We start from the raw sequence: 63,109 nt of genomic DNA, 5'->3' as shown, positions 1-63,109 counted from the left end.
AATGTCCTTCAAAATTTTATGCATCAATATTTCCTGTAACTTTCATATTAGGAGAGAAAGAGTTTTGGGTATCCAATATCAACTTGTATTAGATATATAAGAGCTATTATGGCAACATGTGTGTGTAGGTGGTTTGACTTCAGCTTTTACACCCCATCTTCTATACTTTTAACATACCCAGACATTGTTATTGATACCCTACTTTTAACTCATAACTTCAATATTTTTCTTCGCCATTTATCAGAAGAGAGCAAAGTAATATAAAGAGAATTTGGACATTCTTTAAACCTCCCAGATTTAAGCACACACTTGAAACATAAAAAAATAAATATGCATTAGCCTAAGAAAGATATCAATTCATTCTTTTATGTATTCATTATCTGTATTCTAGTTCTAGATATTCAGAATAATTTATCGCTGTTAATTTGCTGTATTCATTCCAAACAAATATTAGCGGTGTACCAGTACATAGATTTTATTTGATATATCAATTTGTGGCAAACAAAAAGATTATTGGACCTTTGAAGTGATGATATAACAGTTACTAAATGATAGTACTTGCAGGTGTATATTTTGCAATATATCTGATAAAATATATATGTATGTTTGAGATATATATTTCAAGTTTATTGAGCATTTTAACCTAAGCTCTGGAAATTAGTATTTTGTTATTGTGTTTATGCTTGAAACAATCACATATGGTACATGTTTAGAATTGGTAGAATACCCTTCTTTTGTTTTTTGCTCTTGCACGATGAATGCAAGTTTGATATGCCTAGTGCTATCAGGCTGCTTATAAGTTGTGCATGTACTTGACCCTTTCTATAGAATGACCTCAGATTCTCAGTCATTTTGATTATGGCCATGTTTATGCTTCCACATTTAAGGCCAGAATCAGCGTTTCCAAACACGATTGCGTCCATGCTTACTTTCATTTAAACGCTGTTTCAAAATGCCTATCGTAAACTCACAAAAATGCGTTTGTAAACGTCATTTGACCAGAATCAGCCTTTCTGGGGAAGTATAAACGGAAATACGATCGTGAACGTGTTTAAATGACGTCATTTGGTACATGCTTCCGATGAGATGAAAATCCGCAGTCGCATTGTCCTATGTTATCTCCACGTAATAACAACACTCGGAAAAAAGGCGCACCCAATTTTACCTCGCTTTCCTGCGAAGCAAGCTGGAGATCGTGATTTCGTCTCTGAAAAGTTAAGCATGAACAGCACTACCAGAACCACGTTTACGATCGGCGTTTTGAATCGACGTTTAAAAACGCCAATTCTGTCCTCGCAATGGAAGCATAAACACACCCTATGACTTCTAAAGTTGAAATCTGAAAGTTGAAGTCTAGGTGCAAGGTTGATCATTTTTCCATATTTGATTAGGGTAATTGGAAATGCAATTCCATTTTGTCGAAAGAGGAATTTTAAAAGGGGTCACAAGATGTGCATACTAGTAACTTACAAATTGCTTTATATTATTAATTAGCTCCATATTGTTTTATTATTTATGCTATTTGGATCTTCTAATGAATTGGAAAGGGTTTTCAGCAAATATACGAGGAGTAGACTTGCTACGACTGTTGTTTCAGTATATTTTAAATGTTTTTGTTTGATAGGTGATGATATATATTTGAGGTAAATTTCCTGTAAATATTCATTGCATTGATGCCTTTATGCACGTACTATTCCTCAGTTGATCAAATTATTTTGTAGAATTTGTAAATTAGATAATTTATAGTCTGAGTGGAATTCTTTGAAAATAAAGAATGAAATGTTGACAGCATTGTGTGAACTGAACAGTTTAATTTGTGCTTTTTTTTGTTTGCCATGACACAGGGTGCTACATAAGCACTTGCCGATTGACCAGGACAAGTAGAACTTACAGTCGGGCAAGTGTTATGAAGTAAAGACCAAAACTACTTGCCCGAATTGGGCAAGCAAAATTCTAACAGTAGAATGAACAAAATTAGGGTTGATATGATATGATATTGACCCTAATTTTGGTCATGGCCGGCAATGTAAAATCACATTGGAAAAAGAGATGCAATAACAACGTAGATCAGGTCATGTTAAAAGAGAGAAAACGGCCAATGGTTTAAATGACCGCAAAACTTTCCTTTGAAGAGGAAAAAAAAATTTCATGGATTTTTTCGGGCAAGTGAAATATATTCCAATGTTGTAAAAATTTACATGCCCAATCGGGCTAGTGCTTCTAGAAAGTTATGTAGCACCCTGCATGAAAGCATTTCCTTGCATTTTGATATTTTTAATGGTACTTAAGTTTTCTTCTTCCTCCTGGCTGCGCGCCCCACACATTTGAGGCATTTTTTTTTATTTTTATTGTAGCCCTCTCCATTACATATTCTCTGTATCAGTATGATTTCACTTCAATTTCTGCCTGTTTTGCAAAATATGGTAAATTTTGATCTACTTTCCGTCTTAGAAGATCAAAGCTTAAGTGATGATGGTGATGATGATGATGATCAATGGCGGTGATGATGGTAATGATGATGATGTCATGTGATGATGATGTCATATGATGATGAAGATGGCACTTAAGATGATGATGATGTATTAATTAAATCATTAAAAGTCACCCTGTTAAGTTGGCTTTAATGAACCATGTAAATGAAAGTTATATGTAAAAATATTGAAGCATGATAATATATAATTTTCAAAGTATTAATTTTATTGCTTCCAGCATCAAATATTTGTCATGTTGTACAAACCTAGTAAGTGCCATTATGTTCAGAAAACCATAAATCATCTTTTTACCATCATTTTTTATTCTGTAGCACTGGCATACGGATGGGGGGTAAAATCAAGAATTACAAAAACAAATAGAGAAAAAAAAACGAAACAAATGAAACCATTAAGAGTGAAATATGATATCACCTTCTAATTATGTCAAAATCTATCACAAAAACTTGATTTTTGTATCAAAAAGGGTTGCCCTACTGGGCCCCACTTGCGACATGGAGCTAGAAAGTAACCAAACAGACCAAGCGATTTATGGTTGTGTTTTTCATTACAATTGCAAGCAAAAAACAACCACTTTGCAATGGGTTCTTAATTGCCTTTTTTCCCCTTCTTATTCTTTGTGCATACGTCGAAACTGCTTATTTATTTTCCTTCTTTTTCTCGATCGCAGATTGCAATTACCCCTTTTAACTTTCCGTTACAAAATATTTTATTTCTTGCCAATTATCTAGTTTCACAGTGTCATTTCCATTCGATAATCCTCCAACAATACAGTTCATTCCCACCCGGCCCTTGTATTTTCCTTGACAATGAACCGTGACATAAGGTTTCATGCATGGTCACATCGTTACAATTAAAGCGAGACTTTGTCCCCACCCTGCTATTGTTTGGGCAAGAAAAAAGTAATATCTCCAAATAATCTTCTTAGTCCAGTTCAAGCTCACAGAAACACACTCATTCAAAATCGCCAAAAAGGATGTTAAAAGAGGACCAATTTTACTATGCTAGATAGAAGATATCAAATAATTTATTGGGTCCCTTTGGGTCTGTGTATACTTGCATTTTAAAAATACACTCTGAAAGAATCTAGTCAATAACATCCTGTGAAGTTTGTTCAAAATTTCTTTATAGTTTAAGTCTCTGTAAGCAAATGATTATTATCACCGTCGACAGAAATTTGGGTGAGCAACACCTAACTTGACAAAGTCATTGATTTGGGCAAAATAGTTTTATGCGTGAAAGTGGACATAAATCATGAAGAGCACATGCGCTTCAGGAAAGTTTATTTTAAGTTGGACATATCTATGTTGTTTTATTTAAAAAAAAAAGCTGAAGTAGGACCACCCCTTCAACCATTTTTTTTTCAATTCAATTCACTTTCTTCGAAACAAACAAAAAGAATTTATTCGATCTGACCTTGTTTTTTGTTTATTTTATATAAAGTATTGTAATTACGTTTGTTTAAATTTATTGCTATTTTATTCCATTTAGGCACCAACAACAATGGAGAACCTCTCCAATTCTTTTAGGTGATCCCCAGGCATTGGCTGGTGCTCAACTTTATCAATGTTTCTATTGCAGTCATGCCTCCTGCCTGGAAATGAAATAAAGTAAATGAATAAATAATTTTTTTTTTAAATCAAGTTTGAGCGACCGGTCGGGGAAAATATGGGTGAAAAAAGTCGCCACCCCAACCCCCTCCCCTTTGGCGATCGACAGCCGGATCCGCCCCTGATATTGGATGCAAACTCCTGATTCTTAAAAAATTTCAGTGAGTCAGGGCTTTTTCCAGGGGGGGGGGCATTTTCGTTCAGATAAATCTGACAAGAAAAAGATCTGGACTTCCAAAGCAATGAAGGTGATTTCTGTCTGGAAAAATCTGAAAAATATTTTTATGGCCCTCGATCTGGAGTGATGGACGTTGTCTGATTTTCTGGGAGAAAATGCCGCCCATTCTTCCTGCGTGAAGGGGAGGGGGCTAGACTCCCTCGAGAATAGTGGCTTCTGATATCCATCGGCTGCTCTTATTGAATATAAAAAAATGAAAGTAAAAGATTTTTCGTGAGAGGGAGTATTCCTATAAAAGTTTAAGCCGAGACAACGCTACCTAACTTCTTTTTTACAAAAACGTAAATATCACACGATGGGGTCCCCCCGGGTCCCCCACCCACTTTCAAACCAGTCCTTGTCATTTTTTTTCATAAACTGACCTGAAACGGGACATTTATAGCTTTTTGTTATCGTTAACTGGTTGTAATTTTGTTATCGTGAACTGGTTGTAATTTAACAGTTTATGCGAGCTGATCGAATTTGTTTGATATATACGATTTTTTTTTTCTTCTATCTTTTTCGTTGTCTTCTTTTTCTTCTTCATCAACAACAACATCATCATATCCAACCGGCAGGATTTCATTTTGGAGAGGGCGGTATATGCACGCAAAGCGTGCCAACCGGTGCCAACACTTATAGAGCGAGCGAAGCGCGCTCCCTAGGGGGTGGGTGCAGGGAGGGGGAGTTTCCCCCTCCCTTGCGAAGCGCGAAGCTTTTGGTGTTTCATAAATTGAAATGAAAACGAACCGTCTCTCTTGTCTCTAGTACCTATATCAGCTCCAATTCACTATTTTATGATTTTGAACCTTGTTTTTATGAAACTTGTTTTCAAAAGTGATTGTGAACGCACAAAAAAGGAATACAATGGAGGAAATTAAAATGATAATAACCCCGCGCGAAGCGCGGAAGCTAAAGCGTTTTATCAATTGTTTGCCATGAAAAGGGTCCGAGAAAAGGGTATTCTCAATGATATATTGAATACTTCCCTTGGAAAGATCAGATTTGATTACAAACAATTCGAGCGACAGTGCACTCGCAAAACAGAGGAGAAGTGTAGATGATGCCGGGAGGAAGATATTCCTCCCCGCGCAGAGCAATGAAACTCAGAAATTTCAAAAGGCGGACGTTTCATCAAATGCAGATATCTCTAATGCCCCATCGGCTCTAATTCAATTGATTTTCAAAGATTATTGAACTTCGTTATAATTAAAATAGTGCGCAAAAAGTTGAAACTTCTGTGATTTTATATATAAAAAAAAAGGATGCCTAATTTCTTTGACTTATCCTGAAGCGCTTCATTTTGAATTGTAAAGAATTTGAATTATTAAGTGTCATTCAAAATTTCAAACTGAGGGCGCAAAACAGGACAGGAGATGAATGTGCAGGGAAGTAAAATGAAGTTTAATAGAATTTGATAAAAATATTGTACATTTCTTATTTAATCGACACGATCAATTTTATACCTTCCTCTTTTTGAATTAGGAACCTGTTTCCCCCCAAAGATATTATGGGTGTTTATTAATGAGCTGAAAAGCGGGAAAGTTGACTTTATGGAGGTGACGGCAGAAATTGATATAAGCTAGGATCTTTCCCGCCCGCAGCCGACCCGACAAAAAGTTGCGTGATCAAGTAAAAAAAGATAAATTCTTATACTAATGTATACATTTTAACTTTAACTGGTAAGAAATACATATAGCTGAGGTGAAAAAACAGGGTTAGAGAAAGGGTGGGGGACAATGGAGATCTTCAATATTGTCATTTAACGGCACGCAGCGCGGAAGCAAAATTCATATTTAAATTTAGAGCAAGAGACGAAGAGTGAAGGAGATTCTCTTTTGAGAAAAAAATAAGAATAAAAATTAAAAAAAAAACAAAGCTACCTTTCTTCCCTTTCCTCCCTTCCCTTTCCCCTTTCTCCTCTCTTTTTTCCCTTCTTTTTTTTCTTTTTTGGGGACGTTTTTTTTTATGGGGGGGGCGACCGCCCCTACCGCCCCCCCCCCTGGCTACGCACCTGATCATATCATCATCATCATCATCATCATCATCGTTATTGTACCAAGATGCATAAGACAAAAAGAAAGAATTTGCTATGAATCAAGCAATTGCTACATCATTTTTATACATCTGATTCTGACCCATTGGCCATTTTACTTGCTTAAAAAAGCAAACCTCTAACGAGCGTTTGGATATTAATTTAACACATTTTATTTCAACATTTTCACTTTCTGTATATCAACTAGCACACCGTCTTCATGCACAGTTTTAGCAGGTGCCCGCGTAGGGAACCAAAATTTAGTGATAATTGGAACTCGTAGTCTCGTCTAGCTAGCTAGCTAGCTAGTCTTACGTATTGTATGCTGCTGCTGCTGTTCGAATCATCTTGGATTGTTAATGTTGCGTGTAGACTCGGAGAACATTCTCATCTCATCTCTTGCCAGCTGGTATCTTTGAAATATCGGTTTTCTTTCGAAGATTACAATTTCTTCATTCGTGAAGGAGGAATAACTAACCAGCATGCCACCCAAGAGGTTTCAGACAACGGCCGCTATGGCTTGTGTCAAGATTCTGTTGACAATTTTCATCGTCGTATTTTGGGTGAGTGTTTTGTTCCTTCATGCCCAGAGTAGCCCGATAACGCTTGGCCGACATTCGTGGCATGCCGTACGCGTGTCGACTCCGCTGCCAGCTGCCCTCCCTTGCTTGGCAGTTGCAGACTTTATTTATTGCATGATAGAACCATGGGATTTCTGTAAATGTTTAGAAATTGTGATTTTCACTGAGATGATTAGTGTCAATGACGATCTTAAACTTACAAGGACAATTAATTATTCATTCATTTATTGGTGCCCCACCCACTTTTGTCATACTCAGAATTTCCTGAAAAAGTGAAGGGGAGCCCCATCATGTGTGCGCACCTAAATTTAACTTTTAGATTAAACATGATTTTATTTTTATTCCTAAAAAGTTTTCAGTCAGTGATGTTCCGTATATTCTTATCAGCATGTGTGCCAAAAATCTTGTGAAAATTCTAAAGAAATTTATGATTTTTCTTGGAAAAACCCTCGGGACAGTCATTTTCAGATTGAACAAAACAATTGGTGCCCCTTGTCTGCGCATCCATTCACTTAAACACACAATTCAGAGATTTCGATGAGAAAGGCTGCATTTTGAGGCTGTCACATGAAATGCCCAAAAGTCATTCTTTTTCCACCATTTTGAGTCAGATTCTTTAATGAATATCTATGTATTTCAGGTGTAAATTTTGTGGTCGTTGTGTATCTTCTTTTATTAGAATTGTGCAGATATGCGTGTGCACAGACAAGGGGGACTGCAAAGACTTGGGACACCTTACCATACATTTGGACATATTCAAGTGTGGACATGGATGTCAGACTCAGAGTCAGACTCAGACAATCATTGAATATTTACTTCTTTTTACAAAAAGAACATCTTGAATTGATACTTTCAAAAGTTGGTCTTTAATACTTTGTTGATGTTAATAGGATAGTCTTGTTTTGTAAGCACTATGTTTTTTTACATGATGTTGTAATGTAGTGAAAAAATGATAGAGATGATGATGTTGGTGATTGATATTTTCATGATGATGTTTGATGATGATATTGATGATGACGTTTGATGATGTCATGATGATGATGTTGATGATTGATAGTGTCATTGATGATGATGATGTTTGATAATGTTATAATTATGATGTTGATTTTATCTTTTACCAGTACGATAAAACAAAATCCCTTTAATAATTCAAGTTGTTTTTAATTGAATCTTTAAAAGCAATATATTTCTAGAGTAAGAAGTTTTCTTCATGAATGCACTTTTTTATTTAAAAAGTCCTGGTTTAACATGTATCAAGCAAGTGATAATCTGATAGTCTTAATATTTATTTTCTCAGTCATATTCATATTTATACCTTCAGTATCTTCCGTAACTTTTTGAAGGATTTTCAGGTGTACAAGCAGCTGTATAAATATCGATCTGTAGATTTTGAGTACATTTTGAACGATCGCTGTCCATAAATTGACTTGCAATGGTTGAAAATAAAATGTGTATATGATGACAATGATAGTTTACAAACTTTAGTTCAACTACATTTACAAGTATTAGTCCAATTATTCAATAATAAAGGGAACAACGTCTCTTCTATAAGTCACTTCATAGAATATTACTCCAGTCATCACATTCTAGCTAGCCCCACAAACTAAAAAAGAATACACATTTCTCCACTGCCTTAGGTCTGGGGAGCATTCAAGCAGAACTATACATTGGCATTACACATCCCATTAAATATACCCATTAGACACCTGGGTGGAGAGTGGCAAATATTTTAGCCTTGTTAGATGCTTGGCCTCTGCAACAGCCACAGCACTATAACACTTTCCTATAGACCTGTATGGATTCCATGGGTAATACCAAATCATTTGGATCATTTTGCATTAGAGTGTGCATTGTGTTGGGCTACATTGAGAGTTTGTGCAATGTTTGTTCGTGTATGAGTGGGGGTAACATTAGCCTGGTACATGTAGTTGTTTGACATTCCATGTCAGTAGTTTGATCAACATGTGTACAATAATTACTTCATGGTCTGTTCCACTAGTCTAGGCATCCGACACATACCCTTTGGGAATGGGAAGAATAAAAGAAATGAAGGGGAAGGACAAAAAGTTCAGTTTCATTGCTCCCTTGGTGCTTGTATGGAAAAAAAAGTGTTACAAAACTTACATACATTAACCCTATTGTCCAATTCCATTTAAACCAATGAACAGGATTTAATTTCCATAGAAATACACATTGCCTATAAACCACATACACATTGCCTATAAACCCCAGCCAGAGTTATCTTGGGCATAGGGTTTAACAAGTTAAAGGTAAAATAAATTAGTAGCAGCAAACACTTCTTTAATGAGAAAGTCTTTGAAATCAACATTAAATGCTACCTTTTTATCATACATGTAGATCTGGTTCTTGTACATTGAAATAAACCTACATGTATCTTTGTGAAGTCATACATGTACAAATAGCCAAAAACCAATTACACATTTCTTTTCAACAGGCATTTGGCAATTATTTTTTATTCATACTAACTGTGCAACCACTTGGGTGGTAATTTTTTTGGGGGGATTGTGTTCAAACTCATTTTAAGATCTTTACCACAACTGGCATTTATCTTTAATGTACTCACCAAGGATTGGAATTTAGTAATCTCAGATGATATCCAAAATAATAACAGGAGCATAGATCTACAAAGACATCAATTTGGTCTAGGGCTTTAGGCCTATGATTCAAGTACCAAAGTTATTCATTTTTCAAATTGAAGCCTTTTATTTTAATATAGTGAGCACTATGAGATGAAATTACTTATCATGCCAAGTTCTGTCCAAAGATCTGATATTGCCTTGATATTGATTTGTGGACATGAAAGGAGTAGAATATATGTACTCCAGCCATATATGTACTCCAGCCAACATTCATAAACTTGTATTGCATTTCCAACATGTGCATATCACATTGGCACTACTACGAAAGTTGGCATTTACTGCTTGCGTATGTAAAAAAAAAATGGAAGCTGTGGTGATAACTGCAATGGAGATGACCTTTCTGAAAGTGAGAGGGATTTCTGGAGGAAAAACAGATGGAATTGAACTGATTCATGATGCAATCTCCTTTCAACTTGGCAGCAGCCATCTGTTGTCTAGTGAATTTCGAGATTGAAGAGATAAGGAAGCTGTTGCTTGAAGCCATCAGACCCTTGTTTACTAACACATGCATACAAAATGTTGTATAGTGATGATTGTACCCGAATTCACAAAGCAGACTTGTAATACCAAACTCAATTTATTGAATGTTTTCATCAAGGATGCATTCCAAACTCTTTGTCACAGAAGGCCTACATGTAGCTACAATGATTTCGACATTTTCTTTTGCATTTGGCTCTTAATACCTCTGTACAATAAAGTATAATTTTTAAGTGAACCTTGAAGAATTGTCCCTTTAGGCATTTTCAAAGCTATTTCCAGCATGCAGGCAAACCCTAGTCTGCAGGCACAGACCCTGATTGAAACTTTGATCAGCATGTTTGTCTCCATGCATAGACTAGCACATACAGAACCTGCTGTTGAGGAGAGGGCCTTCAGTACACAAGGCATGAGTAGGCTGCACATTCAGACCCTTAACTCAAGTCAACAGTTTGCACAGCAGACTAGGCAAACTCTGTAGATTGCCCCCCCCCCCTATTAACAAACAGCAGAAAGGGAGAATCCCAAAGCCTTCATTTGATTTATACTTATAGGGAGTAATGTTTGTTTGTTAGTTTGCATCGAATGAAATCTCAGCAGATGACCTTAAAGGGGAATGAAACCTTTGGAATAAGTAGGCTTGTATCGAAACAGAAAAATCAGAATAAAAAAAGAAAATTTGAGAAAAATCGGACAAATAATGAGAAAGTTATGAGCATTTGAATATTGCAATCACTAATGCCATGCAGATCCTCTAATTGGCAATGCGACAAGGATGTGTGATGTCACATGTGAAAAACTCCCTTTGATGGACTATAAAATACCTTCAAAATGTCTCTTTCTGCTTTTTCTTGTGGTGATACAAAACCTTTATCCATGATGCATTCTTTACAAATCTGTATTACATGCCCTCCTATAGAAAAAATACATGATCTGATAGATGCCATGAAAGAGGCAATTTAAGTGAAATATATACTAAAGTAATGGGGAGAGTTGTTCACAAGTGACATCACACATCTCTGTCACATTCCCTATTTGAGAATCCCCATAGCATTTATAGTGATTGCAATATTCAAATGATCATAACTTTCACATTACTTGTCTGATTTTTCTCAAACTTTCGTTGATCTATTTCTTTGATTTTTCTGTTTTCACACAAGCTACCTTGTTCCAAATGTTTCATTCTCCTTTAAGGTATTTCTGACTAAAACATTTCCGTCTCTGCACTGTAGACTAATGGCATCCCAGACAAGTAAATATCTTGTCTTTTTGACCTCTACATTGACCTGTGTCTCTGCATTAGGATCAGTGAAGGGTTTTGTTTGGATGTTCAAGGAAAAAACCCTTGTATTCAAGATTGGACATACATGGGATTTACATTTGAGAAATAGGCCTACATGTAGCCTACTGATTATTCATTTTGGTAGCTACAATTTAGGCCTGCAGTATAAGGTGTTGTCAAAGTAATTTTAAAAGGATCAAATGAATGTATTCTTGGTGAAAGCAATTTTTAATCTTTCTCTTGTAAATACCTGATATGGGCAATCAATTTGAGTGCAATCTTTTATCTTTACATTGTAGGTACATGTACATGTATAGTAGGCAACAATTTTAGTGCATTTCATTTCAGTTCATGTTGACAGTACATAGAAATGAAAAAAATCTATACTTTCTTTGCATTTTCTATGGTATTAGAGCAATTGAATAAAACAAAATAAAAATGTCTAAATCAATTTCCTGATGAGAGTTCATATTTATGTGAAATACATCTATGAAGCTCATTATGATGAGTCATTGATAAGGGTGCACTGAACTCTGAGCAAAGCGAGTCTCATGCTATAGGCCTATATGTACATTACAATAGTCTCAATTGATACTTGTACATCAATTTGAAATATTGTGTTTTAATAGTATAGCCCATTATTGTCCCTTTACCAAAGTTATTGCCATTCTACATATATGTAGATGTACACATCGAAATAAAGTTTAGGTTTTTATTTGGAAAAAGCAATAATAATAATTTACTATAGATAAAAATGTCTCAAGCACAAATCACATAAGTTGGCTTTATCACACTTTATGGAAATTCTGCACAGGAAATCAAGAGTAAAAATCATGGGTAACCATGGAAATGAGTCATATAATTTTCCTTTTCTTTCATTTGTGTTCAAATAATAAATCTTGTGGCATTGAAGAAGGGGAAGTCTTCTTTTGAAAGAAATAGAGTAGAGTTTCTTGACATCATTTCCATTGATAATGATGTCAAACATGAGTCATATTGGCTGCATCACATTTTACATTATGTGACTTCTGACTCACAACGAGACTACTTCATCGTACATGTGCCAGTCAGTCACAGTATGTTCACATCAGGGCCCCGTTGCACGAAAGGGTAATTTGCCAACCAATGGTAACTACCATGGTAACGCTGATCATCAGCCAATCAAAATCAAGGATTCCATGCAAGTTACCATTGCATGGCAAAGTTACCCTATTAGGTGCAACCGGGACCCAGGAGTGTTTTATCAGGGAATCTGACTTCATTCAGCATATAGTGATATTCAATGACTAATATTTTGCTCTGAGCCAATCAGATGTAAGAATTTCAGTAGCTTATAACAGATGTAGCCAGTCAAAATCACAAACTACATGTATATGTTGAACATGAAATGATCCTCAGGTCGTTGCAAATTCTAAATGTTTACGAATCAGTAGTTTTTTTTTTTTACCTTGGGACTTGTGGATTCAAAACTGACTCTTGAATCATTACATGCACATTATTTAGCTTTAGTATGGTTGTAGTGGAGAGAACTTGTCCAACTTGAACAGAGTTTAAAGTTCAAACTTTTTCAAATTCACGCTCTTATACCCATTTCATAAACCCAATTATGCGTATAATATCTGCATAATTTGGTCGTAAAATTGGAGCAGGACCAGAGTTATCCGCATTATTTCGATGCTGCAATTATCCGCATAATAGCGGCATCGGGACCAGATTTTGAATTTATGAACGCATTTCCAAAGTAATGCGGATAATTGCCATGGTGCGGTCACAAGGTCACCCTTTTCCAACACAACCCCATCGGAGGGGTTGTGTGCAGTTGGCATGACAATTATCCGCCTTTTTCAGGTCGGGCGCTCATAAAAAATAGTGCGGATTATTTTCGGAGTTTGTGAATGCAATTTTTATTGAATTATCCGCATTACTCTTAGGCGAATAATTGGAGGATGGGTTTATGAAAGGGGTATTATCAAATTTTCAGGTAGAACATATGACCTGGACATGAGTTCACGCAGATCCAATTTCAGCTCTTTAGACATGATGTGAACAATGTACATGTAGGCTACAGTATGGTATCTTGACAAATCATTCATTAGAACATTATAGCTCTATGATTAGAAATAGCATACAATATTCTGTAATGCTGAACGTCTCAATGCATTTGATGTCTTTAAAATATGGCAATAAGATTATTTCTCCAATTTAACATGGGCTATACATGTAGTAGTCCTGTCTTGAAATGACCATTTGCTTAGGAGGGATCTCCTAAATGATACAAATGTTGAAATATTGTAGGGCATAATGGTAAACCGTATGCAAAACTTATTTTGTGAAGGTGTCGTGTGAACCCAACTGGTGTACAGTACTATAGTGCATTATGTACACTGGAGTCCAGGGTCATGACTTGTAATGTTCATCAGAAATCAAGGCTGCATACATATGACAGTGCGTGGCCCTGGAAGCAGGATTGGGGTAGCAGATACTGATTAAGATCAATTGTGATGTGTAAAACAGCTGTAAGAATTCACATTCATGGGCATGTGGTATGAGTTAATCCTTATTTGAAGATTACAAATAACAAATATCTCTATCTCGATTTTATCAGAAATCCTGATAGTCTGATAGATTATCTTGTAAATGACTCTCTTGAAATCCGTTTTTTACAGATCATTTTTATTTTATCAATAGTTGATTGACGAACAGTAGCAAAATGTCTGATAATAATTCTTCAGATTTCAGTAAAATCAACAAAATAGAATATCATTAATATTTTAAGTGCAATATTTTTTCATCACTTTTAGGAATGGTGTTGTAGAGATGATCAAGGGTGGATGTAGGCCCTTTACACTCCAAACCAGACAGTTCATTTTTTCTTCAGGGGGGGGGGGGAGTGGGCGCTATTCACAACCTACTGACTAAAATAAATCTGCAACATAAGATACATGTAAGCATTAAAAGTTTGTGGTAAAAGCAGAAAAAAGTAATTAAAAAATTGGTGAAGATTTGAGGAAAAAGTTTTGGATTGGTGACGTCATAAAATGAGCATCTGCCCCATATTTTAAATATAAAATGCATGAATTTCAATTTTTTAATGGTTCCTGATGACTTGTTTTCGTTTTCTATTCATGATTGGGTGTGAAATGATTTGTGTATTAATATACAAAAGATACAGTAGTAACCATTATCAATTTTTTAGAAAATGACATTTCATTGATTTTTTACCATTCGCTATATAGGAATGCTGCTCGCATATGGCGTCACAAATAAAATAATTAAAATTCTAATAACTTTTGAATTCGTTGATGGATATTTCTCAAACCTCCGGCAATATTTTATTACTTTTTCTGCTATTTTTACTATAAAATTTTTGTCAGGGTGAACTTCTCCTGAAAACATTGCAATGGAAGAAATTTTCTGGGGCTCCTTTTTTTCACTTTTTGGGGCTTTTTTAATCATTTTGGGGCAAAAATTGCCCCTCTTCTGTTCCAAACTTTACCATGGTGAATCTCCTGTGGCTGTACATAGCCTAGTCTCTACATTTAGGCTCTGTGTTATGAACTACATGTACTACTGTAGTACATACATTTATGTGCAAAAAGGAATGGTTTGTGCATGCAAATCAGGACTTTCATGGAGCTCTGCAATAGGATTTAGGAATGGGATGTGCTAATTTGTTGCAGCTGTTCAGATTGAAAGCTTCTGTGATAAACTGACAACATAATAACTTCCCCCTTTTAACTTCTCCCCAATAACACCAATCATTAAATCTGATTTTAATGAATCTGCTGGTACACTGGAGTTTCTTTTTAATTGTAGCATAAAGTATTAAATTTCTTCTCAAGAGAAGGTGGCAAAATACATGTCGGCCCATATTACACAACGCGTCAAGTCTTTCTACCCCCTTCTATCCTTCATTTGCATTATATTTGTTCACCCCCTCTCTGTATTTACTTTATTTCACCACCAATCCCTCACCTCTCCCTTCCCCTCCCCTTTCTCTTTCCTTCCCCGAGTACCATCCACTTTCAGACCTTTTTCTGTTCCTCCCACTTCTCCATCCCTTTTATTCCATCTCTCATCTCTGTAATCATCAGTTCCATATTCTCTTCTCCACCCCTTTCTCCTTTCCTTTAATACTCTCCTATCCATCTCCTTACCCTTATTCCTCCAATATCTCCCTTCCTCACTCCAACCATAACCTTGTCTGCAGGCACAGACCCTGATTGAAACTTTGATCAGTGGGTCTCCACGCAAAGACTAGCACATAGGGAGCCTTCAATACACAAGGCATTAATAGGCTGCACATTCAGACCCTTAACTCATCATTTCTGTTCCCTGATTTTGTACTTTCTGCATCCCCTTCCATCTTCCTCCATGTATCCACCGCCCCATCACCGATCCCTCTCCCCTTTCTATCCCATTCTACCCCCTTCCCTAATTCCCTACACCTCTCCCACCCCCTTCTCTCTCTCTCATCCTTTCTCTTCTCTCCCTCATTTCACCTTTCTATTTCTATGTTGTAGTAGGTCCATGGTTATAATCAGCTTGAAAGCTACATTTTTCATGAGAGAGAGAGTACTCCCCCAGTGTTCATTATGCATCGTTCATCATTCATGAGATTATGTCGTAGAATATACTTGTATGTGGTGTCTCGAAGGTTCTTTCAATTGTAACAGCATTCATGTACATGTAGATGCGACGCACAATGGCATTAATGACCTCTATTCGTCTAATCACCAGTTTGTCTATGACCATTTCGTCTAATAAGCAGTTGGTCTATAAATACCCATTTTCTTTTCATTCATTTCGCCCAATTGACACTTATCCAATAGACCAAATGGTTTATGACTTTATGGACTAAATAGCCATTAGACCAACTGGTTATTAGACGAAATGGTGAGTGGACAAAATGACAATTAGACCATATGGATAGTGGACAAATTTATGATAGACCAAATGAGTTGACGAATATGCATTTAATAGACCAATTGGAAATAAACCACTTCATGTTGCTTTCTAAAAACTTCATGTTGCAGATGGAATACAAGATTTATTGTAAATCCATTAGAAGATGGTGAAAAATTGCCATCTACATCTTGTTTTAGAAACAAATTAATGAAAGACAAAAAAAAGACATTTGTAGTTGTAAAGTGTACGTGAATTTGTTCACAACAGATGAGGATGACTTATACTTTTAGCATCCATGGAGATCATCTCATACATGTAGCTCCATGTTTGAGATGCGAAGGAAAAACCCGGGCTGAGTGATAATGAGGTTAGCCGGGAACGTCTGAGCTGGGGATGATCTCAAATTAATTCATCCCTGATCCATGAAGAATGAAATTTAACCCCTTTATGGTGTGCAATCTTAGGCTCCCAACCTAACGTGACTCCAGTGGCCCATGCATGAGAAGCATCAATTATGTATCCTTTCAGTTGGAAGCTCCTTACTTTCATGCAGGCACTCCAACCCCTTTTGGAATCATAACGTGCTTTGGAGTAGACATTTTCATGGGAAACTCCATCTTGTTGACTGTACATTGAAATGAGGATGGGTATGCACATATTCACATACTTGTGTATTATTGAGTGCTCATATCATAAACTGCCCGAAAAAGAAAGATGGGCCTAATTTACACACATGTAATAATTATGTCGAGGGTGTTAAATACCCCTTTTTGTATAATAAGAACTTCAACTTTTGGTTTTAATAGAATATCATAAGGCCGAAATAGTCGGGCAGAAACCTCTTCAGTAATGATATAAAGTTTCTATAAAGTACCAAATTGTGACGTCATCAAATTTCACTTTTTGCATATTTATCAGCGTTTTTGATACCATATTTTGGTAGAAAGTGATGAAAAAAACCCACAACCCAAATTTGGTGGGAATCGGTCAATGAGGCCCCAAGATATGAACTTATGAATACATAATTAGCCCCATTGAAGTCAATGTTGACCTGGTTCCTAGCATTTTAACTAGGCCAATAATACCCTCAGCCAGGGTTTTTCCTTCGCATCTTACAGTATAGGGCATCCTCCTCTGTTGTGAACGGGTGTGAATGTTGCCAATATATTCCAACATTATGCTTTTTTCTTTGATATGTTGCATAATAAATCTATTAGGGCTGCATGTTATCGTTCAGAAAATTCTCTGTCGATATCATGCAAAAAATATCTTAACGATATTGATAACTATCAGGTCGACAAAGAACATGATCTATACACATTTGTTTATGCATTAATTATAGTGATGTCACGTACTCGCGGTGGTCAAAATTTGGGATCTGCCACTGTACCAAGAACGCTTGAAAATCCGCATTCATCGGATGTAAATGACTACATAGCATCTTTTAACAAACATATTTAGCATAAATACATCTTCACCTTACACGTTATTAGCATTATGTTAGGGTTGGATGAAGTTTTATCGATAATGTTGGGGCTTTTTGGACATCGTTCTGAGCAGTCAACGTCTTTCGCCTATCCGCCATTTTGTTATCGTGCTGTACATCTTCAAACGTAGAGTGAGGGCAGCAACACAGTTGAGCTTGCGCTTGTGATGTTTTCGATTCGATTGAAAGCTAAAAGGAGTCGAGTGCAGTTACGATGTTTGGATTGTCACGATCTCACTCCCACTTCGCTATGATAATAGCGAAGTGGGGGGTGAGATCGTGTTTTGTGGCTAGTATTTTTTTTTTTTAGATTTTGGAGTAATTTCTGTTGCTGTTCTGTTCAGTTTGATGAAAAATATGTTTTCCGGGATTTTCCGTTTGAAAAGCCACTTTCAAAGGGCCGTATCTGTGAATTCCGTGAAAGTGCGGAAAATCACTGTGTTCCTACATAATAGCGGGTATTATTGAGAAAGAGAAAGGTTATCGATATTTCCGTTTGAAAAGCCACTTTCAAAGGGCCATATCTGTGAATTCCGTGAAAGTGCGGAAAATCACTGTGTTCCTACATAATAGCGGGTATTATTGAGAAAGAGAAAGGTTATCGATATTTCCGTTTGAAAAGCCACTTTCAAAGGGCCGTATCTGTGAATTCCGTGAAATTGCGGAAAATCACTGTGTTCCTACATAATAGCGGGTATTATTGACAAAGAGAGAAAGGTTTTCAATATCGCTAAGTGGCAAAAACAAGCGATTATCCACAGGACTATCAATAAAGATGTTATAGATAACAGCCCTAAAATCTATGCATAAAAGGCATGACCACTGGAGAGCTTTATTTTGTACTGTATGTCGACTCGTTCATAGGCCTATATGCATTCCTGTTTGTGTAGTATCAATGACCAGTCAAGTTAGCTTGAATATTCAGAATCTCTGATTTTGCGTGTATTTATTCGAGTAGATGGCGATTACTGGTTTCATCCATAAAGCCTCGACTGGTTTTATTCATGTTTGCGATCACACTTAACATTTTGATAATGGGTGTTTTAGGAGCTAATATTTACACTAGATAAGTGTGCAAACCATCTTATAGATCAAGAGACAGTTTATTATTTACGTTTTGTTTTAGGCTATGCCTCACAAATGGATTGCTTTTTTGAGTAGGTGTTGGAAAGTCGGTTAGAGTTCTAGTCTTGATCACAGGACTCGTGCTGTGAAGATGCATTGTCCAATTAGTTGAAACCAGTATGGAGGGTGTAGGCTATTATGCAGACACTAATTTCTATCAATAATGGGTCTTGAGACAAGTCTAATGCAAACATATATTATTTCATGTGTTCAGGGGGGCTTCAGAGTTCCATTCAAAGACTTTAGGCTGTATATTCAGGCCACTTTTCTTAAAGTCAGTGGTTTGCTCTGTAATTACATAAGAAAACCTTATCAATTTGGTGGATTCACAATATAATGTGCCATCTATATCGATTTAGCGAATAGGCCAAATTTCTAACTTCAGGGTCGACATCGTGTGCAGGTGCAGGCAGCGCACAGTGATAGTGTACTGTGACTGATACTTCAAAAAAGAAAACCATATGGCAAGAATTCACCAAAACGGTCTAAATTTCACAAAGAAATATGCAGGCAAATTTCTCTCCCACCTCCTGGACTGTAGTTAACAGCATATCTGGTCAAGCTGATTCGGCCAGTGCTGAATAATCGCATGCACTTGAGTTCTAGCACAAGCAACAGATGTCAACTTTTTCCCCATGAGGCATTGTGAATTTCGGCCTGTTCGCTGTAACCGATAGTTGGCGCACCGTATTGTGAATCCACTGAATTAAATTAGATTTTACAACTCTGGAGACTTTATGGGGTGTTTATAAACCAACCTTTCGCCCAATAATTAGAGATGAAATACATGGGTACAACTATATCAATCTTGTGTTTTCTCCCTGATTAATAAGAGCATGTAACTGAACACTTCAAAGCAAAAGAAATATTATTTTTGCAATGTAATCCTACCAGCATATTCCTTCAAATGTCATCTGTACAATCTATATGAAATTTGTAATGTAATATTTCCTTCATTGTTTCACTGGATTTTGTATTTAGTGTATTGGATTTTAGTAAATAAATAAATGAATGAATGATTGAATGAATGAGTGAGTGATTGAATGAATGAGTGAGTGAATGAATGAATACATAAATAAATAAACTATTTCTTCTTTTTTTCAGGTTGTTGGTATAGCTCTTCTTGCTCTTGGTATATGGGGAGTGATAGAACTAAAGAACTATTTAGCCCTCTCGGAACAGGACTACTCCAGCGTTCCGTACGTCTTAATTGGGACAGGAAGCTTCATGGTTGCTACAGGACTCATCGGGTGTTACGCAATCGTCAAAAACATCACATGGTTTCTACATCTAGTAAGTTGCTATCAAATCCATTGACCTTACACTCAAAGATTCAATTCAGAGTGAAAACCCTTGAAACTAGTTGAAATGTATTACACATAAATAATCGAAGAAAGAGATCATTGAAATCTAGAGAGATGATGTGAACTTTTTATTTGAGGTCATCTTCAGGAACCGATTTTATGTAACCAAGCTCTCAACTGTGCCTTGTAACATAAATGAAATTTAAAAAGCATGACTGCAAGTTAAAATCTATGGCAAACTGAATTAAGAAAAAAGTTACAGTTCTTTGGCTATGTATGTTACACTGCCATGGTTACATAAATATAGGTGAACTCTAGGCATACTGAATCAAAAGAAAAATGTAAATATCTATTAAATTTTGTATTTGATCAATTTGTCATATACGTATTCAGAGACATGCTGTGATGTCATTGATGTCACAGTAGATTTTAAACAAAAAATTATGACTTTTCTATCCAGCTGTTAGTATTCTTTCCGAAATGCTCGTTTGTTATAGTATCTATCTTTGTTTATGTGAAGTGTAATTAAGGAAGTAATCATTACTAACTACCTTTTAATTGCCAGGAAACTCTATTCCTGTCTTCGCATCACTCTCTCTCTCCCTCTCGTATTATTTGTTGTGTCTGTCTTTTCTTCTCTCCTTCTGTATGTCTGTTTCAGCTTATATTTGGATGACCCTGTCTCAAATGAAGTTTATGCTGCACTTGAAGCTTTCTGACCCATTTAAATCCCCAAATACCTGGTATTTTCTAAACAATCAGAAATATAACCTTGATCTACCTTTGTCAGAAGACACTGGTATTTTGGCCGGTTACACTTCGTAATTCTGAAGGTTCGTAATTCCGAAAAACATAAATTGCCTATACCTTGATGTACGTTAATCTGAAAACGTTATAGGGTTCGTTAATCCGATTATTTGTGGCGTTATTTCGAAGGTTCGAAAATGAAATAAGGTTCGATGTTCCGAAGGTTTGTTAGTCCGAAAACGAAATAAGGTTCGTTGTTCCGAAGTAAGGATTGTTGTTCCGAAGATTCATTAGTCCGAAAACGAAATAAGGTTCGTTAATCATTACGTTTTCGGACTAACGAACCTTCAGAATTACGAACCTCATTTTGTTTTTGGATTAACGAACCTTCGGAATTACGAACCTCACTTTGTTTTCGGACTAACGAACCTTCGGAATTACGACCCTCACTTTGTTTTCGGACTAACGAACCTTCGGAATTACGACCCTCATTTTGCTTTCGGACTTACGAACCTTCGGAAATACGAACCTTCGGAATAACAAACCTTCGGAATATCCGAACCTTCGGAATAACGAAGCTTCGGAAATACGAATGTATGTGATTTTTGCCTGTTTTAGAGCAAATTACTTGTAAAATCCCACAAAAGAAAATACCCGCTTTGAGTCTGAGCTCCCAGACTAGCACTGGGCTTTCTTATTTGGCTTATGAATGCATTTGAGTATGATAGATTGAAATGTCAAATATACTATGCTCAATAACTTGACAGATATGCTAATGCATTCCGTAATGAGGAAGGAGTGGGGTCTGCTACTAAAAGTAATGAAATATTCTCAATCGACCGTCTGTGTGCTCTGTCTTTAATATAAGAAGGCAATAAGCCATGTGACATGCATTTTGTATAAAGGATTGTAATTAAAATCATGATCATTTGAATTAATTGAAATTCAGTATTAAGCATATATGCTGTATACTATGGGTGTGTACAATGTTGGTTTCCAAATTTAAACGGAAACATGAATCATGATTGAAAACGTGATTACAACGCGGTTACAATGAGAAACAAAGGGTGTGTTCAATGTCCTCCATTCCCGGTCGTAAAAGTAAATGCCTTTCATTTCATGATTCGGAAGAATATTTAAACTTTAAAACTAGATGCGTTTCAGATTTTACAACTTTCACCATCGCGAATGCGACATTGAACATGATTGAGTTTTGAAACGTTTTTAAATTTGCTCTCGCAACGGAAGCCTACCCAAACAGGTGGAATTGACCTTTCTTGTGATGGGTCAAATTACGCACTAAAGCTGCCTAAACGAAAGCGGGAGATATAAAGACAATCAACGTATAATCAGCTTTATATTTTCAACACTGAACAGTGCACTGTTGATCGTATTTGTGTTCTGTGTTGGGTTTTGAATCATGATTCATGTTGCTGTTTAAATTTGAAAATCAACATTGAACACACCCTTTGCTTTCTACCTCTGCTATACATTGAATCGCAATACCGTGCATTGATTGCTTCGTGGAGGTTGTGAAATGGGAATGATTTTCTTTGTTAGGAATCTCTACTGTCCGATCAGAAGTTAATTATAATAGTCACTGATGTGCAAGAATCATTTTGTTTGCACAAGCCAATAGAGCGAGACGTTCAAATATTCATGTTCACGTCCAGCAGAGATAAACATGACTAGCCTATTCTTTTGTATTTCTTTTTATTACCTGAAATGGCAAATAACTGAGCCCATTCAATGTACTGGTACATGTATGCATGAAATACAGAATAATTGATTTCATGTGCAAAGAACTATAAGCCTTTGAATAAAAAAAAATTGAAGTGAACTCCATTTCCATTTTGAAATGAATATTTCATAAAAGGTAAAAATAAGTTGTACATTAAAATCAAACTGTAATTACTGACCATTCTGATATGATCATAGTGAAAATGAGATTAATTTGCAAATTTAGCCTTTTGAATGAATTTTATATCAAATGACAAGTGCTCAGCTGTGAGGTTCAAAGCCCATGATTACTGTAAAAGCTGTTATTTTCGCGTACAGAATTTTTCGCGAATCGCGGGGGTCCCAACATTTTCGCGGGTTGTTAAATTCGCGATCGGAAGATGTACGATACATTTCCACAGCATTTCAAAGAAGCAAAACTAGTGCAATTCATGTGCAAATCTACACTCCTCAAAGTCACTATGCTGTTACCGTAAGTAACGGTGTATTAACCGCACCCGTGTATTAACCGCACCCCCAACTTTGGACTAAAAAAAAAAAAAAAAAAAAAAAAAAAAAAATCTCACATTTACATGCATATTTGAGGTACGGAGAAACAAAATCTAAGCTTTTAAGATTTCAAAGTATCCAAAGAGATTACCGGTATGCAGAAATATGCTGTTCTTGATCAATTCATCTACAAATGTTAGAAAGAAAGAACGGTCCCGCCAATATTGGCAACTTACACACTCGCTCACCTCACAGTCACAGTCTACACACACAGCACTGCCATTACATTGCAAACTACGATACAGTACAGGCAAGTCATGCCAGTACATCTTATCAAATTATGATCTGTCTTTCCCAGCGTAGGAGGAAGAAACATTCACATTTCTTGCATCACAATCTCACAATCACTTTCAGAAATTTGATGTCTTAGCATGAATTTTGGATACGGGATTATAGGAAGGTTTAAGAAACAAAGAAATTGACATTTTTTCCAGTTGTTTTTTACGGCTTCGTGCCGTCTCTCTCGTGCGTGGTTTACATGGTATCTTATGAAAAGCAAACAGGAAAGAAAAAAACAAGCTGGCGCGAAACGGGACTTTGAATAGCGCCAGCTTAAGTCGCACTGTAACCACATTACAACGCAATCTCTAAGCTCACTCAACTCTCGCTCAGCGGTGACAAAATATTACCGAGTATGCTTGGCGTCTCTTTTAAATTAGTCAGGGAACTTCACTACTTTGAATCGAGAATAAAGTCAAAATTAGTGTCATGAAAGTGAGTGCGTTTGTTATGGACACCATTTAAGTAATATTGCAATAATCGCTTCCCATTACCCGCGGCTCATACCCCTCTAAACGACATTGCCTGGGCGGCTACGCCCGGCCACTCGATGTGTTGTGAACTGGCAGACATCGTACATGTACGGGAGGGGTTACGGCGGGCTGGCTCAGACCCGTCACCGTGTATAAACCGCACCCCCGACTTTTGCTTCTACCCCGCCGAGAAAAAGGTGCGGTTAATACACCGTTACTTACGGTATGTCTTTTACATAAATATGTCCCTGTATAAACAGTTACAAATTGTGGAAAATGTGGTTTAAATTTCACTTTTTAACCTTTAGATCTAAAAATTCATCATGCCACAGGATCTATAGGGTTAAGCAATCTTTTGAATTGTGTTTGATTCATTTTTCAAAAAGTTGGTAAAAAGTGCAAAATTGTGGAATTTTGTGAACAGAATGTTCACCATCAAAATTCTGGTCATGTGACTTATGAATATTAATGAGTATGCAAATCGCTACCTACACGTGTGTATAGAGTCAATCAGATGACAATAAAATCAAATTGTTTCATGGAAAATACATTTTAATATTACAGTGAGTGTATAAATATTGTTAAAATAATGTTAGAAAATAGTTTAGGCCCTGATTTTGTTTGTGAAATTAAAAAAAGTGAAATTCTAGCTAACTTTTTGAATCACTAACTGTACTTTCTAAGCCTTATTTTTGTACATATAAAGGTGCATATCTCCATTGTCTATTATGAAGGATGTTTTCAAAAGCAAAGTTGTTGTTGGGGGCATTGGCACTGACTAAGAAAAGTGTCAATATTTTCGCGTGTTGTTAAATTCGCGGCCGATCGGCAATTCGCGAAATCCGCGAAAATAAAACCCCCGCGAAAATAACAGCTCCTACAGGATTAATTCATGCATTGTGGATCCACAACTTCTCAACAATTTTTTTATGTATAAACATACTGAGGCTTGAATCTATGACCCATTGAGTGTTTTAACTAATCTAGTGCGTAATCCATTCCACTAGACTTTTAGTGGATTGGAGATGTGTATGATATTGTCTTTAATGCCCATTATTTCAGAGGTACATATTCATAATTCTAGTCATAAATATTGCGAGCTGATTGAGTAGATTCGTTGAGGGATATATGTTTAGTCACCGAAGTGTAATTGGATGCTTCATCCAACCACCTGCACCAATCTCAGGGCGTGTTTATACGCTCAAATTTTGGGGGCCAGAACGAGGGATGTGGAATGTTTAAAAACGTTGCATTCCTTTTCATGCTTTTTTTTTGGTAAACATTTAGCTCCATTGCAGGCAATGTAGAAAGATGCATTTTGAGATGTATATATTGAAATTAACAAGAATAAAGAAATGAGGAAAATATTTAAATTGTGTCCTTGATTCATGCTACTGCTTTAGGGGTGGGGCGATCTACGTTTTTGTTTCTTTGTGATCAACCCATTCACACCTGAATGAATGAACATTCACACCCGTTTCCCAGCCACAGCAAAAATAGGGAGATTTTGTGTTTTGGGATCATAACAAAAATGGCTGCAAAAACATTTTTCTGCACAGTATCCTACATGTATGTGCACATTCGACGTATACTACTGTGCACATTCGATGAATACAGCTGTGCCTCATCTATTTGCACTTATGATGGCTCTCTCCTCCAAATTTATCCAGACCCCTCAATCTAGAGGGTTTTGACAAATGAATTCATGTCACATTACTGGTGATGAATTCTATGAGGCATAAGATTTTACTTTTAATAACTTGGATATGAATTTCACATCCAAGTTATTTAAAGTAAAATCTTATGGCTCATTATGTCACATTACTGGTGGTGAATTCTATGAGGCATAAGATTTTACTTTTAATAACTTGGATGTGAACTTCACAGGGGCTACATGTAGGGGGGATTTGAAGGAGAGAGTTTAAATGCACATGAATAGCTATGGCACAGCTATTGCAGACAAGTGATTCCTCTTTTGTTTTCCTACTCAAAATACCTACCATTGTGGGGGAGGGGTGTCATCTGGAACGTAATGCAATGCTGCATTTATATTTGCACTACTGACTACATGTATATTTTGAGAATATAAATGCCATCTATGTTTAAACTGTGGGTATTATTTCAGATCATCTTTTCTTTAAGACGATCGAAGACTGGACTGATATGTTGTTGTCATTTCATGCCCCCTGTCTTCTGAAAAAGCGATTAGGGTATAGTGACATCAGACAGTTCACCTCGAACTCTAGATGACAGGTCATTTTCAATTGGGGCCCCTTTCTTCCTTCTTAATACAGATTGCTCATGAGACACTTGTTGCTGTTATATTCATTTTGAACAGAGGTATACCAAGGCTCCACATTAACTTTTTTTGGTGGTGGCCCGTTCGGGCCACCAAAACCTTCAAATAATTTTTTTTGGTGGCCCATTAGTAAAGTTTGGTGGCCCGAAAAATATAAAGAAAAACATTAATTAAAAATGAATAAAACAAACTGAAATATTTTGCAGTCACTACCACGTACCACTATTCTTTATCTTGTATGTAAATCGTGCTTGCTGTTATTTTACTTTGCTTATTTTGTGGTTATATATAAATTGTTCCATCATTGTAAATATGAAAAATGATTGAAAGAGAATAAAAGAATTGTATTGTTCCCAGGTTGTGTGGACTTTTAATCTCCGTATAGACACACACTCATAATGGTAAAGTAAATAAATAGTGCATGTAGCAAACTCAGATAGATTACAAAACAATGATTTTTCCTTTCCTCCTTTTTGATCGTAAAACCTAGATTATGCAGGCCCCAAATCCAGTTTATTTTCTCTTTTCCAGCATATTATAGCAGGAGAAAATCACAGAAAAATATGCTGCAGAATTAGAACAATGTGTAAAAGGGCGAAATAAACAAAAATAATTTTTAGAATAGTATACAATGTATTGAAAAAAGAAAACAAAAATTGTAACAAGTGGAATGCCCTGGCCGTCTCACCTGCATCACGCGGTTCAATATAGCAGCATTGCTGACTCTGAATACTACTCTAACTCGCACAAGATGTTCAGTGATACATGGTTACTTTTATGTCCACTTTTTATGAACTAGACCAATAAACTTACAGAGATATGATGGTTATTCAACAAAAAAACCCAACATGGCCAAAGTTCATTGACCTTACATGACCTTTGACCTTGATCATGTGACCTGAAACTCGAACAGGATGTTCAGTGATACTTGATTACTGTTATGTACAAGTTTCATGAATCAGATCCATAAACTTTCAAAGTTATGATGGTAATTCAACAGATACACCCAATTCGGCCAAAGTTCATTGACCTTTGACCTTGGCCATGTGACCTGAAACGCGCACAGGATGTTCAGTGATACTTGATTACTCTAATGTCCAAGTTTAATGAACTAGACCAATAAACTTTCAAAGTTATGATGGTAATTCAACAGATACCCCCGATTCGGCCAAAGTTCATTGACCCTAAATGACCTTTGACCTTAATCATGAGACCTCAAACTTGCACAAAATTTTCAGTGATGCTTGATTACTATTATGTCCAAGTTTCATGAATCAGATCCATAAACTTTCAAAGTTATGAGGGGAAATCAACAGATATCCCCAACTTGGCCAAAGTTCATTGACCCTAAATGACCTTTGACCTTGGTCATGTGACATGAACCTCATGTAGGATGTTCAGTGATACTTGATTAACCTTATGTCCAAGTTTCATGAACTAGGTCCATATATTTTCTAAGTTATGATGACATTTCAAAAACTTAACCTCGGGTTAAGATTTCGATGTTGATTCCTCCAACATGGTCTAAGTTTATTGACCCTAAATGACCTTTGACCTTGGTCATGTGACATGAAACTCTAATAGGATGTTCAGTAATACTTGATTAACCTTATGGCCAAGTTTTATTAACCAGGTCCATATACTTTCTAAGTTATGACGTCATTTCAAAACTTTAACCTCAGGTTAAGATTTGATGTTGACGCCGCCGCCGCCGTCGGAAAAGCGGCGCCTATAGTCTCACTTTGCTTCGCAGGTGAGACAAAAATGAATAGATCTAAGTGAAATAAAACAAAAGAAAAAATGATGAAAGAAAAAACAAAGAACAGGAAAAAATTGAGAAAAAAACAAAAGAAAATGTAAGAAAAATGAATAGGACAAAATTATCAAAAAATGGGGAAAAATTTTATTATTAATATTATTCAGTAGAAACATGTTCTTTAATCAGGCATATTCAATGGGAAGGGGTATAAATGGTTTAATCACTGTAAAAAAAGGGGAAAAAATAAGAAAACGGCAAAAGTTATCTGGAAAAAAAATGAGAAAATTCCTTCCTTATTTTTGACAAAATGATGGAAAAAATTCACATTTCATATCAATGTAATGCCTTTCCAAATTATGTACTTCCTTAAGAGTGGTTTAAGAAGTCATTTATAAACAAGAAAGAAAGAAGCTGTCTATTTATTTTTGGCTAGAAGAGACACAGCTTCGAAATAAACCAAATATCAACATACATACAAATGCACATGTGGGACTGTGATGTACTCACCTCTGTGTTTTATGTGTATTAATGCATTTGGAAATCGGTCTTTTTGAGTCAAAAGAGAGGTCATAATTCCTCCTTTTAATGCTTTTAAATAATCAGGTTCCAGTAATATGGACTGTAGAAGGGCATTTCATTGGTGTAAACTGTGACTTTGACGTAGATTTTCAAAGTTCTGGGGAAGATTTCTTGGCAGTAACATTTCGTATCGCAGCTCCCTGAGTCTGAATAGTCTGCTATCGCACAGCGCAGCTAGCTGCAGTGGTTTCATGCATGCAAAGCTCAGCCAGACAGCCGGCACGGCCGGCTGAATAATAGTTACTGTATGCCAGCGGTAGGCCTACATACTGTCATGACTATGCAATCTTTGTGTGTGTGTATTTGTGTGTAGATTAACAAAAAAGGCGCATGACGGATTGGATTGCAATTTGAACTGTAGAAAGTTGATAAATGCATGCAAAATCGGGAGAAAAATTGCGCTACTTTGAAAATTATTGGTTGCCCGATTCGGGCCACCAAAACTTAACATTTTTTCAATAATGGTTGCCCGAGATGAATTTTTGGTGGCCCCGGGCCACCGGGCCACCGCTAATGTCGAGCCTTGGGTATACACTCCTTCATAGGATAGCTACTTGTACAGGGAGCAAAAACTGATTTTGAAAGGCCTTTAAATCAAAATTTGATGGTCGTATACATCCTTGATTCAATTTCATTTTATTTATTAACCATATGTCTAACATATAATACAAAATAATGTATTAGTGCAATAGTAACAAATAAATGTATACATTCACATCAAAAGTCAACATACAGTATGGTATTAAAGATAAATTCTAGATGTGGTAACAATTTCAAAATGAGTTCGTACAGAATCCATTGAAATGACCACCAAAGTGTCTGTTTGTATAAATAAAAGATATGTGCCAAAGGATTCTGGAAGAAGTTGTGTAATTGCTGAGAAATTAGCAAATAAGCACAGGATTCGGGTCAAGCGTTGGGCCGACATTCAAAGCAATAATAATACACTGTCCCACGTGCGCTTATCTGTTATAGTGATCTTCAGTGTGAACATTTTTCAGCGTAGATTTCAAGATTTCACAAAGTTCAGTTTATATAACTGTACCAGATCTAGATCCTCGATGATATAGTGACAATTAAGCTTGGTTTCACACACTTTCTTGTGAAATCAGTGTTTACTGCAACTACTTTCATTTACATGTTGAAGAGGCAACCAATTAGATAAAAATATTACTAACTGAAGAGATTGTGTGTTTGGGGGGGGGGGGGGGTTGAGGGGGTTCCCTGGTTTAGCAGTCATTGCTAAACAGTTCAAATACAATGTAATATTATAATTTCAAATTTAAAAAAAATGTTAGTGGATGACATCATCAGTCTCATTACACCAACCAGGGTGTGCATATAAATGTTTTTGAAATTAAGCAAAAATTTGAAATGTCGTAACTTTCTTATTTTACATCCGATTTTTATGAAATTTTCAGTGTTGTGCTTCTTGTATTTTTCTCTTTATATTCAAATCAGAATTTTGTTAGGGTGGACTTGTCCTTTAAACCTCTACTCAAACATGTAGGTGTACGTGTATTCATTTGTTAGAACATGCTTTTTGAAATCTAACCTCTGTAACCATCCACTTTAAGAGGAACACGTTCTCGTTTCTGAGCCCCTGAAAGCAAAGAGCTTCAATCTCCTCTCTAAAAGCAAACATACCCTTGCCAATATCAATGAAGCCATTGCTTCATTATTCTGTGAAAATTCTACAGAACAGACAATGTGGTTGACTTGTTTATTAAGAATGTGGTATCATGGACTGAATAAGGAGTGGCATTTATGTCTGTCTTGTGGGAAGATGTGCAAGCCACAAAATAAACTAGAATGATTGTGTGAAGATTCAGAAATAGAAAGGAGGGATATAATGTGTAGAGTTACATGAGATACAAACATTAGACGTTCAATAAACAATGAACAAACAATTTGGTAAATAATTAACAATTAAAAAATGAATTAAAATTATCAATTAATGAAACAATTTTAAATGAATTTGTAAACAAGCATGACAATTTGCAATGTGAAACCATGTGCTGAATCCTTTAAAAAATGGCTCTAGAAAACTAAGTAGCAGATGGTAAAATGAAAAATTACTCTCTTTTTTCAAACTGGCCCCCAGAAAAAGGTAAGTAATTTCAACCATGGATATATATGCCACAGTATGATGTACACTGTATAGGCCTACAGTGGCAAACCTTCCATCCTTGAATATATATAATATGGACATAACTAACTTCAAGCATTTACTAGATGAATAAGATGACAGAAATTCGCACAAGATTCATCATCAAAGTGATGATTAACACACGAACAAGATCAAATTTGATTGTATTTGGTTTTCATTTGCCTGAATTTTTATTTGACATTTGTTTTGACAAGTTCTGTCTAGTATTGTTTCGAGATTGGCTTGTAAGAAAGAAACATGATTTTGTACTTTTGAAAAAAAGGTCAATCAAATACTTCTGTTAATATGGTAATTCATCAGCATCCGACTTTAATAATTTACACATATATGCAAAATACAAATTCTTCACAAATCTTTTGAATTCTAGGCTTCATTGAGATTTTGCAGGTAGTAAATTGTTTACAAAATTTGTATTTAAAAAAAAATCTTTCGGCATCATACAATATATTGTTCTGTCCATGTCCGGACCCATTGGCACTTCTGCATAGTCATCAACAAATCAAAATTGCATGTTATAAGCAAATGCTGCTCATAGCATTGATACGATGTTGAAGTAAAATTGATGCAAATGAGATTGAACAAAATCAACTATATTAGGGAAACAAGCTTGAGAATTTGTAATTTTAATTTGTTTGACAGTATCGTACCTTAAACAGTGGATGGAAACAGGCAAGCCAGGAGGTAACAAAGAAACATAAATATTTGGGGAAAAACTAGCGAGCAGTTATGTGCGAGCGCCTGGACTGCTGTGCTAGCGATCTCGAATCGCGTACCTCACTCGGTAATCAGACTATAATGTGCATGCTTGTAAAGGCCTGGTCCCATTGGCCGATGGAAACATAACTTATTAATAACAGATACAGCGGACAAGCAAAATTTCAGGGTGGCTCCATCCGTTTTCATCTCCAGACGACGGACAAAATGGGCGAACAATGACATCACAGTGGACGGATGCTCAATTGATATAGAGTATATGAAACACATGTACTGAGTACACAACGGTTACATACATGTAACATTTTCCAACGGATGGCAAGATTCTTTTCCGTTTTACATCCTCTCTGCATCCGTAAGTGCAGTGGGACCAAGTCTTAAGTAACTTCAAGAACTCACCCCCAAAAGGTCTGCTTTGGATATGTATGAATGCAGAAAAATGATTTATCAAGTATTTAGAAGCCTAAAAAGTTTGTGCAAAGTTTATAGATATTATGGTGGTTGAGTCGGTCTGAATATGCCTAAAGTGGATCAATTCCAGAAGATTTTATATTAACCAGTTGAACCCTCAGCCTTAGATTACTCTGGTCAGAGCATCGGAGTCGAGGTAAAATATGCATATACTGAAGTTAATTCATGTTCAATTGGGAATAAGCCCATGTCCAAATGAGTGTGCACCGTTGGAGTAGTGGTGAATCGGAAAAGAATTTTCATAATGTTTTAATTTTTTATTATGAAGTAATCGGTTATTTTGAGACAGTAATGATTTTTGTTTGGGGCAGTCTGCTTTCTTATGAGGAAAAATCGTCAAAACATGCAGAAACTTTCAAAACAGGTAATGCAATTACTGACTTCGGCGAAAAACAGACTCAAATTGTCTGCCAAGGCGTAACTCCCCAGTGAGCAATGCTGCTCAGTTGCAGATTCATGATCATGAATAGCTTTATTAAGAGGGAAGGAGATTTCCCACTCAATATCGTTTTATTAAAAGACTTCTTGAGCTGTGAATATGCCAGAAGCAGCCAGATAATGTACATAATAGATTACTGATAAAGGACTCTACATATATAATGCTAGATGGGGCATGGATGGTGAGGGACCTTTTACACCTGATGAAGTGAAAAGAATAGTGTATATCCGCATGACATTTGCCTCTCCATGACGACCTATGTATTCTACCTTACTGGCATCATCTCACTTGCTAGGATCGCATCGCTCAATAGTATGACACCTACCTATCTACACTTTGCTAAATCAAGTCTGCTTCAGGTATTCCTCCCACACACACAAACCAACCACTGACAACTGATCCATTATTAATACATAGCTTGCAATTCCAAACCCCTTTAAATATTTATATACACCAAATTAGTCATAATTTGGAAGAATAATGACCATTCTTTTAATAACCTTGAGACTTTTGCTATCAAATTAAAGTGTCCATATCATACAAGTTGACTGCCATATTTTTCTGAGACATTCTGTTTACAAATTTGTTGAAAGGATTTCCAAATTATTGCGGTTGATGCATTTATAAAAGGTCTAAATGAAGGGATTTTCAATGGACCAACTACAACATGTACCATTGACCCAAACTTATTCTGAGATTTAGGCTATGACCAAGACATTCTGGGATCCTGTTTTAAGTCTTCTAGATATAAGTCTGCATCTGCAGACTAATTTAAACCAACGTTATTGACTGGCCATCTAACAGGATGCAGGAAGGCAGATAGTTATTGCCATGGTAACCCATCCAATCCCTTAGACAGTGTCTCATCTGCATGGAAATGGATTGAATGTTCCGCCCAAGGCCCCCTTCTTCTAAAGTAGATTACATTTTCAACGGAAAGGACAGCTTTCCACTCCTTGTAGGTCATTGTATATACACCTTTGTTACAGTTAGTTTAAATGATCTAACTTGATGATAATGACAGCTGTAATTTCAACTTCATTGTGTATGTTTGTTCATGTAGATTCATAATTTATAGGTTATGCTGCCGTCTCCATGGATGCATTGGCAAATTGGCTGGCTGCTCCCAGTTCTCTATACTACAGATAAAGCACCATTTCCATATTTCTGATATTGACAATGGTGATATTACAGCCTCCTTTTCTGAGAGAAAGTACATGCATTATTTATGAGCCGTGCTGAATGAAGTGTAATCACAAAACAAGATTTCAGATAATGCGTTTGGGATGATATTTCTAAATTTTGGGGGTGTATTAAATTTCATGATAAGCAAATACTGGTATGTTGGCTCAGTTGGTAGAGCGTCCGTCTCACAACCGGGAGGTCGGGGGTTCAAACCCCAGCCGCGTCAGAGCAAAAGACGTTAAAAGATGGGAGTTGCTGCTACCCTGTTTGGTGTTCAACAATGAAAGGGATAGAACCTTGTCTATCTGGTGCTGCACAGTGGCTGCCGGGCCCATGATGAATTGGGCAAAGCAAATTTTCTGATTATTTCATTTCATGTCTATTTCAAACAATAAACTATGGATTTTCATGTTCATTGGATTTGATAAGGGTTTACATTATTCTGAATTTCTTTCTAAAAAAAAAAATAATGTAAAGGCAAAGTGTGGAGAAAATTATACACTTTGCCTTGAAATACATATATACATTTTTTTTTTTGGGGGGGGGGTCAAGATGGAAATAAAAATTCAAGCCCCAATTGATCCCATCTAGAATCAACAGGAAGCTAGCAGAAACGGTCTATATATCTATTTTCTTTTTGAACTACCGTAAGTAACGGTGTATTAACCGCACCCGTGTATTAACCGCACCCGTGTATTAACCGCACCCCCAACTTTGGACTAAAAAAAAAAAAAAAAAAAAAAAATTCTTCTCACATTTACATGCATATTTGAGGTACGAAGAAACAAAATCTAGGTTTTTAAGATTTCAAAGTATCCAAAGAGATTACCGGTATGCGGAAATCTGCTGTTCTTGATCAATTCATCTACAAATGTTAGAAAGAAAGAACGGTCCCGACAATATTGGCAACTTACACACTCACTCACCTCACAGTCACAGTGTACACACACACAGCACTGCCATTACATTGCAAACTACGATACAGTACCAGTCATGCCAGTACATCTTATCAAATTATGATCTGTGTCTTTCCCAGCGTAGGAGGAAGAAACATTCACATTTCTTGCATCAAAACCTCACAATCACTTTCAGAAATTTGATGTCTTAGCATGAATTTTGGATACGGGATTACAGGAAGGTTCAAGAAACAAAGAAATTGACATTTTTTCCAGTTGTTTTTTACGGCTTCGTGCCGTCTCTCTCGTGCGTGGTTTACATGGTATCTTATGAAAAGCAAACAGGAAGGAAAAAACAAGCTGGCGCGAAACAGGACTTTGAATAGCGCCAGCTTACATGTAAGTCGCACTATGACCACATTACAACGCAATCTCTAAGCTCACTCAACTCTCGCTCAGCGGTGACAAAATATTACCGAGTAAGCTTGGCGTCTCTTTTAAATTAGCCAGGGAACTTCACTACTTTGAATCGAGAATAAAGTCAAAATTAGTGTCATGAAGGTGGGTGCGTTTGTTATGGACAACATTTAATTAAGTTCGTAATAATTGCTTCCCATTACCCGCGGCTCATACCCCTCTAAACGACATTGCCTGGGCGGCTACGCCCGGCCACTCGATGTGTTGTGAACTGGCAGACATCGTACATGTACGGGAGGGGTTACGGCGGGCTGGCTCAGACCCGTCACCGTGTATAAACCGCACCCCCGACTTTTGCTTCTATCCCGCCGAGAAAAAGGTGCGGTTAATACACCGTTACTTACGGTATTATCTAATTTATTATGTTTGAACATTATCATTCCATTAATTGTAATATTTATTTTCTTTGCAGTACACTGTTATGGTCTTTGTGGTCTTCATTGCTCTATTTGCCTGTGGAATTGCTGGGTTTATATTTGAAAAAGGAGTAAGTACTTATGAATATTCTCACATGGAAATTATGATTAAGATAACAATATATTACTTCATACTTATCTTCTGTCTTATTCAATTAAAAGTAGGATATCAGGGTCCTGTTGCATAATACTGTAATGGTAATTTGACATCCAATGTTAATTACCATGGTAATAGTGCTCATCAGCCAATCAAAATCAAGGATTCAATGAAAGTTTACCCATAATGATAACTTTTCTGCTACGGGGCCCATAGTGACAATGAATGTATTTGATATAATATGAATGTTTGTGTATTATAAATAGTATCTTTTTTAAGGAATTTATGAGCTCTTGTAGCCACTTTATTCACACTTTTTCATAGCTTATCATAGTATCATATATTCAGAACACTTTGTTGATGTATGTCGATGGCTTTATTTCTGTCAGCAACAATTTATCCTTATTGTGCTGCACTCAACCCAAGTGAGGTTATGGGGACATGGCAAAAACTTATTCATTGAAACTCAGAAATCTTTAGCTCTATTTAAGGCAAGGTAATACTGCAACTTTTATACAGTACTAGCAAGTATTGCTCGGAGTATTATTATTCATGATTCCTTTGTTTTCATTTTCGTTCCAGCTTACATCAAGCTTCAAAAGTGGTCTTGCAACACATATTGAGGAATATGGAGCAACGGATACAGATGGACTTGACAAATATGTTGATAATCTTCAAGAAACTGTGAGTTGTGTGTCAGATTTTATTCAGTTCTAGCCAATCCTGTGTTCTCAAGCATTGTTTGGTATAATAAACCTTAATTTAAAGGTCAAAGTTCAACCCCAACAATATTGTCGATTGGAATAAAAATAAAGAGAAAAATCAAATAAGCATTAAATTGAAAATATATCATAATTGGATGTAAAGTATAAGGAATCTTGGTACATTTACATTTAAAGATTGTGTCAGAAGATGATGTAACAGTGCAGTCAGCCCTTAATGTTTATAAAAACTAACATCTTGCAGTGTTTGCATGTACTTGTGATAATTATATTGGATTGCTCAGAATGGAATACCAGAAACATTCCAAGAGTTTGGGCAAATAGGGATAAGCTCTGATACTGCACAGGCAATTGATCCAGACCAGTATGCACATTTTTAATGCATTGCTAAAACACTATATACATGTAGATGATGATTACTATTATTATATTGTTCTGAATGTTGAATATGAAGAAATCAAATCAATCAATCAAGCATTCAAAGTATGTTGAATTTAGATGTACATGAACTACACATATACAATTTCTGCTGTTTTTATTGCAAGCTGATAATGACGTGCATCAAAGGAGATTGATTAAGATCGAATAACCCCCTAGACATACCAGTAGTACTTTACTCCAGATCCTCCTTTATTCTCCTAAAGCTATTCTGCTGCGGGGGTACAAACTACTCAGACTGGCTGGCAGGTACCACATGGTCAGAGACCCATACAGACACTGTACCCGTTAGCTGCTGCAACATGACAGTAGATGCTCAAGTCTGTGAAGATGCCAAGCCAAAGGACGGTGTCCAGATATCGGGCAACAATGGAACGCTATATATATTTGACGAGGTAAGTTGCAGGGGAGATTTAATTTGCGGTACTTGGGCACATTAAGTGGGTCAGGGGGAGGTTTCTCAGAGAGCTAAATGTGATTTATACTGTTTTCAGTAAGTCATGATTTTTTCGTCCGCACCGGGCCTGCGCTAGAAATAGTCCACACCACACAATAAAAATTGCATTCAGTAACTGTAGCAGAGCCACAATACTTTTATGATCACCCATTAAAAAACTCAGGCACGTGGGCCTGGTGCTGGTCCGGTGCTAATAAAAGCAGCACCAAAAAAGCCTGGGCTTTATTTTTAAAGATGGTAAATAAATTGAAATTGATTCTTTTTTTGTAATAATTCTTTTCATTTTTATTTAAGCCATTTGTATTTAAGCCTAAGATTCTGATGTACTTTAGATTTGTTATGCAACCCTTTCATTTGAAGAAAGTGGTCTGAATTTTCAGCCTATATGCCCTGACTTTAACATATGATTTGAAGACGAAATAAAACAAAAAGTTGAATTTGTACTAGACTTGTTTCCAAACCTATTTGTTGATAGGGTTTCAAACAGGGTTTGTGAATGCAGACTATTTCATGTGGGTTATTTTTTGCAACTTTTTAAAAATAGATGCTATTTGGACAGTTCAGTAATAGCCCTCAGCTCTATCATTATGTGTTTGAAGGCTATTAGCATCAGTAAGTTGGGTTCTTGACAATAAATATTTTTCTGTCGTAAATGTCAATATTTACATAACGCTAGTAAACAATTCTAAATATGAGTGCATTAGAATGGATTAGAATGTAATGTCACTAGTTGGCATTTTATAACTTATAATTGAAAAAGTAGATCATCGCAAATCTCAAAATGTCAAAATTTGAATAGTCAGCCTCCGTAAAGAGATTATAAAATGATTCTCAGCAAAATGTCATGGAATTGTTAGCAATTCAGAATGAAAATTGTTTGCGATTAGATAGAAGTTTTGTAGAGAATTGAACAAGATATTTGGGGGTTTACTATATTGTATATCAAAGTGTTTTACTCAATTTACAATTTGGAAATGCCACATCTAAAACAACTTTTACCAGCAAGGGAAGAAAAGGATTCTTGTGTTAACATATTCCTAATTAGAAACATATGTTTATGAATTTTGAAAAAAGTATTTGTTGATCTCATATATCAAAATAACCACCAAGTCAAAGCCTATATCTAAAAAAAAATAAATAGAGGGTTGTGTGCTTGAATCCTGGTTATGTGATCAATGTTTTCCTTCTGCAAGAAATTGATCCACATTATGATGCACTCTATCCATGTGAGGAGAATGGAACCTGGCAGAATTAATTGCCCAAAAGCATTGAGTGCCGGAACTAAGCGGTTGTTTGAGCTAAAATGGGGGTAATAACAGTTGCGCTTTGTGTCTTGTGGAAAAAAGATGTGCCGTATTCCCAGCTATTACAGCGAAACTTAGACCACCGAAGTGAGACATCAAAAATGATCTTTATAAAGAAGTCTTTATGAATGATTTCCTGTTGCACTAGGAAATACTATTCTTGGGAAACCAAACTGTTCAGATAGGTGATCCTTCTATTTATACAAAGGATGTTTGATTGTGTTCTTTGGTGATTTCAAGTCTGGTATTGGTGTTGGAAGCACAATTTGGATTGCATTTCCTACCTCCAAATCTTATTCTGAGTTTACACAAATATAATCCAGATCACGATATGGACAGCTGAACATCTAGTGAGTGACTTTTCAGGACCATCTTCATTTTATGTTTTGGTGTGATGCTCATGCAAAAGCTGATGTAACACCAACACCAGGGGCCCGTTGCAGAAAGAGTTGCAATCAATCGCAACTCTAAAAATCATGCACAACTTGATTTTCAACCAATCAACAGCGCGCATTTGGGACTTGCGATTGATTTTTTGACTTGCGTTTAAACGCAACTCTTTCTGCAACGGAACCCAGAAGGCAACACTGGACTTGAAATCACTCATTGTTATCAAAAGAGTTGTTGAAGATATATGCAACAAGCATTGTATTGTATTTATTCATTAAAAGGTAAATACCAGTTGTGGTAATGATCTCAAAATCAGTTCAAACAGAATCCAATAAAATGACCACCCAAGTGTTTGTATGTAGAAATTTAAAATAAGTGTGCCAAATGGCTGTGGAAAAAAGTGTAATTGCTGAGAAATGAGCAAAATAAGCACGGAATTTTATGAAATGTCTGGTATATTTCCCAAAAATATTAATACACTGTCCCACATATGCCTTTTTGTGTTAGTGATCATCAGAATTATCAGTTTTCACAGGGATGAGTTGATTTAGATCTATGATGATATAGTGGTAATTAACCTTGATTATAAATGCTTTCTCATTTAATTGTTTGCTGCAATTACTTTCTTATACATGTACTTTTTAACCACAGTTAAACTCACATTTAATCAGAACATACTATCAGGGGGCCGTTTCATAAAGCTGTTCGTAAGTTAAGAGCGACTTTAAGAACGACTGTTGATCCTTTCTTATGCACTAAACCATCTCCAATGAATATACAATTTACCACAAGAAAGGTTCACCAGTCGTTCTTAAAGTCGCTCTTAACTTATGAACAGCTTTATGAAACACCCACCAGGAATCATGACTTGACAATGTTTCTCTCCTTCCTACGTGTATCTGTCTGTTTGCAGGGCTGTTCAGCTAAGGTGACATCATTCCTGAGCAGTAAAATGGGCATCATTGCTGGCAGTGCTCTTGCATTTGGAGCTTTCCAGGTAAGCTCAATATCCATCAAGCCTCATTCTGACATGATGCAACTACGTTAAGATGTGATGGGAAAATGTTGCTCGAACAAAATTGTTTCATTCATGGTTAGAAAAATCAAACTACGTGTACTAATAAAAGCAGATATTTGTTTCAAGTCTAAATGTTCTAAAATTGTGCTAACAGACTCATGATATCATGCAGATTTTATTATGTCATGTTATTGTCATGTTATGTATTTTCATATCATAATGATTTTGTTATCATGTCTCATGTTGAATGATGTAGAGACAAGGAGTATGGGATTAGCTAAAAAAATTGGGCAGATAGACTGGTTTGCTGATTTGCCATCAGACAAAAGGTCTGATGAATGGCGTTGAAATCTTGTAGCTTGTTTTTTGGACAAGCTAGCTTTTGAACATACCATAAAGTGTTAGGGGGAGACATGGAGAGTAGCTGAAAATCAAACAGACAGACTGGCTTGCTGATTTGCCATCAGACATACGGGCTTGCTGACTTACCATCAGACAGACTGGCTTGCTGATTTACCGTCAGACAGACTGGCTTGCTGATTTACCATCAGACAGACTGGCTTGCTGATTTACCATCAGACAGACTGGCTTGCTGATTTGCCATCAGACAGACTGGCCTCTTTGATTTACCATTAGACAGACTGGCTTGCTGATTTGCCATAAAAATAATTTATGATAGTGGAGACAAGGAAAGTATCTGTAAATTGGATGGACAGACCGGCTTGCCTGCAGACAAAAAGTTTGATGTCAGATTAGGAAACTATTTCTTTATTAAATGAAAATTGAAAAAAAAAATGTAATTGCAAACATACTGGACAGAAGGGGTAGTGATTATCTATGTTCCTCAATAAGAGTGTGAATAGGAATCCCAAGGCAGCACTTGCATCCTTTGGCAAGGCATTTATTTTTGCCACTCTCCACCCAGGTTTAGTAAATGTATACCCGGTAGGAAGAAATTCCTTGAATGCTCGAGTGCCTGATCAAGGTAGCCATTCTAAAGCCGGGGAAATAATACTGTTATCATGTCAAGCAAGGCCCGCTGGGAGAACAGTTTTCAGAACTGAAGTGGCTACCATGGGTAAAATATGACATTATTATTTATGTTATCATTGATACTAATTTTTCTAAACTTTTTTTCTCTTTTTCTTTCCAGTTAATTGGAATTGTGCTATCCTGCTGCCTTGCCAAAATGATTAATGCCAATAAATACGAGATGATGTGAGGAGGTCTACTTAAATGATGCACCATCATGTCACATTACAAGTTGGAGGCCAATCACAGCGATCTCTTCACTATCATCTTCACATCTCCCTACATATTATGTTCATGCCAAAATTATGTTTGCCCAGATTTTGATTTCCCAAATGAATCAAATTTAACTTTGTTGTTGGACTCAAGAGAAGAGATTGGGTCCCGTCTTAGAAAGAGTCAAGATTGATCTAATCACCCTCAAGGATTGAAATCCATCAATGTCATAATTTTTCATACAGGAAATTGACACATCATCCCTTTGTACACTAAGACGAACACATTGCATTGTCATCATATTCAAAAGAAATTAAAAGAAATAGCGTAAATTTATGCATTTTAGATGTTGGAGTTGTCGACTTTCCATAGTTGTGGTTGATTGGATCAATTGTAACTCTTTGTAAGACAGGGCACTTAGTTCATTATTTACACCTCATCCAGAGGAGCAACAAGAACATGTATTTACTAATGACAATACTTCTCTATAAAGACCTTGTCACATTCTTCCGTGCAAGCCTTGCGGATAACTATTTTACTACCCATATGTTGCCTGCAGGTGACTTACATTGACTCACACGCAGTTGCCCAAAGAAGCGCACACAAGTGTGATTTGCATGCAGAATATTTTTTTTACTTGCTCAAAACATTTATGTGGGTGAGTTGTGGGCAATCACCCTCAACTTACACGCAAGTCTTGCACAGAACGATGTGACAGAGCCTTAAAGAAAGAAAGAAATCAGGGCCTGGTCACACAAAGATTAATAATTGATTTTAGGACTCATCTTTACAAGTGATTGCATAGTTCAGTATTTGCTAGGGATTGATAAGGACAATTGTACAATCAATCACTGATTTTTGTGCTGCAAGACCCCGTTCTTAATGGAATGCAATGAAATCGACTGATATTATGCCATTGGTGACTCTGCCTATAAAGTTTAATATCTTATGACCTCCGAAATCTGTTCGACCTACATGAAATTGAATTAGAAGTGGTTATGAACTCCTTTTTTTTTTCTTTTCCATATTCGGGGCCCGTAACGCAAAGGTTAGCGATTACTCCTTAATTTGAAAGAGAAATTGGTTTCTAGTTCAGTTTGCTGAGCAAAACGTGCATGCACCAGAGGTCTTGATAGGCCCTGCTTCAAGTTAAACACCAATTGATTTATGGAAGATCTTCTGATGCAGATTCTTTTAAAAGTGCCAAATCCACATTGAGATGCTGAGGAAATGAAAAGCTTGGAGGGAAGTGACAAAGGATAAGAGATCAACAGTCACTGAAAGAAAACAATTGGAAGGCAATTTTAAACAAATGGGTTTTTCGAGCAATTAACATTTGAAATATTTTGAATATGATATTGCAACTGATTCCATAGGGCAGATCCAGCATGTGCAAATGACCGATCCTCCATAATTTCTTAGATATTGTTAATAATCTTGGGTTTTTCTTTATAGAGTCTGTATTGCTGATGTGACTGCAGCAGAAGTGCTAAGAGTGATCTATAGCTGGATCATAAATAATTTTTGCAAAATATATAGTCTCTCAGATTTTTGTAAACTGGAAAAGCTGTAATTCTCCAGTTTTATCATATAATCACTAATGAATAGTCTGTGGAAAATTTGAGTTGAAAAATCAGTAAAAAAATCAATGGATTAATTAAAATGAAAACTTTATGAATATATAACAAAATAGAAATATAGCAAGAATCATGTTCATAGAAATATATCCAGAATCATGTTAATAGAAATATATCAAGTATCATGTTAATGTTTAGCGAGGAAACTAGCTACAAGATGTGCAATTGTACAGTCTTAATTACTGTATTAAGCTGGTGATATCTATATCTTTATTCAACTAATTAGTAATGTACACATCTTACTCTTTTCTTACACTTTCACATTTATCTATTTAGATATGTAAAGGAATTATTGCGCCTGTTTAAAGGAGTTTACAAAAAGCAAACTTTTCTTGTTTGAATTGGATAATATGATCCATCATGTGAACAAGGGCCCTATATGCCATGTGATATCAATGGCACTAAAGACCTGTGTTCACATGATGGATTTGATTTGATCTTTAGCAAATTGTGTGAAACATACACATGAAAATAATTGTTTTCACCTCAGAAAATCTGTGGTTTTCATTTAAACTTCTTTCATTTCTTGCATTTCTAAGATATATTATCTTATCCATTTCTTTTATGTAATCACAATGAATATTGAAACTTGTTGAATTTTTATTTCATTCAAAGTTTTTTATTAAAGCATCAGCATTATTGAAGACAGTTACGAGTGGTCGATTGCCCATTTTCAAATGCTGCTAATATTCATTTATGATAATTGTACATCTGTACCATCTTATTTTAATAGTCTTGTTTCAGGTGCTTGCAATATTTGCAAAGCAGGGTAAAACCGGTCACGCATATGAGGATCATGTGACTAAAGGTTCACATTTTTAGCATGTAATATATGGATTCAGGATATATTTATTTTTTATTGTTAGGCTGATGTAGATAAGCTTCTGCTATTTTGAGTGTTATTTTCCCAGCATTATGCTTTATTTATAACTGGTAGAATTGATAGATTGATAGATGTATTCACCCTTGATTTTTTAATATGAGTTTATGCCATTCTGCATGGTAATAATAGGTAGATTTTGCAATTACTTTGCGGAAACTCTTTACAACGCATCGTTTTCCAAACGAATTGATGTGTTGTAGAGACTGACCCCTTAGAAATGCGAAAAGTCTGAAATGGATGGAGGGTTTGCATCTTCTTCAAAAGTCATTTTGAGCCTACTATTTTACTTCTTAACCTTTTTCCATTATTTATTATTCAATTCATTATTGTGTTATTAACAAGTAAGTAAATTTGAAGGAGAAAGAATAATCATCAATAATTTTTTTAATCAAATGTTTCATCACGATAACTTCACTTGTATAGTTTTTACCTTGGAAATGTCACTGTTTTGAATTTTCAAACATTAATACAGATAAGGTTTTAATTTGAAAATTATGCAATGAGCTAGTAGTTGCTTGCAAATCATTAAATATACAGGTACTACAGTTGCTGCCATTACAATATTTGTATTCATTGTTAATTTTAATGTGATTTTGGAAGGTGAAATTTGCTCCCAAAAGGCAGTGTATGGCATGCTATGAATTTTATCAGAATCATCCTTATGTGTGAGTTGTCGGTACCGTAAGTCAGATGCAAATTATTCCATTATCTTGTTGCTTTTATTGGTAGAAAACAATGCATTTCTATCAAAAATTGTTCACATATAATAATGCAAGTGTTCACTTTCTATAATGCAAGAAATATACTAACTCTATTCTTACTTGCACACTATGCACTGAAATGTGAATATGATATACTAACTCATTGGGCTGAATGTTATTTTACATCTTTATTGCATGCACTCAGAATCATGTATGTATTTGTATAGATATATCTTATCATAACATGTAACCATTAGTTAAGTCAAATTATCAAGTTTAGTCAGAAGTTATGTAGATATGATGTTAGTTGTTTTGTGAATATGTGTACTAAAACGAGGATATATCACTTGTGCTTTGTACTCAAAATTGGATTTCATGCATGAGCTTTTTAGAGCTTAACAAGAGTGAACATATTTGTTCTTTGTTTTATTTGATTTGCAATGAATACTTAGTGGCCTATTTTGAATTTAAATTAATGTTTTCATTATTATCAATCATTTTCTGCAATGTGTGGCTAATAATTCAGTCATACATAATGAGGATAAATGCCTTACCAAAGGGCACCAGCCCACCATGTGGGAATGAATAAAACCCGGGTCATCAGAATACGGAACCGGAATATGAAACCCCGCTCTACCGACTGAGCTTATCGCGCCAAAGTCCAAAACTAGAAAGAAGACATTTTTTATACACCATTTACTGATCCCTCAGCAAAATCTACCAACATCGACCAAAGTCAGGCAAGCAAGTTTAGATGTTATTATTTATTAATATTTAACAACAATATTCTACAAGTATACAATTTTCTTTGATATGCTGCCACCTTCTATCTTGTAATTGTATGGCTGTTTGAAGAAACTTTTAAAAGGTGTTTTTTTTTTCTTTTATAAAACAATAAATTTTGTGAATGTAATACTTATATTAAGTTTGAGTATATGAATCCTCAACTTTGCAATTTCCTTTCTTCCGAAAGAAGTTTCTTCAAACTCATCCTGTAAGATGTGCTGGGTGTGCTTTGGGAAATCTCAAAATGTTTCCCGTCAGCACCATTCAAATCCCACACTTTACTTGTCTGCACATATCAAAGGGTGCCTTTATTGAAAAAAAAGTGAAGAAATTTCAAGCTATTGTTAAAAGTAAAATTAAACTTTAGTATGACTTGAAATTGATTTTATGTCATCAGGTTCAAGTACTGCCACTTGAAGACCCTTAATTTCATTCTCTCCCATTCTCACTTCTCTTTCTAATCCACCCCCCCCCCCTTTCCCCTCAATCTCCATGTGGAATGCATGTATAATTTTTACTGTAAAAAGCCAAAAAACAGTATCCCACCACTGCACCGGTCCTCTTTTTAAGCTGAATATTAATTTAGACTGATATTTATTAGTCTAACATGATCTTAGATTATGTGACTTTTTTGTACCATTTCATTTCATCCATGCTTAAGGGGAAGTTCACCTTGATAAAAGTTTATTATTGAAATTGCAGAAAAATTAATAACAATATAGGCCTATTGGTGACGGTATGGGGGAAAATCCACCAATGATTAAAATAGTTGTTAGAATTCTATTTTTTATTTTTTTGTGATATAGGCGAGCAGCTTTCCCATGTATTGTGAATTAAAAAATAAAGAAATTAATGAAATATTTTCCAATAAAAAATTAAATATTTTTTATTTTATCTTCAGTATCAACAGACAAATCCTTTCACACCAGCTCCTGAAAGAAAAAAAAGTCATGAACCATTAAAAATTGATATTCACGAATTTTGTATAACATAACAGTTGCCCTTTTATTGTGTCACAAATCAAAATCTTAATTTCTTATGACTTTGTTAAACTTTGATGGCTAACCATCACCTACATATTTTCTGGTATTTTTATAACAAAGTTTACGTCAGGGTGATCTTCCCTTTTATGACAATCTTCAGAACCATTCAAGATCCTGTTATGACTGCCTTGCATTGATTTTGACTTTAAATCATCGCTTTGTCAATGTGTCTTATTTATGATCACTTGAGTATTTTAATGTATATTAAATGTTCTTCAAATTTCTGATGATATTCCTATCTGCTTTATTATAATGCCATGTATGTCAATGTGAAAAATAAATGAGCTAATAATTGTGAAAAAAAAGATATGTTTTGACATAGTTACAAATGTTGGAAAGTGTTGGTGTAGTATAAGGTGATGGTGGTGATGATGATGATGATGATGATGAGGATGATGGTGATGATGATGATGATGATGGTGGTGATGATGGTGATGATGTGATGGTGATGATGATGGTGACAGTGATGATGATGATTATGATGGTGATGGTGGTGATGATGATGATTATGATGATGGTGATGATGGTGATGATGATGATGGTGATGATGGTGATGATGATGATGATGGTGATGGTGATGATGGTGATGATGATGATGATGATGATGATGGTGATGATGGTGATGATGATGATGATGATGGTGATGATGATGGTGATGATGATGATGGTGATGGTGATGATGATGATGATGATGGTGATGGTGATGATGGTGATGGTGATGATGATGATGGTGATGATGGTGATGGTGATGATGATGATGGTGATGATGGTGATGATGGTGATGATGATGGTGGTGATGATGATGATGATGATGGTGGTGATGATGATGATGGTGATGGTTGTGATGGTGATGATGATGATGACGATGATAATTATTTCATTTTCTTAACAAGTGTCAATGAAAAAAAAATATATAAAAAATTAGGGAAGCGCAGGCATAGTATCAAAAGGTGATGATGATGATGATGGTGGTGGTGATGATGATGATGGTGATGATGATGATGGTGATGATGATGATGGTGATGATGATGATGATGATGATGATGATGATGGTGATGATGGTGATGGTGGTGATGATGACGATGATAATTATTTCATTTTCTTAACAATAGTCAATAAAAAAAATATATGTTTTAACATAGTCAAAAATTAGGGAAGCGCAGGCATAGTATTAAAAGGTGATGGTGATGATGATGGTGGTGATGGTGATGTCAATGTCTCCTGATAAAATAATTGAGTTGCAGAAAGGAATACCTAAAGCATCTTAGTTGTCCATCCAACTTGTTTAGTTCTTGAGGAAAAATTTTGAATAAACATAATTTCATATAATAAAATACAAAAGAAAAAGAGGGGATATGACATCACTGTTTGCCTTTGAATATGAAGACATGCGCAGATTTTAATTGTCCGATAAAATTTTCAGTGTTTATATTGTCTCAGTCTGATTTCTGCAAATATTATTTTCAGCCGGACAACCCCTTTAACCCAGAAAGGTAAATCCTAAGTCAGCAGTTTGAAATCTCCTGAAAGATTATGATGATGTATTTTTTTGTATTTTTTTTTATAATTTATCTATGGAAAAAATAAACTTCGCTCGGCTCGTTAACTACTGTTTCATCAATCCGGGTGTTCCGAACTTCCGGGTTCGAAGATGCCAAGTACTATACTTGTCTCTGGTATTGCGTAATAGTAATACCGTAGCAGACGAAATCGTCGAGACTCGAAGTCGAACTGAGCTGTGCCTGGGTGACTTTTGGACCAATTTTCTCTCTATTAATAAGTATCATGATTATTTTTGCAACCCATGTTTTCCTTGTAATGTGATGACCAGTGTTATCTAGGTATGTATCGGAAGGGTTTTTTTTTTACATGACTTCAGCTAGTGATTTCTGTAGACTAAAAAACAGCTCTCGAGTCTTGTTATTCTGTGTTGCCCCATCTATTGATATTGGGGTTAGTTGTGCTCGTAATTTTCTCTCTCCCTCTCTTCTTCTTTAATACTCGTCTTAGTTCTTCTGTGTTCTCTCTGTCTTTTTATTCTTCCGTGTCCCCTCTATCAGGAACTGATTTTTGACAGATTTAGTTTCGCTTAGTGTTACTGTCTATAATTTTTTCGGCAGTGTATACAGCCACACGCGTGTGTCTTTACCATCCAGCCACACGCGTGTGGTTATATCCAGAACACCTATCTGTGGATACCGCCACACGCCGCCAGTAATAACAGTAAAACACGTATGTAGGTCTGACCGTCTATATCACGATCAAAATAACCTCATTTCTTCATTAAATTCTTACATTTTAAACCCCTTTGATATCCTTAGATCGTTTCAATTTCATTCTCACCGTCTTCTCTCCTTGCTTTTCTTGTCTTGTTACAAACGGTCGTCTGTTTAACAGCAAATTCTCTTTTTCTACTTGTGTCGATTCTGGCTTCCTTCGCGGTGGCAGACCCATACAGCGTTAGCGCAGTAGACATACACAGTTTGGGTTTCGTACGTACGCACGTACGCGCACATAGCCTAGAGTCAGTAGAGAATCGACACAAGTAGAAAGTGTGGAAATTTGCTATTTAACAGGCGGCCTTTTGTAACAAGACAAGAAAAGCAAGGAAAGAAGACGGTGAGAATGAAATTGAAACGATTTAAAGAAATCAAAGGGGTTTAGAATGTAAGAATTTAATGAATGAGGTTATTTTGATCGTGATATAGACGGTCAGACCTACATACGTGTTTTACTGTTATTACTGGCGGCGTGTGGCGGTATCCACAGATACTCGATAGTGTTCTGGATATAACCACACGCGTGTGGCTGGATGGTAAAGACACACGCATGTGGCTGTATACACTGCCTATTTTTTCAGGTTTTCTTCCAATAAATTGGTCGAACTTAATGCTGATTAAAAGCACCCTAAACACGTAATTTCAATATTCTGAAAATGCACCCCTTAACAAGTATTGGAAACAAAACAATACTCTTGGCAAATATTCCCTGAAATGAACCCCTAAACAAGTACAGGAATGTTTTATTGTTACGGGTCCTTCGGTCGTCGGTTTTACCTTATTTGGTTTAGTACGACCCCACCTTCTACACCTCGCGCAAATCGGACTCTAAACACAAAGTGTTGGGGTAAAAAGGACATCCTTTATAAAACATTTTAATTTTGTTTTATCATCCCCGCAAATTCGACCCTAAACACGTAATTTTCCTTGCGAAATAGATACCCTTTTTTCATTATTTTTGTGTTTTTGACACCCTTATCACGTTACGTACGTAACGTGCCCTATCGTGAAAAAGACATCCTTTTTACGTGTTTTTTTGGTCGCGCATGGTATCCACTCGTCAATGTTAGTGGCCTTAATAAACAGAGATTGAAGCTGAGATGGTCTTAGATCTTCTTGCTACAGTATGTACAATAACCTCCATCTCCATCATCATCATCATCTGCTATATTTTCAAAGGGCCCATGTTTAAAAACTCCAAAATTCTTTGAACACAGATATTGCAAAGTCAGCTGTTTAGGAAGGGATAGAAAAAATAATAATTTGGGATGGATATCATGTGACAAATAATCTTATTCATAAGATCAACTTAATCAAGAGAAAATAAAGCCAAATTATTATGGCTAGCCTGTATAAAATTCACCAGAACAAGTAAATATCTAGTAGAATTTCTTGGTTTTAATGTGAAAATTCACTTTTTGGAATTCAAACTCTGCTCTTCGGATAACTACAGCAGCATAGAGCTTTAACCTTTCATCACTCGACCACAAGCAATTGACAGCAGAATCAAGTCTTCTAAAGTCTTTATGTATGCTTGTTCTATAAGACTAGTGGTGGATCCAGGGGGGAGGCATATCTGCCACATGCCCCCCCCCCCCTCTCTTTGAAAGTGAGGACTTTTTTTGGGGGGAGGGCCTATCAAATTTTCATCGGGAAAATGTGCCCCTCCCTTTGAAAAATCCTGGATCCGTCCTGGCATAAGACTACGGTATATATATTTTGCCTTGTACCTCCTCTTTGCTTTCAATTTTCCCTCATATTTCAGATAGGATTCTAAGATTCTTACCAATTTGAGAACTGCTTGGGATATTCATGGAACTGTTATAGTTCCATGGTATATTTGTTTTGGCAGAAAATTAGCGAAATTTGTTCAAAAATTGCTAAACTTTTTTTCACCAGACAGGGTTACCAAGGACAAGGCCAGGTCGCATTGGATGAGTGATCGTATCTACCTGTTTGATGTACGACAGTCTTCACAGAACATTCCTTTCACTGACTATGAATACAATTTATGAAAGCAAGAGATTGAACTTGAAGGTGAGCCATTCACAAATCTGTATTATAGAAAATATGATTGGATTTCATCTGATAAAAACTGGGATAAAAAAGAAAACAGAAAAAAATGCTTCACTCTGAAATTCCTTCTGGCAGTTTTTTATAGTCTATGTACAAGTTGATGCATATGGCATACACCTGAAGCCCCAAGACATTTGTGCAATTTTGGAATGTTTAATGCAGAGAAAAACTTCGTCTAAAATGGAATTTTTGTATTGTCATAGAAAATATTCATATTGAGAATACAATTCCGTTTTGCCAAGGTAAATTAAATGAAGTAAAGAATCAAAACTTTCCATTTAGACTCTAATACTGGTGATCAGAACTTCGCTATCCCTAAATGATCACACAAGAATTTTTGCATTTTGAAATTTGAGATATATATGACTGTAAATCTCAAGTAGGTATTTTTTTGCAGTTGATTATGAAAAATACAATCAATGTATATGTTTATTCTGTGTTACACCATCAGATCACAGTTTTAAAAGAAGGATACTGCAAACCCACCAAAAATAGCGAAGATGGCAAGTCTTGTTTCCATGCTGACGGGAGCATTACACTGGTTGAGACGGAGGCACATAAAGTTCTTGTTGATACTGGAGGACCATGGGATAAACCATACCTCATTGATGGTGAGATAGATTCTAAATATCATAGAAACATCCCTCATAAGAATTAAATGAGAAGTGTTTGAAACTTGTCTCACCTCTAACATTTTTTTCTTTTCTTTTTATAGCATAAGTAGGGACACTGATTTTCTGTTTCAAGAAATAATTATTTCCCTCTCTGACACGGACTGTTTATCAACATTTTTTGTCCGACAAGTTGTCAGATCTGACGTCTTTCCTTGATTCTGATTGGCTGAGAAGCACTGTTACTATGGTAATTGTCAGATAAAATCGGACTTGTCAGATAAAACATCCGACAACTTGTCCTTTCAAGGCTCCTCTGTAGTATTGGAAAGAAATTGAAATTTGGGGTATTGTGATTTATCATGTTTATTGAGGTTGAGACATGTGACCTTTAACACAAAGTGTAGAGATTGATTATATCATTGATTTGTATGCTTGATTGCATGATCAATTTAGTAAAGCATGAAGGTTAGCCCTACAATAAAGCCTAAGCATTGTGTTTCGGGGAACTCGCTAAAAATATTACCAATTGGATAGCACACCTGTGAATTCACTTGTGTTTCGTACTACTGTATATATATTTATATATAATCGTCCTTTCACTATGCAGTTATCTTATGATATTTCTAATACAGCACTGAATAACAGCTCCTTATATGATTCTTATTTTCTTGATTTTTTTTTTACATCAGAGTCTTATTTTCTTGTTTTCAAATAGCTTTTAAAGAACTGGGACTAGGTCTGGAGGAAGTAGACTTTGTCATTGGAACACACGGTCACTCTGATCATATTGGCAACCTGAACTTGTTTCCCGGTGCGACACATATTGTTGGATGGGATGTGTGTAAAAGAGATCTGTACACCAATCATTCATTTTCAGATGTGAGTACAATAATGATACTGACGACAACAATGGTGATAGTGGTGGACTGGTGATGGTGATGATGATGATGGTGACGATGACGACTACAACAACTATGGTGGTGGTGATGGTGATGGTGATGATGATGATGGTGATTATGATGATGATGATGGTGATTATGATGATGGTGATGCTGATGACTATAAGGGTGATGATGATGATGATAATGATGATGATGATTAAAATGGTGATGATGATGACGATTAAAATGGTGATGATGATGATGATGGTGATGATGATGATGATGATGGTGATGATGTTGATCATGATGATGATGATGATAATGATGGAGATGATGATGATAATGATGGAGATGATGATGATGATGATGATGATGGAGATGATGATGATGATGATTAAAATGGTGATGATGATGATAATGATGGAGATGATGATGGTGATGATTATCAGATGATGATGATGATAATAGTAATTTAATCATAATCCTTGATAAAAGCACTCATATTGTAAACTAGGGGAGAAGGTTGGGGTGGGGTACTATCCCGGGGGGGGGGGCACTCAGTATATAATGCATAGTGGGTATGTGCCGCGGAGGGGACCCCCATTTTCACACTCAAATTTCCGTTCCAAGGCATAGCATTTTTGCCTTGTTGAGAAAAAGAACAAAGAAAGCCGCTCCAAGGCATAGCATTTTCTTCTTATTGAGAAAAAAGAAGAGAGAAATCCGCTCCAAAGCTTCGCATATTTTTCGTTACGCCGCTCTGATCGCATTGAATGAGCTGCAATTTTGGTGAAAAGCGGCCGCAGAGCTCCCCCAGCGGAGGCCGCGCTAGCTGCATCATGCACACATGACCGTTCCATAGGGATGCATACGCACTCACACGCTGGCGATCCGTTCCAAGGACCCCCGTTTTCACAAACATTTGTCGTTCCGAAGCCCGTTCCGAGGACCCTCCTTTTTACAATAAGCCCGCTCCAAGGCCCCCGTTTTTTGTCTTGCCCGCGGCACACCCCCACCACTTTTTTGGTTGAGTGCCCCCCCCCCCCTCCCGGGGGTACTATGTTATACTGGGATATGTCATTGGTGACATGGATTTGTAAATGAAATCAGGTTTTTACGGCAATATTGGCTCTGACACAGACATTGTATAATGTTGGGTAATTTTGTACCTGAGCGTTCCAAATTTGGTCTCAGAATTTGTGCGAGACTTGAAAGAAATAGTCATAAGATGAAGTAGAATTCTAGTAAAATAATGAAGGAAAAGTCAAAGAGGGTTAACATTTTTCAGATGCTATGGCCGTGCTTCACACAAAGGAATTTCAAAGTAATTTAAAATTCAAATGAGATCATCCAATATTCTGCTATAAAGGAGCTGGGATCTTGATAAATATTCAATTTTTTGGAGGAACCAAGGAAGAAATAAAATTCTCTCTCTGAAGCAATGCTATAGCATCTGGAAATATGCTAACCCAAAGACTTGTACAAGATGATATGTAATAGAATAATTAATATGAAATCTAATAGATCAACTATTTCTTTTCCTATAAAGGGCAACCCATACCAGATAAACCCTGAATTGGTTGTCATGCCGACACCTGGTCACACCCATCATGACGTCAGTCTTGTTGTGTACGACGGAGAAAAGAAAATAGTGATTGCAGGTTTGTGGTCTCTTCGCTTTGGGGTTTTGGTGGCTTTTGATTACTACACAGTTGAATTCTCTCTTGTTCACAAACAATTTCTTGAATTGTAATAATAATGATATAGGGTATTTATTATGCGCACATATCCACCTTGTTATGTGCTCAAGTTGCTCCTATATTACCGAGCTAAGCTAGGCGTTCATAGAGCACACAGCATGTTAAGGAATTATTTCCTACCGGTACCCATTTACCTCACCTAGGTTGAGTGCAGCACATTGTGGATCAGTTTCTTGCTGAAGGAAATTATGCCATCGCTGGGATTCGAACCCACGACCATTTATTTCAAAGTCCGAAGACTAATCCTCTGGGCCACAACGCTCCACAGTGTAATCAGTGTTGCTAAATATGATAACTCCCCGAAAGACTATGAAATCAAAGCACTTGGCTTCAAGATAGGAAGAATTGTCTTTACAATTATAATAATGAAAATATGAATTATTGTGCAGTTTGTCAAGAAAAGTAGTCTATTCCAAGTCGCACTTATATGTTTTACCTTGAATTCAGCTCAGTCTGAGCACATTAATTGTATCGGGGGACCATTTTTATTTTACATGGGTTAAGTGCCGCACAGAGTAGATTTTTTTTTTTTGGGGGGGTGAATTTTACAGTGCTATATTTGTTTGACTTTACTCTTCTCTATTTGTATTATAATAATTAGTAATTTATGGGAGTGGGCTTGATCTGCAGTATATTTACATGTACTTTGTGCATTACAATTTTTTTCTAGACCTATCACTGGATATCTACCGGTAATCGTTAAACACTCTAAATTGGCAATGTGATGAAACAACAAATTCACTATTTCAATCGTGCTATCAGTCTTTTGACTCTTAGGGTATGTTCAATTTTGAGTGGTGCACTGTTCAGTGTCGAAAATATAAAGCTGCTTAAATGTTGATCGTCTTTGAATTTTCCGCTTTCGTTAACGAAGCTTTATCGTGCAGTTTGACCCATCACAAGAAAGGTCAATTTGTCACCTTTTGTGTAGGCTTCCACTGCAAGAGCAAATTTAAGGACATTTCAAGATTCAACTGTGTTCAATGTCACAGGAAGGCATAAAATCTGAGGTGATCACGTTTACAAACATCTTTTTCAATGTACGAATTGTCCTATGAATTGTGATTTGAATGATCTTTACCTTTATGACTGGGAATGGAGGACATTGAACACACCCTTTGTTTCTGGTAATATGATATTTTTTAATCACATTTCCAGTCATAATTCATGTTGCTGTTTGAATTTTGAAACCCACATTGAACACACCCATAGTTGATGATGGTTGCCACTTTGAGGAGTAAGAAACAGATAGATTTTGAAGCTGTATTCATCTTTGATTTTTTTTGTTGTTGTTCTATCAATCACAGGAGATCTCTTTGAGAGTGAGAATGACATTGATGATCCTTCATTATGGAGAGATTGCAGTGAAGATCCAAAGACACAAGAAGTCAATAGAAGGAAGATCATAGATATGGCTGATATCATCGTACCAGGGCATGGACCAGCGTTTCAGGTCAAAGAAAGGTATAGGACTAAATTAAAAGCAAATGATTTGCCGTGAACACAAGGCAGATATCGTGTGAGGGATTGGACAAGCATTTCGGGTCACAGACATGGCAGATATCATCGAAGCAGACTTGAACCAGCGTTTCAGGTCATAGACATGGCAGATATCATCGTACCAAGTCATGAACCAGCTTTTCAGGTCATAGACATGGCAGATATCATCGTACCAAGTCATGAACCAGCTTTTCAGGTTGCAGACATGAAAAATATTGTCGTAGCAGACATGAACCAGCCTTTCTGGTCACAGACATGAAAGATATCACCGTACCAGACATGAACCAGCCTTTCTTGTCACAGACATGAAAGATATCACCGTACCAGACATGAACCAGCCTTCCTGGTCACAGACATGAAAGATATCACCGTACCAGACATGAATCAGCCTTTCTTGTCACAGACATGAAAGATATCACCGTACCAGACATGAACCAGCCTTCCTGGTCACAGACATGAAAGATATCACCGTACCAGACATGAACCAGCCTTTCTGGTCACAGACATGAAAGATATCACCGTACCAGACATGAACCAGCCTTCCTGGTCACAGACATGAAAGATATCACCGTACCAGACATGAACCAGCCTTTCTGGTCACAGACATGAAATATATCACCGTACCAGACATGAACCAGCCTTTCTGGTCACAGACATCGTGCATATCATCATACCAACATGTGGACTAATGATGTTTGAGTTCAAGAAGAGCTACAGGACTGAAGAAAGATCTTTTACATGGCATATATCATTGTACCAGGACTTTGGCCAGCATTTCAGGTCGAAAAGAGCTTCAGAACCAAAGAAAGATCATACAGTGTAGATATTATAGATATCATTGTACTAGATCATTGACCAATGTATATGACAGTTGTCATCGTATCAGGGCATGGATCAGCATTTCAGGTCAAGGAGAGTTATCGGACTAAAATCAAGTAATAGGTATACATTGCAGTTATTATAGTGCTGAACTGAGATCTCATGAGATGTGAAACTTAGGATCATTAGACATGAAGGCAGAGTGATTTACCATCTAGGAAAGTTGTCAGATTTGCCAACTTGGCAGATGAAAATATTGATGAAACGCTCCCCAGGAGTCACTTTTTATTCGCGAGCAAGTTCAAAAGTTTTCTAATTCATAAATATCTGTGGAAAGTTGTCATTTCGTGAATTAACATTAGTCAATTGCATCCTCATCATGTTTTACTTTAAATTGAGTTAATGACTTGTTCCTAGTGACATCAGAAATTGAATAGTTTTGAAATGTTAGAGCTTGTTCTGTCTAGGTATGGATCAAACTTCTCTGTGATAAATTACTTTTATGTAAATGAATAAAATTACTACCAGTTAACTAAAGAGGCAAATAAAAATCCAAATTAAATTGAAAGCAAGAAGTGAAGAGGAGTATTGTTTTTTTGTTAAACATGAATTTATCATTTTGGTGCAAGAATGCCCTTAAAACCACACTTTCCCACATGGCAGGCACACAGAAACACCTTTCACAGTGCTCACTAGTGCATCGCATAAGGGCATTTCTGCACTCATGCTGTGCGCGAAATTTTTTATTTTATTTTATTTGTCTTCTTTACCCAGGGTAGCCTGTTCAATGGTTAAGACACTGTTGTCAACCAGTGCCCTGTACAATACACATAAAACAATCAAAAGAACACATTATATACAATACATAGGAAGTTGACATTGTTACACTGCAATACTATGAAGCCGTATTGGAAATTGACACTAAAACAAGGAAAAATTGATAGGTATGTATTTTCACTATATTTTACTAAGTTTTTATAATTATAAACATGTCAATTTAGTGAAATTGCAAGGGGGAATTTAGAAATCAATATACTTACACAAAAAACTTCATTGAAAGAACTGAAAATGTTATGCATAGGGCAGTCTTGCATGGACACAACAAATTATCACTGTCACATTATTATGGAAGACTTCAGTTTATCATTGATTCATGTGCAATATTCATGAAATTGTTCATTTAAATACTGAATTATTTTTTCATGATAGTTATTGTTTGGTATGTTATAAGTTATCAAATTACTGGGTTTTTTTCAAATTATATACTAGCAATATAAAGAAGTTTGGAGTTGCATGGTTAGACTTAAAGTGTTAAGTAATATTTTTTTCTAGCTAATTAGTTGGCAAATGAAATTCATAATTTTATGAAGAGCTCACTTAATAATTAAAAAAAACAAAAACAATTATGTCAAAGGACGGTATGGACCAATAATAGTCATATAGTCAAGAAGACATTATCTTGTTCATTACCACATATTGAAAGTAATTTTTTGTATGTTATTTTATGAGACCACAATTCCTGTTTAAATAAGATTGCTGGATTGGTCTATACAATTTCAACTCTCATAGAAAACCACTTTTCTTGTACCTTAATTCACCCCATAATTTGTAGTCAAGACTCAAGACATCTTATAGATATAATAGTATATTTTCATATATCCCAGAAAAGGAAAAATAGTTCGATTGGTAAATAATTTTTAAAAAGTTGATGATTTATTCATTTGCTTTGTTTGAGCTTATATTGTGCTTGCTCAGAACAGCATTTCTTAATTCTTATGATATATTATGTATTTGAATAAAAAGATAAGAACTTTCTTATCTGTCAGATTTTTTCTAACTTTCATGAAATTGCTTATTTGTTTGTGTTTCTTTTCTTTTCTATAGCATTATTTTACTCTGGGATTCAATAGACCTACTTGGGTGATTCGCATTTATGGACACTTTTTCCTGAGAAGTGCTTCATGAGTCAGACATCTCATCCAACAAAGTTGTTTATTCAATATTGTATCAGTGCTTTCGTTGTCAGATTTGACAACTTGTCTGATGACAAATGTTGATGAAATGCTTTCAAGGTCTTGCATCAACCTGTTTTAATGAATGAACTACAGTACTACAAATCCAATTTGGATGTAACTCATTGCTATGTCTGACAAGCCTCTGGCAAGTTTTCAGGTTGTCAAGAAAAATTTGAAAAAATTATGCATCAAGTGTACCGGTAATATATTTGTAAACGGGTCAATTCTATTGAAAACTCTCCTAGGTCTTAATTTACAGTATAGCAATTTTGAGAGGGAGGATTCAAGTTGAGTCCAGGTCCCCGTTTTACAAAGAGTTAAGTTTAATCCAATCGATCGTAACACTATGGAAATCCATGTGTCTTAATTTTTTCTACAGGAAATTCGCAAAATGTCCTTTGTAAACAAAGGGGAACATATCAAATTGTCAAGAAATCAATGAATTCATGGATATACACATTCATATCTAGAAATTTTTTTGAACAAACATGCATTTTTACATGTTGACTTAGCTGGCTTTTCATAGTTGCGATTGATCGGATCAATCGCAAATCTTTGTAAGACGGGCCCAATAGGAAGCAGCACAAGGAGAAGGGGAGGGGGAATGGTGCCTTTTTTTTTCAAGCAAGAAAAAGTAGAAAGGGAAAAAAAGAAAGAAGGCGATCAGAAAGTGTTAGGTCATAACAATAAAGTGCATCCTACAAAAAAAGGAAACCATGATTCTCATTTTTTTTACACCTGAGGCAAAAAATATATTTAAGAAAATCTTTATAATTCCCAACATGCATTTTGATATACATGTACCCTATTTCTCTTTTTGAGAAAAAAATTCAAGTAAATTTGAGGAAAGCTTTCATGCCCACCACCCCCCCCCCCCCCCCCACAATCAAAATACCCTTCTGCCATTCTGAATTGGATGAATAAAGTGGGGAAAACTGGTCAACAACAAAAATATGGGTCTATTAACCCCTCACCCTCCTATCCAACATGCAATGTAAACAAAACAGCCCATCGTCTTATTCATGCTTTGTCACATCTCACTTAGATAATTGTAATTCTCTTCTCTTTGGTCTTTCAACAAAAATGACCTCAAAGTTCTAGCGCATCAAAAACACTGCGGCTCAGCTTGTTTCTTGCGTCCCTCGTTCTTCCCACATTACTCCTGTTCTTCGTAACTCCATTGGCTTCCTATTCTCGTATCACCTACAAAATTCTTCTTGCTTTCAAGTCATATCATGGTCTAGCTCCTTCATACCTATCTGGGAACCGTTGCATAAATGTTATTATAACTTTGCCAACCAATGGTAACTACCATGGTAACAATGAACAACAGCCAATCAAACTAAAGGATTTGTAGTGACTTGACTATATCTTTTTATATATCTATATATTCTTTTCTTGTATATATTTTCATTTATATTTTCAATATTCTGTGCATGTATATAAATTCTTTCTTTTATTTCCAATTTCATATCTATATTCTAACTTGGTTCTGCCATGTGCAATGTACTATACTTTACTTGCACAGAACAAGGCACCTCATTTCCTGCCCAAATCTACTTGGCAAACACATTCTTATATTAAGAAACAACCTTTCTTTTGTCCTAGACTTGGAGCAAACATCCTTTCATTGTTCCTTGTTTATTGCAATGAACTTGCAGGTATACTTCATCACTACAGAGATGCTTGCATGTTTACTTTTCTCACAGTCTGCTTCTCTCTTCTTTGTTCTTCTCAACTGTGTTTTGCCCCCCTTTTTGGCGCTTATTTCTTTGTTTCACCTTTTCTGATGTTGGTAAAAACAACTTGTTTTCTCTACCACATCATCACTCTACTCTCTGCCTTCGTCCTAACCACTCATGCTGACCATCTCATCCAGCTGCTAGTGAGGATCGAATCAAATCTTGTGGAGGATCATTTTATACTCATTTCTCTATCTTTTTCAATTCTTACTTCATACCGTCACTTCCACTCCTTTGAAGTTTATATTCTCTGCATACTTAATGAGCTCATTTCTTCGCGAGATATTTTGTGACGTCTGTCCCTTTTTTCTAATCTATTTGAAATTGTGAAGTGTATATATTTCTTGTCACTGGATTTGTGAAATTTACCTGAGCGGCTGGATCCTCTGGCGAGCAAGAATTTAAGGTAGGACCTAACTTTTATATAAATATTAGGAAATCAGAACCCAATTTCCTAAACTGGTGACCCCGACGTGATCCTGAATCCTTAATTTTCTTTTATCGCCTTCTATTCATCTCTCTCACTTCGCTATTCTTGCTTCTATTTCACTATTTTTGTTTCGTTTCTACTTCTCAATTCAATTTTTTTTCTTAACTCTACAACATGACTACTCCTAATGTTTCCTCTACTCCTGAATCTAATCTTTCTCCAGTATCACCCTCTATTGCTCCGGTGAGCATTAAGCTCCCACCATTCTGGGCAAACGACCCAGAAATTTGGTTCGTTCAGGTGGAGGCCCAATTTCACACGAAGGGTATTACCGCCGAAATCACTAAATTCAATTATGTAGTTGCCTCACTACAACAAGAGGTAGCTATGGAGGTAAGGGATATCATTACTGCTATCCCGGCCGATAATCCATATCAGAAATTGAAAGCTGCATTGGTCAAGCGAACGACTGTCTCCGAGCAGACGCGCCTCAATCGGCTGCTGTCAGGAGAGGAGCTTGGAGACAAGTCGCCATCGCAACTCCTTCGGCGGATGCAGCAATTGATGGGAACGAGCACAATGGAGGATTCAATATTTCGGCAATTATTTTTGCAACGCTTGCCCACCAACGTGCAGGTCATCCTAGCCGCATCAAGCGATGGGGTGAGTTTGGTGGACCTAGCAGCGCTTGCGGACAAAATTGTTGAAGTTGCCGGCCCAACTAGCATATCAAACATTCAATCTAAGTTGGCGCCATCACAAACCCCTCCACTCCCCACGCATGAAACTACAGTCGACCAACTATCTGCCCAGGTTGCCCAGCTCACAATGCAGGTTCAAGCATTAACCTGCTCCATGCTGGAAAACCAGAGAGGTCGCAGTCGACAGCGCAAGTCGAAAGACTCAAGCAAGCGCCCACAGTCAGTTTCGCGCAGCCCGCATCGCAGTGAGCAGCATGCAGGTGCCCAGTGCTGGTATCACTGGAAGCATGGGAGTAGTGCTCAAAAGTGCATTAGTCCTTGCTCTTTCTCAGCAAGACAAGCCCAGGGAAACGGTCCCGCCAAGGAATAGCGGCGACTAACCCCCTTGGCAGCACCCAACCCAGTCGCCTTTTCTTTGTCAACGACAAGTACACTGGTACACGCTTTCTCGTCGACACAGGTGCTGAGGTGAGCATTTTCCCTCATTCAAAATTAGGGAAACCGGCTAGGGTTGACGCAACAAATATCCAACTACAGGCTGTAAATCGATCGCCGATCAAGACTTTCGGACAAAAGTCTTTCACACTTGATCTTGGTTTACGGCGTGTTTTCCGCTGGATATTTGTTGTGACAGACATACCCACGCCGATTTTGGGTGCCGATTTTCTTGACCAATTTGGACTGTTGGTGGATATCAAACACCGCCGATTGATTGACACCACAACCACTCTTACAGTCCAGGGATGTGGCTCATATACTGGTACTATTAGCCCGATGTATGTTCAACATGACTCATCGGAGCGGTTTCACTCCATTCTCCGTCAGTATCCGGATATCACACGACCGGTTTACAAGCACTCAGAAGTGAAACATACTACCACGCATCACATCCCAACTCGAGGCCCGCCCGCGGCAGCGCGCCCTCGCCGTCTTGCTCCAGATCCCCAGGACCAAAATCCAGTTAAAACCAATTAGAGCAAAACCAATTGAAACCAGTTGGCCAACTGGTTTCAATAGGGAAATTGGAACAACTGGTTCCAATTGAAAACCAGTTGCCAATTGGTTCCAGTTAAAACCAATTGGGCAACTGGAACCAGTTGGCAATTGGTTTCAATTGGTTTCCAATTGGTTCCAGTTGTTCCAATTTCCCTATTGAAACCAGTTGAATCCAATTGGAGGTAACTGGTTTCAATTGGTTCCAGTTGAAACCAATTGGAGGCAACTGGTTTCAACTGGAACCAGTTGAAACCAATTGATTTCCAACTGGATCCAATTGGAACTTCCAGTTGGAATGAACTTAATTAGTTACAAATTAATTAACACTTGCACTAACTAATGCTCATGTCAACACAGAAGCAGTGTTACGCCTGTATATACCAATGTAAAGGGCATTGATAAAATGCAGACTTTCATATGTACATATTTATATGGAAGATCTTCAAATATATGTATTTTTATTTGATGCAATTTGGTAACAGTTAGTGGTGTACTAATTATCTTTTAATCTATTCTAATTATAATCTATAACATTTATGAACATGGTTTTCACTGCTAAGTATTCCAAACACTTATCTTAAAAAAGTGTGGTACTTCAAATTAACAAAAATCAACAGATATATTGTAAATTATGATGAATCTCATAAAAACATTAATTTGTGCACACTGGCAGAAAATATGCAAATTAACTGGTTTCAATTGGATCCAGTTGGGTAACTGGAAAATTTCCAATTGGAAACCAATTGGAAATCATTTCCAGTTACCCAACTGGATCCAGTTAGGATTTCCAGTTACCAAACTGGTTCCAGTTTTATTTACAGTTACCCAACTGGTTCCAATTAGAATTCATTTCCAGTTACCCATCTTTCCAGTTAGAAGTCATCTCCAGTTACCCGATTGGTTCCATTTAGGATTTCCAGTTACCCAACTGGTTCCAGTTAGAAATCATTTCCAGTTGGAAGTCATTTCCAGTTACCCAACTGGTTCCAGTTAGGAGAAGTTCCAGTTGCCCAACTGGTTCCAGTTAGGATTTCCAGTTACCCAACTGGTTCCAGTTAGAAATTCCGGTTGCCCAACTGGTTCCAGTTAGGATTTCCAGTTGCCCAACTGCTTCCAGTTAGGATTTCCAGTTACCCAACTGGTTCCAGTTAGGATTTCCAGTTGCCCAACTGGTTCCAGTTAGGATTTCCAGTTGCCCAACTGGTTCC

The 63,109-nt window shown here is 36.4% G+C and overlaps 3 protein-coding genes across 4 annotated transcripts; all 3 read left to right on the top strand.

Moving 5' to 3' along the window:
• Positions 1-6,683: 6,683 nt before the first annotated feature.
• LOC121430011 (tetraspanin-6-like) lies at positions 6,684-41,168 on the top strand. Its single transcript, XM_041627280.1, has 7 exons — positions 6,684-6,914; positions 19,975-20,163; positions 35,364-35,438; positions 36,047-36,148; positions 36,831-37,019; positions 39,689-39,772; positions 40,947-41,168. Exons 1-7 carry the CDS (start codon positions 6,834-6,836, stop codon positions 41,013-41,015), a joined length of 789 nt encoding a protein of 262 aa, XP_041483214.1. The 5' UTR covers positions 6,684-6,833; the 3' UTR covers positions 41,016-41,168.
• A 6,630-nt stretch (positions 41,169-47,798) lies between these two features.
• LOC121429924 (metallo-beta-lactamase domain-containing protein 1-like) lies at positions 47,799-56,007 on the top strand. Of its 2 annotated transcripts, none has more exons than XM_041627186.1 (6): positions 47,799-47,929; positions 50,271-50,404; positions 50,895-51,054; positions 51,773-51,936; positions 53,488-53,599; positions 55,006-56,007. In XM_041627186.1, exons 2-6 carry the CDS (start codon positions 50,327-50,329, stop codon positions 55,197-55,199), a joined length of 708 nt encoding a protein of 235 aa, XP_041483120.1. In that variant the 5' UTR covers positions 47,799-47,929; positions 50,271-50,326; the 3' UTR covers positions 55,200-56,007. The 2 variants fall into 2 exon arrangements, with proteins under 2 accessions (XP_041483120.1, XP_041483119.1); XM_041627185.1 differs by having other exon boundaries at positions 50,267-50,404.
• Positions 56,008-60,378: 4,371 nt separating this feature from the next.
• On the top strand, positions 60,379-61,275 carry LOC121430188. The gene has a single exon (XM_041627466.1). It carries the CDS (start codon positions 60,379-60,381, stop codon positions 61,273-61,275), a length of 897 nt encoding a protein of 298 aa, XP_041483400.1.
• The last annotated feature ends 1,834 nt before the right edge of the window (positions 61,276-63,109 follow it).

Source organism: Lytechinus variegatus, chromosome 16 (assembly GCF_018143015.1).
Source record: "Lytechinus variegatus isolate NC3 chromosome 16, Lvar_3.0, whole genome shotgun sequence".
Taxonomy (NCBI): domain Eukaryota; kingdom Metazoa; phylum Echinodermata; class Echinoidea; order Temnopleuroida; family Toxopneustidae; genus Lytechinus; species Lytechinus variegatus.
The sequence above is the reverse complement of the archived record's forward strand: the minus strand, read 5'-3'. Positions and strand labels throughout refer to the sequence as shown.

Bases quoted from the DNA above. Each gene is read 5' to 3' on its own strand.
- LOC121430011 (XM_041627280.1), top strand. From the start codon at position 6,834: ATGCCACCCAAGAGGTTTCAGACAACGGCCGCTATGGCTTGTGTCAAG. The intron at 37,020-39,688 runs GTAAGTTGCAGG...GTCTGTTTGCAG, and splicing joins CGCTATATATATTTGACGAG to GGCTGTTCAGCTAAGGTGAC. The intron at 39,773-40,946 runs GTAAGCTCAATA...TTTTCTTTCCAG, and splicing joins TTGCATTTGGAGCTTTCCAG to TTAATTGGAATTGTGCTATC.
- LOC121429924 (XM_041627186.1), top strand. From the start codon at position 50,327: ATGTACGACAGTCTTCACAGAACATTCCTTTCACTGACTATGAATACA. The intron at 51,055-51,772 runs GTGAGATAGATT...GTTTTCAAATAG, and splicing joins TAAACCATACCTCATTGATG to CTTTTAAAGAACTGGGACTA. The intron at 51,937-53,487 runs GTGAGTACAATA...TTTCCTATAAAG, and splicing joins CCAATCATTCATTTTCAGAT to GGCAACCCATACCAGATAAA.
- LOC121430188 (XM_041627466.1), top strand. From the start codon at position 60,379: ATGACTACTCCTAATGTTTCCTCTACTCCTGAATCTAATCTTTCTCCA.